This window comes from Lampris incognitus, chromosome 16 (assembly GCF_029633865.1).
Source record: "Lampris incognitus isolate fLamInc1 chromosome 16, fLamInc1.hap2, whole genome shotgun sequence".
In the NCBI taxonomy this organism is placed as follows: Eukaryota; Metazoa; Chordata; class Actinopteri; order Lampriformes; family Lampridae; genus Lampris; species Lampris incognitus.
In genome coordinates, this window is record NC_079226.1 from 12520574 (window position 1) to 12581521 (window position 60948).

At 45.0% G+C, this 60948-nt stretch overlaps 1 protein-coding gene across 2 annotated transcripts; it reads right to left on the reverse strand.

Annotated features, from left to right (window-relative positions):
• Positions 1–30468: 30468 nt before the first annotated feature.
• wdr43 (WD repeat domain 43) lies at positions 30469–59939 on the reverse strand. Of its 2 annotated transcripts, none has more exons than XM_056295621.1 (18): positions 59733–59939; positions 55086–55223; positions 53897–54018; positions 48133–48253; positions 47849–47967; positions 47300–47402; positions 47109–47173; positions 46832–46991; positions 44976–45062; positions 44674–44799; positions 44303–44452; positions 44084–44170; positions 43785–43816; positions 42635–42698; positions 41206–41319; positions 40212–40281; positions 31787–31845; positions 30469–31453 (listed from the first exon to the last, which is right to left on the reverse strand). In XM_056295621.1, exons 1-18 carry the CDS (start codon positions 59937–59939, stop codon positions 31301–31303), a joined length of 1977 nt encoding a protein of 658 aa, XP_056151596.1. In that variant the 3' UTR covers positions 30469–31300. The 2 variants fall into 2 exon arrangements, 1 of the variants encoding a protein (XP_056151596.1); XR_008811713.1 differs by having other exon boundaries at positions 31377–31453; positions 40212–40264; positions 41235–41319.
• Between the last annotated feature and the right edge of the window lie 1009 nt (positions 59940–60948).

Sequence of the window (60948 nt, forward strand, 5' to 3'; positions counted from 1 at the left end):
CAGTCTTTGTGCGCCGTGCACAAAACAGATGCTGCCAACATCTCACCGAGCACGCTTTGAGAACAGGTCAACATCTCCACCACGCCTTAGTTCTCTACACGGAAGCTCACGCGCTAGCGCCAAATGTATAATAATGAGTACAAATGCAACACGCCTTTGGAAGAAAAAAAAAAAAGAGGTAAAAAACAACTAGCGATGAAGTCATCTTTACGGAGTGACAAGAAAAGCCTGTATGCCCTACAGTCATCAGATCTTTGCTGTACTGCTCTACATACTGGAATCATTCTGGCAGAGTGAAGAACGCTGCCGATACGATGAGACATGGAAGAGCTTGCACACCTTCTGACCTCACGGCCCAGAAGTTACCTTTGGGATTTTTTTGAAATCCATTTGAATCATCGCATTGCAAATAAAACATCAGCCATTCCTTAAAAACAAAAGAAGTCACACCTGTTTTGAAATTGTATTTGACACAAAAAGTACTGCTTTACCAATTCTTGTTGAGATTATTTAGCGTGCATCAAGACGCTCTCCATCATCTCTAGACCTGCACAGCAGGCTGTATGTAGGCTGTGGTGCACTTATAAAAACATGGCTGAGAAATGAGTTTCTTAAGAGATGTGTGTGGCATTGACCCTCATGATATACTTTATTTTACTTTACCGTCCATGCAGTGTCTTTGTCCACGTCTGCGTCCAGTGTTGTAGTACTCGAGTCCAGGACTCGGACTCGAGTCCTGATTTTCAGGACTCGTGACTCAACTTGGACTTGAGCACTGATGACTCAGACTTGGACTCGGACTCAGGTAACGGAGACTTGACTCGGACTCTTCTTTGGGGACTCGGACTCGAAAACTGGGGGACTCGAGACTCGACCTCGAGGTTTAGTGACTCGACTACAACACTGCCTGTGCCTAAGGTCGTGTCTTCGTGTGATGGCTGGGAGAGCTGACGTTGGGTCGACTGGGAGAGCTTGGTCTGCTGCGTCCTGTGGGCCCAGGGACCACGTCCCTGCCCAGAGCTGCGCCCGAAGAGGTAACACCGAGGGTGGTCTGACAGGACGCAGAAGCGCGGCAGGCTAAGCTAACTGCTAGCCCATGCAGACCGGCAGTTCCGATAACACCGAGGGCGGTTTGGCGGCGGCCTCGGTTGGCGTTGGCTGTTTTTAGTGTCGTCGTGTGGAGTGCGAGGAGGTGTGTCGAGGCTGTCTGGCTGGGGGAGCTGGAGTTGGATCGGCTGAGGGAGCCTGGTCTGCTGCATCCGGTGGGCCCAAGGACTTGCGTACATGAAACGAAATGACAAAGTGTTCCTGATTCCTGATTGGCGCGTCACATTTCCGTGTATGGAGCAGACGGTATCAGTCCTCTAAATGGTTTACGGAGGAAGAGAACTAACACCCAAAGTTTCATATTTTTTGATTGTTTTGACTAATTGCCATGCGGTCCCAGTAGCCATTGAGTTTTAAATAATTGCTTTATGACTGGCATGTGTAAGAGGGCTGTACTGGCCATTTGAAAACGTGGTCGTAGATCATTAGTTAACTTTGGTCATTACAAGTTGCATTTTCATTCTAAAGTCTCATTGTGGTTTTCAATTAGATAAAGTTTGACACTTCGGCAGTATGATCTTCATAAAGCATAAAGTTATTGCCCCACGGTCCGGCCAGCGCCATTCATCTTAGTACAAAGTTAGAATCGCTGACATTTACCACACATAACAAATTTCACTGCAGTGGTGAGCAAGTAAATGTGTTTGTTCCTGAAAACAGCTGTACTGTTGCTATTACCTTACCGGCCATGTCTCAATGTCCTCAGCTGGAACGATGCAAGATACAAACGAGCCTCCTGGCGCTCAGGGGTCATGATTTCTACACAGAGGAAACAAATTGCTATAAATCACTGATCCCAAGATGTTTCCCCCCTTGTTGAAAATATTGTTGGTGCCCAACAGTTGAGAACTGCGTCTTAAAAGAAGCCGAGTCTCCAGCTCCCCCATGTCTTTAGTGCCGGCTGAGCCGACATCCCAGGAGACTGCCGACTTCTGAAAAAATGCAAATCTGAAATTATGTAGGTTCATGGTTCATAGCGATCCACGTTTAAAGCCAGAGAGCATATCGGGTTAGTTGTAGTCTGAGTAAAATTACATTCGACATCAATTAAATTTCTGTTGCAATCTGTATTAAACTATAGGAACATTTTTCAAACAACTTTGAAGTGAAATTTGAAACTTGGGCAACACAATGGCTGAAGATGGACGTCCATGCGATGCATACGACAGTCGACGACAGTAACACGATGAGCCTTACACACCGCGAGACCCAAAGCCAAAGATTTTAGTCTTTGCACGTCAGTTTGAGAGAGCAGAACCAATTAATTCTGCTCTTACTACACTACTCCCTGTACTGTCTATGGCAGGCCCCTTTGATCAACACTATGAAAGTACTACTAATGTCCCAGTCCCGGTCTGTTAAAACTTTTATCAGCATCAGCGGATTTAGCCAAAATGCAAATTATAACCACTTTGGAAAGCATACTGCATTCATGAAGAGGAAGTTAAATCCAGATCAGGCTTGGCTATTAACAACAGGTGCAGTAGTAAAATGTGATCAAAATGTGGGCTGGAAAAACATAAAAAAGACGACCAACCTTTCTTTTCTTTTTGGTAGATTTTTCCCCCCTTTTTTCCTCCCCAATTATATGCGGCCAATTACCCCACTCTTCCAAGCTGTCCCGGTCACTGCTCCACCCCCTCTGCCGGTCCGGGGAGGGCTGCAGACTACCACATGCCTCTTCCGATACATGTGGAGTCGCCAGCTGCTTCTTTTCACCTGACGGTGACAGGTTTTGCCAGGGGGATGTAGCGCGTGGGAGGATCCCCCCCACGCTATTCTGACCGACCGACGAGAGGAGGCGCTAGTGCAGCAACCAGGACACATACCCACATCCGGCTCCCCACCCGCAGACACGGCCAATTGTGTCTGTAGGGATGCCCGACCAATCCGGAGGTAACACGGGGATTCGATCCGGAGATCCCCTGCGCTACCCAGATGCCCACCGAGCATCTTTATATTCTGGTAAATTGGTAGACATCTCTTTCTCTAAATCAGCAAGGCTTATAAAATGACAAAGGGATTTTTTTTTTCAGACATGGTGAAATAGTCTTGTAGAACCATGAGGCTGTGATAATCGATTTAAGTTTGCCCCGTCGACGGAGACTAGAGGCAACAGGCATGGGTCACAGCCCTACGGAAAAAACCCATTTGTAGATAGAAACACTAGTGCCTTGAAGGGATGCACTTGATTAGCAATAACATTTTTATTTTTACATCTTGTGCCATTGACATTTCTCAAATTTCATCTAGGGACCAGTTGTTTGCCATGGCAACACATGCTGATGGGTTCATTTTTTTCCCCTCCGGTCCCCAGTGGTCAATGTTTTTGTTCCTTAGCCCACTGCAGACCATCTTATTTTTTGCTGAGGGGAGTAGAATCCTGGAAAGTTGTCGGCTACCAAACTCCATTAATGTCAAAAGGCAGTGAGTTGTGCATTGTTGTAAGAGTCCTTTCTTATCAGTGCAGCGCTGGACTGTCAGTAGACTAATTACAGCAGTAACAGTCTGTCGCTCTGCACAATTCCTGTCAGCTTCCTTTGACCACTATCATGTCATTGGATGGAAATCATTTGCAAGGAGCAGAATCCCAAATACCCATGGTACACTGTCAAGCCTCAAAACACAGCAGCAGTGCAGCTCTGGACCGTCAAGCAGCACAGCTATTACCTACCGTCACCGGTTCAAAGGTCCATCTTGAACCATTTGACATTCTGTCATATAAATTCCCTGTGTGTGCCGGGGAGGCGAGGAAAAATCTTTTAACTTGTGCTCATCACTAACACCTCAACTGAACTTTGGCGACAATCAGCAAAAATGAGGCCTGCAGACACCTCGGACGACAATAAGCTCTGTACTGCAAATGTGGAAACAGGCACATCGAATGTGTGAAACTCTCAGCAAGTGTGTTAAGATTCATAGCAGCCATTACATTTTGAACACGTTTCTTGCCAGCTGTTATTGGATACTGCTCTACTACTGACAGACAGGATCTGCAGAAAACAATTCTGAAGCGAAGACATTTGGGGGGAAAAAACATTTTTATAGCATACAGCTTAAAGGTGTGAGGTGTCAGACACATGGCTGATCTGACATGACCTCTTCATAAAGTGCTGTCGTCAAGACACGAGGGGGAAAAGATAGTCCAAGCTGACACTTCCTTTTTCCAAAGCATTGGTGGTTTATTGGAAGGCATATAATGTAGAGGAAGAAAACAGGTGGCGAGCTTGGCGAGATTGCAAGCCAGCTTCAAACCATAATATATTGAAGGTTGCTGATCCATGAGGATTCAAATTGTGGTAGATGAGCTAGAGGTTGCATGGAAAGAGAAGTGAAAAAAATTCTAATGGAGACCAATGGCTACCTCTCTAAACGAGGTGTGAGGCTGCAGCAGAAAACCAAGACACCAAGTTTCAGAGACGCTCTTGGCTTGTCCCCCTTTTCATCCCAATTGTACCTGTCCAATTACCCCAGTCTTCCGAGTCGTCCCGGTCGCTGCTCCACCCCCTCTGCCTATCCGGGGAGGGCTGCAGACTACCACATGCCTCCTCCCATACATGTGGAGTCGCCAGCAGCTTCTTTTCACCTGACAGTGAGGAGTTTCACCGGGGATCGTTGCGAATGGGAGGATCACGCTATTCTCCCCAGTCCTCCCCCCCCCCCGACCAACCAGAGGAGGCGCTAGTGCAGCGACCGGGACAGATACCCACATCCGGCTTCCTACCCGCAGACACGGCCAATTGTGTCTGTGGGCACGCCCAACCAAGCTGGAGGTAACACGGGGATCTGAACTGGCGATCCCGCTGTTAAATTTCAGAGACTTTCTGATTAGGAGGTAGATAGGAAACATCCGGTGTCTGACTCCATGTTATCCTCCGAGATATCACAAAATGGTTGAATGTTCAAGTCTCGACCCCTCCCAAATTACTACTGTAGTCCTGTAGTTGCATACAGTTCTTTTGTTTTGACTCGATACCCTTTCTCCGTTCCTAGAAGAGGGCCGGGACACAGGCCTGCCTCTGGAGGATAGAATGGATAGAATAGAGGGCTGAGTTTGAGCACCTCCCCCCCGTATTGTGTCTAATGGTCCCTATCTCCCAGCAAATAATTATACAGCCTCCCTTGAGCCTGAGGCTGCACACGACAGTAAAGACCAAGCAGATGATTTATGAAATAATTTAGCCCGCATGTGACGACTCTGGTAGTGCTCACATGAACCTTTAAGTGTAGCTAAGCTGCATTTGCTCTTTGCCCCTTACAGGCATCCATTCACACGCTCTCGCTCTCATTCTCTCCATGTCTGCTTCGGCTTTTTATGAACGTTATCTTGTTGTTGTCTAAAGCTCTTTTCTGCCCCGTAAATCAATTGCTTCTGCGTGGGACTAATAAAGTTGAACTGAATGGGATCAAACGCGTGCTGAAGAAGATATGGAGACATGAATTCAGTGTGGCATCTCTTTTTCTCATATTGAAATGAAAAGTAATGTGCTTATCCTGAATGCTTCTGACAGGATTAACCACCAGGATTTAAGGCTCTCCCCGAGGAGTTCGGCGTGAACCCCTACGCCCTGCGACGGTGCCATAATTGCCTCAGTTGACAAATAAAAAATCCAGTGAACTCGCCGCGGTAATTCCCCGGTTCAGACCCTAAGCAAGGACACAATAACACTCCTCGGTACCGTTGTTGTTTTTGCAGAGAGCTAACACTATCTGAGCCTAGGACAGATATTTCCCGGGGCCCTGCACACACTAGTCATGGTACATGCAGAGTCCACTCCAGGCCACACAGCTCACGGGGCTCATGTCAGGGACCGCAGAGAGAGAGAAACAAGCTAAAAGTAATATCATTAAAAGTAAATAATGGTTTTATAGATGTCTTTATATAATAAAAGTGACTGTAGATGAATATTTGTGTCCATATGCAAATCCCTTTATTATTAGTAGGCCCATTCACACCAACATTAGCATAGAGAAATCACAGAAAGCTGGCGGACAGCATTAGCATAATCGCACAGATAGCATGCCACGACAATAACTGTTTATCACAACGCTTGTGACCGTCAGCTTTCTTCCACAGGGGTTTTGCTGAGTGTGCACCCCTACAACAACCCCCCCCCCAACTCAAACATCACATCTGACAAATCTGCATCCTTTTAAGTTCTCCAAGAGACACCCCCTTTTTTTTAAAATAATTATTGGTCATGGCAGAACCTCGCCAGCGAGGAACGCAGAAAACAAGAGCACGGGACAATAATGCTGTTTTCATCAGAAATCTTGGTTCACGGCCAAAACTAGCCCATCATACAGTAATATTCCCCCCCATCCCCTTTCTGGCCCTCGTCTTCACTCCAGCCACATCAGCCAAAGCCACGTCTTTATTAGAGAGATCTGGGATTCACTTTGATACCGCAAAACCACTGACACAAGGCTCTCCGGCAGATGGCCCATCTTGATTTGGGGCCAAGCCTTTTATCTCTTGGCAAAGGCAAATGGTTTTGTTGTTATTCATGAAAAAGGTTGGACAGCATCTCCAGCACTGAGAGTGGTATGGAGCGGAGCAGTTAGTTGCCGTATCAATAAAAACATGACTGCCATCTGCACTGCACAGCAGCTCCGGGAGCCGTCTCCAGTACTCAGGCTCATCTTAGATCAGCCCCTGACAGCACCTCCACCTTACCACCGATCCAAATTACATTGCATGACGAATCGTAATGCTGACCACTAACTGTGTAGATATCAGGAATTCCTCTCGCCACTTTTCCCCCTTTCTCTCCCCAATTGTATCCAGTCAATTACCCCACTCTTCCGAGCCGTCCCAGATGCTGCTCCACCCCCTCTGCCGATCCGGGGAGGGCTGCAGACTACCACATGCCTCCTCCGATACATGTGGAGTCACCAGCCGCATCTTTTCACCTGACAAGAATTTCGCCAGGGGGACATTATAGTGCGTGGGAGGATCAGTTCCCCCTCCCCCCCCGGAACAGGCGCCCTGACCGACCAGAGGAGGCGCTAGTGCAGCAACCAGGACACACACCCACATCCGGCTTCCCACCCGCAGACACGGCCAGTTGCGCCTGCAGGGACGCCTGACCAAGCCGGAGGTAACACGGGGATTCGAACCGCCGATCCCCATGTTGGTATAAACCGCCACGCCACCCGGACGCCCATATATACAGCTGAAGTGTGGGCTCTGTTTAAAAGAACATGGCATCGTCTCAGTACAGAGTGTTGACGTATGATTTCACATCAGCTGTGTGCCGAATGTCCACATCCTTATATTAATGACAGACAAAAAGACAGCCTTTTGACCCACAAGAGAACTGTAAAAGGAAACACTTTCTTACAAAAAAAAACCCACTGCTGCATGATTTTAAAGCAAAATGTGTAGCTTTTTAAAAGAGGACATTAGCTAACGGAAGTCCAGTTCAGTTCAACCACCTGTCCTTTAGACTGGCCTTAGCGTGACCTTAGAGTCATGAGTTTATCAGAAAATAAATACCTATTGAAAATGACTGCTGATGGTATCCCAGGCAGTTTTATTCATTTATAAACCACTGGAAAAGAATCACAGGGAAGAACCGTTCAATTCAAAACCAGAATAATGTTGACATCTAGTGGACGACCAAACCTAGAGGACCAAACGGTGCTTCTCAGACACGTTGGGAGCAGAGGCCGTTGTTTACACAAGAGGCTGTAGGACCACAATACCTGAGAGAATCTGCCATTCAAATTAAAGCACAACGCTTTCATTTAATTCAAATTAGTCTCCATAAATTGGTAAATGCTGTGTGTAGTCCCCAACACACCAGCGCATGAACTAGTCTCCCGAGGGATATGAGAGTATGGTAATGAGTAAACCCATTCAGTCCTATTGGACTTGTGCATTTCTGTGCTCAAGTACCAACCAAACGACTGGGGGACATTTTGAGAGGCTGTGACAGCATTTTCTGGGCAAATAGATGGATTATGGGTAAAAAAAATAATAATTTAAAGGCATCACATGAGAGGAAGCCATTGTGAGAAGGTGTTTGTTTCATTGCCACCAATGGATTACACCTCATCTGTCAGATTATCACTGACCGGGGGGTGTCCGGATGGCATGGCGGTCTATTCCGGTGCCTACCAACACGGGGCTCGCTGGTTCAAATCCCTGTGTTACCTCCGGCTTGGTCGGGCGTCCCTACGGACATAACTGGCCGTGTCTGCGGGTGGGAGGTCGGACTACCCCCGTCCTTCGGGAAACACCAGTTCCCTCACGCCTCTGGGAGCAATGCACTTCTGATGGCCTCAGGGTCTCACCATCACACTTCTGACACCAATCTAGCGAATTCGGGGGACAGCCGGGAATCCACCGCAGCCAGGACGTGAACCCGGGTCTCCCGCACCACAGACAATAACCAGCCAACTAAAGGGTCTGACCTGTTAGCCAAGGGCTAGCGAGTCAACTTACTACATAAATTATCCAAAAAAAAAAAAAAAAAAAGGAAGGCTATGGATATGTGGCTCACCCCCACGACCACATCTAACCACTACAAATGAATTTCAGGACCTATATTTGGCATGGCATCAAAAACTCACTCCATGGAGACATTGCAGTGTATTGAATATGGCTGTCAATGAGATGACTGCCTTGTTGGGCCTGTCACTATTTGCCTCTAGTGGCTGTTTTCATTTTGGTACTTCAGCGCTCTGTGATATTGATCTCCTGCTGTACACACAGTGCTTATCTAGATTGTTGGTGCTATCAGCACAAACAATCAGTAGGCATCTCCATTGTAATTCAACAGTCTGCCTTTAAACAAAAGCCATCTCTAAACCCAGCATGTGCCACGGCTGGATTTTACAGAGACCCACATTTGTCCCTGCCCTCAGCCATAGCATCCATTATGTGTGCTGGTGGACAGGAGGCAGAGTGTTATGCTCTAGGCTTCGCCCGCTGGGATCTTTATATTTACTACACCATCATGTTCAGCTGTCAATGGCATTATCTACCATGTACCCTGACTGTAATCCAGAGAGAGAGACTGCTCCATCGCATGGAGGAATGACATCGTCTGACACACGAGGCCATCATGAACACAGACTGATGGCTCAAATACCATATTCAAGGCTCAGCGTTTTTGGTTTTTCAAATGATTTTCACCCGGATTTTATGTTTCCACGGATCCAAAAGTTGTTCCTGTTCGTGTGAGGTTATGCAACGGTTTCCTCTTGTGGTGAAATTCAGCATGCTGGATGGCTTTGAAAAATAAAAACCGACAACGCTGAGCCTTGACCATATTACATGGTCAACAGACATCATCCCGGCATGTCCAAACACATGGCAACATACTCCAGGTTAATTACAGGCTATAGAGGACCATGAGAGGCCTGAGTGAGATTGACATAACCAAATATCACAACACTTTTGACTGAATACGCTGATAATCGATTACGTGGCAATATTTCGGGGATGAATATTTGTACTTTATAACATATGTAAGCAAGAAAATGTAGAGAAATTAAAGCAGGTATCGATCAATCAATCAAAAATGACTTTATTCAGACACAAACGTAGGTCCATATCAAAGGCAACAACAAAGAAATACAACACATGACAAGAACACAAAAATATAGCTAAAAACAGCAGTTCACAAGTCCACAATGATTAAAAGCTATACAGACATTTGTTCCAATGTTTCCACAAACGAGAGCAGCACTTTGTGTCACTTTGTGTAGGCTCAGTTAAGAGCACTATAATTACATTCGACACAAACTTGTACATAAAATTCCTCAACACAGCATGAAAAGTGGGAACATTACCAGTCGCAAACACATGACTTGCACTTGTCCATCTTGGAAGCTCGAGCAAGATTCTGAATGCATCATTATATGCTACCTGCAGCTTTTTCACTTTTGCTTGGCTATAATTGCACCACAAGTGGGCTGTATGGAGTGGAGTACAGCAGGCCCTAAAAAGAGCAGTTTTAACATCATCTGTACACATGACATTTGCACGTCAGCATATTGGCTTGTGCGTGCAGTCTGCAACACTGGCGCTGCACATCATCGTCATCACATAGAGCATTCCTGATGATGTGACCCAGATATTTTACTTTGTTCACCACATTTAGTGCTTGGTCTGCCAAGAAGAATGAGGGAAAATTCTGCTTCTGATCCTCCTTGGTTTCAGCAATCACGACAACACTCTTTTTAGAGTTAAATGTAATGTCATGCTGCACACCACACCTTGAGCAGACTCTGAGCAGTTGCTGTAAGCCAGCACTATAAGGGGACAGTATGACTAAGTCATCAGCGTACATCAGATGGTTAATAAGACTATCCCCCACCATACAGCCAGTCTTATACTCTTTTAACTTTTTGGAAAGATCATCCATATACACACTGAAGAGAACAGGTGACAGTATTCCACCTTGTCAGACCCCACTGGTTACTGGGAAGGGTGCAGATATACTCTTACCCCGCCTAACTTGCATGGTTTGATATGAATACCAAAAATGCAAGATCCTTATCAAATAAGAGGGGACCCCCGGGGACACCCCCCCCCCCAGGTAGATGCATTAGTTGTTCATTTCACTAAAACAGTCGAATAAGTTCAGAAAACCACCTGACTTTGCTGTAATGCAGCCTTTAAGACCAAGGAATGAGAACATTTAAATTATATTACCATATTACCAGACCCACAACACAGCTAGTCTCATATCACAACATGAATAACTATCCATTTATTGGCCAAATCTACTCCGACCAGAACTGTACAGCGTATGAGTGGCATGTACAGCCAATAAGCTGAAATATAATTCTTATACATTGAAATATAAAATGTAAGGTCCATCTACACATTTGAAACTGAGACGTTTCACGAGCAGGTTTTTCGCCTCTCCGCGGCTGCAGGGCTCCTCAGCCAGTGAGAGCAGTGGCCCATGAATAAAAAATAAAATGAAAGACTCAACCCAGAACAACTTGTTAATCAGAAGTACTAAAAATTGTGCAGCAGTTTTTAATTGAAAATACTTGAATTTTTTTTTCCATGTGAAAGAAAAGCTTAACATACATGTTCAGCACACTCTCAGGATTTCTGCACAGTTGCCTGAAATGGTAAATTAATGAGCTCTTTCAGACAAGCACGACTTCCTCACCGTTGCATACTTGAAATTTGGTGCACACATGCATTTCCCCCATCTGACATTTTTACCTCTTGGGGCATTTAAGCTTCGCCCACTTACATATTCTACGAATTTACACAATTTTTTTTTTTTTGCACATTGCACTGCCATTATCTCAACATACATTAGGTGAAAGTTGACGCAATATGGTCCAACGTGGTGACCCTTCACTTTACACGAGAGAAAGAGAAACTGAACCGCAGCATTACGTCACGGTCCGCCGCACTGGACATCAAAATGAAACGTCGTGTAATTGCTCTCACATTGGAACATGCATCAACTCCACCTCCGCTACACCTACACACATGCCAAGTCTCCCGAAACGTGATCTGTGCACGGTATCTTCAAGCCGAACAATTTTGTGCCCCGCGGTTGAAAACTGTAGAATTGCGTCGTCTTAATCTCGTCTCTCGCCGAGACTGAAATACATTTCACAGACTGTCAACGGGGGAAAAAAGGAATTGTTTACAGATGTTTCCTCCTTTCCCTGTCTACCTCATAGGCAGAAGTTTCTGCTCATTTCAACTGACCCTAATCCTCTAGGATCCCTGACTAAACCTAGTTAGTTTGAGAAAAAAGGAAATCTCGGTACGACCTAGATTTAATATTTCCCTCAGATGTCTGGTTTCCTCTCCTAACAACCTGCCAGCGAGCTGCTACAACGCTCAGGCCCACCAACGCAGGTACGAATAAACGAGAGGAAGGTGGAAGTGGTGATGACAAGGTGCTTTCGGGCTGAGAGACACGCTGAGCCAGCATTAGGTAAACCAACTCTTGTAGTAAATGTGGAATGAAAGAAGGGCTCTTGTTTCATGAAAAAAGAAGTGAAAAAACAAGAGAGTCGTGATGCTATACAACAGGCAGTCCAGGGGGAGGGAGTTAAGATGGTTTGCTTTCTATTTAGGTGATTTTATGCTACGAGAGCTCGCTGCTGTAGTCCAAGGTGCTGGGGGAGTCCCCTGCATCTCTCACACTATTATTCACCGTCGGCTGCACTCAACCGGGGCAACTCTCTTTCCCCAAACAAAAAAGACACGGAGAAGTCCGGGGTTCACGCTGCCTAATAGTCTTGTGGTTCACGTTGCCCAATTCCCCGGGGGGAACGGGGGGAATAGAGTGACCCTCCCACGCGCTACGTCCCCCTGGCGAAACTCCTCACTGTGGGGTGAAAAGAAGCGGCTGGTGACTCCACATGTATCAGAGGAGGCAGTGGTAGTCTGCAGCTCCCCGCCCGAATCGGCAGAGGAGGTGGAGCAGCAGCGACCGGGACGGCTCGGAAGAGTGGGGTAAATGGCCAAGTACAATTAGGGAGGAAAAAAAGGGGGGGGGGTTCCCGAAAAATAGCAACCATCGACTATCGCAGCACCATTCTACAATAATGTTAATTGGTCGGCCACATGGAAGTTACATGTCAGTCTTGAGGGAGTTGTCAGAGACAGTCCACTGACTCCACTAAGATGTCCGTCCAGAAACCCGACCCAAACACCACGGAGAACGCCCTTGGACTTATTAAACACTATCAAAAAGGCCTTTTTTATGTAAAATGGCTATAAATTTACCAATACAACGGAGATGAAATATTATTGGAGCTGGCTTTACTTATTTAGTTCAAAGGTCAAGTACTCAGGTCCATAATTCCACAGTCTAAATCAGTCCAACAGAGGGTGGTGATTGATGCTGATGAGCGGTTTATAGTGATAACCCTGTTATCTTGGTTCTGACATGCATCTGAGGTTGAATAGCCACGTTAATGCAACTGACAATTTTACTTTATACTAGTTTATTAATCCCCGTGGGGAAGTTCTTCCTCTGCATTTAACCCACCCTAGCTGTGTAGCTAGGAGCAGTGGGCGGCCGCCGTGCTGCACCCGGGGATCAACTCCAGTTCGTCTCGCCACGCCTCGGTCAGGGGCACAGACAGGAGTATTAACCCTAACATGCCTGTCTTTTGATGGTGGGGGGAACCGGAGCAACCGGAGGAAACCCGCCACAGACACGGGGAGAACATGCAAACTCCACACAGAAAGGACCTGGGATGACCCCAAGGTTGGACAACCCCGGGGTTCGAACCCAGGACCTTCTTGCTGTGAGGCGACAAGCACTAACCACTGCGCCACCGTACCGCCCAATATTGGTGCCAGTAATAGGTAGAGGTGATTAGAGCAACACTATTTTACATAAGCCGTCACTGGTTAAACGTACTGATATTCTGCTCTGCCACTCCGTCTGACGAGCAGGCTTGACAACAACTGCCACGGTTTGCAATCGAACTTGTCACAAACAAATTGTTTTGAAAGGTCAGTGGACTAACCTGGGCCAGATCCATCTTACCTAGACACGGCTGTTTGCCAGGCTATTTCAGCGTAATATAGAAATCTCCTAAATGAAGAGTTCCAGTTTGAACTGAGATATTGGTATTGTCGGCGATATTACATCTTCTTTTATTCAAACTTTTTAGATATTGTTGATTTAAAAATGTACAACAACATAATTTCGTTCCAAAGTTAGATAACAGTTTCAAGGTATCAAAATAAAAACAAAATATCTGGTGGTTTCATAATGGATTACATTTATATAGCGCTTTTCTAGACACCCAAAGTGCTTCACAGTGAAGGGGGTAACTCACCTCAACCACCACCAATGTGCAGCAACCACCTGGGTGATGCACGGCAGCCATTTTGCACCAGAACGCTCACCACACATCAGCTTGAGGTGGAGAGGGAGGAATCATTGAGCCAGTTACATTGGGGGGGGGGGGGGGGGTTAGGTGGCCAGATGGAGAGAGCCAGGTTGGGACACCGAGGAACCCCGAAAGGGAAGACTGCCCTATTGGCCCACCAACACCACGTACAGCAGAAAATCCGTTTTCCCGGGAGGTCTTTTATCCAAGTACTAGCCAAGCCCACACCTGCTTAGCTTCTGTCATTCGGCAGAACCAGGGTACATGTTGGTATGGCTGCTGGTTTTAGTAAAGCTCAGCTCATAACCTGGTTAATCTGAGCCGTTCGCCACCCGGTCTCATGACTATATAGAGATAAAATCAAGTTCGTCTTTGAGCTAAGGTGCAATTATCAACTCGCAGTCCTGTTCCCTGCCAAAATGAACACTGTTTTGCTATGAAACCTTTCTTATCTCCTCACCACCCGATGGCAAATGTGAACAGTGACAGAGGAAAGGTGAGAAGCCGTGAGAAAAAGTGTGTGTTTAGGGTGAAAGTGGGTGGATGTGTGCGATTATGGGGGAATCAATAGCATGTTGGTGTCACCCAGATGCTCTATTTTACCAAGTCAAATGCCAATATTGGACATCCCTCGTCAACATAGACAGTCATGTGGCATGTGGATAAGCCGTCCAAAAGCTTCCATCCATCCGTCCATCCATTATCCCAACCGCTTATCCTGCTCTCAGGGTGGCGGGAATGCTGGAGCCTATCCCAGCTGTCATTGGGCGGCAGGCGGGGAGACACCCTGGACAGGCTGCCAGGCCATCACACAGGGCCAACATACACACACACACACACACACACACACACACCTAGGGACAATTTAGTACGGCCAATTCACCTGACCTACATGTCTTTGGACTGTGGGAGGAAACTGGAGCCCCCGGAGGAAACCCACACAGACACGGGGAGAACATGCAAACACCACACAGAAGACGACCCAGGACGACCCCCAAGGCTGGACTACCCCGGGGCTTGAACCCAGGACCTTCTTGCTGTGAGGCGACAGCACGTACCACTGTACCACCGTGCTGCCCCAACAGCTTCCATAAAGGCAAATTACTTTTGGCAACATGTTTTGGTGTCCATGGACAAAACCATTGGGTTAGCGGTCCCCAGGAGCTCCGAGGGACTGCAGCCAGAGCTGAGGTGAAACGCATTCGATTAATGCACGACTGACCTTGTCCAAATATAAAGAGGCAATTCCCTGCTTTTGGCCAAGCTATGTGTGAGGCTTACATACATTTTGAAGCTGCAAAATGATTTCCTAATTAAAATATGATCGACTGAAAAAGGTTGCAATGGAGAAAAAAAAAGGCTAAGTAGCACTCTTAAGGAATTTATGCATTGACACCCTTGTGTAATGTGTTCACGCAACTCTTTTACTGGGAGTTGAGGCTTAAATGGTAAAACCGTTATGGAGAAAATGAATAAATAAAAAGCTGGGCACTGATCAGCAGTTGATTTTCAGGTTCCTGGGTGAATAGCCGTTTCCCGTTTTCGATTCGTGCTTTTACTTCCGTCAGCACTGCTTTATGCATTTCACAACATATGCAAGATACCGTTGTCTGACCTCTGGCTTCAAGGTGCTGTTTACAGTAACAGATGAGCTAAATTTCACAGGAGCAGCGAGCCGTCTCTTCTATCACATCAAACATAATTCTCTGTGGGAACTGTAAAGTATATTTGCTGCAGCGAACATTGCTTGTCGAGACATTTGAGGGGCTATTTGTTATTCCTAGTCTGTGAGAAGGACTGACATTTCCCATTGGCAGTAGAAGCGCATTCGTGTTGCCCTCTGCCCTCCGCGTCTCCTGTGGTTTGCTCAGCCGAATTGGGACAATGCTCAGGAGGGCTTATCGAAATTCACTGCGATAGTCCGACACAGCCACATCCAAGGGTTCTTCTGACAGACGAGCTATGGCCTTGTGGGACCAGGATCCCCTCTGGAGACTGGTGGATCACCTTGTTACATACATTTGCAGAGGAAATTTGAGGCATGGAGATGATAATTCTTACACCCAGCGGGCGAATTAAAGCTTTTCCATGCTCCCATTCCATGCACTTAGCAGACGCCGAAGCAAAACGGGTCCAGCCGCCACAGTTATGTGGTTTTACAAGACTTTGCCTCTTAACAGCCACTGTGTTTTTGCATGAAAAGAAATATGTACAGTACAGACTTGGTTCGCTAATTCAGATTCTTTCAGCTTTTTACCTGAAATATATTTGAATGCAAAGCAAACCTCTTTTCTTCATTGTTCCATCGAGGATCCAACGTAAAAAAAAATATCCTTATTTGAATAGTTTTATCATTTTTTAAATTGCACTGACAAATTTCAGAATTGGTTTTCCATACCAGTTTGACTACATAATAATAATAATAATGATATGATGATGAAAATAAAATATTATTGTTATTATTAGAGGACGAGAGAGAGAGAGAGAGAGAGAGAGAGAGAGAGAGAGAGAGAGAGAGAGAGAGAGAGAGAGAGAGAGAGAGCGGGAGAGAGACATTGTCTTACAGCTACACACCAGAACACATGCATGCAGGGAGTGGTGGCTGAAGAAATGTTCCTTCTGCATTTTTCCCCATTCTGGTGTCCTTCATCCAGAAGCAGTGGGCAGCCCTTTCCTTCAGCACCGGGGGACCAATTCCAGGTGGACATCCATGCCGTGGTCAGGACAGGAGAGCATTTTGCATGTTTCTATTGGGAATCTTTGTGATGTTGGAGGAAACCCATGTGAGCATGGGGAGAACATGCAAACGCCACACAGAAAGGCCCCTAGTCTAGAGATAAGCCACATGAGCACAGGGAGAACATGCAGAGTACACAGAGACAGCCACTGCACCTTGACAGGAAACCCTCCCAGTGCCAACCCCACCCCAGGTGGGAATCAAACTTGTGTGAGGCAGTAGTGCAAGCACTGCACCACTGAGCCACATACTCTTATTGTTATTATTGTTATACTATAAAGATACTGTTCATTCATTAATTACCCAAACCACTTATCCTTACACAGGGTCGCAGGGATGCTGGAGCCTATCCCAGCAGTCATTGGGTGGCAGGCAGGGAGACACTCTGGACAAGCCGCCAGTCCATCACAGGGCCAACAGGCATTCACATCTAGGGACAATTTAGGGATTCACCTGACCTACATGTCTTTGGACTGTGAGAGGAAACCAGAGCACCCGAAGGAAACCCACGCAGACACGGGGAGAACGTACAAACTCCACACAGAGGACGACCCGTGACGACCCCCAAGGTTGGGCTACCCCAAGGCTCGAACCCAGGACCCTCTTGCTGTGAGGCGACCGTGCTGCTAATGATACTGTTGTTATTTTTATTATTATTATGATTATTAGTATAGTATTGTATTGTGACAATAATAATACAAAAGTGTATAAAACACTTTAAAAATATATCTAAACTGCAAATGTACTATGATTTCGGATATGCGGATTGACAAGACTATACCGGATCGATCGAGGCTCCATACTGGGTCGGTCAAGGCCCATGTTAACAACAGCCGCCAATGGTGCTGTGCCCTCACATGGTACCGATGGAAACTGTAAAATCCACTGTGGCGACCCCTGAGAAACAGGGAACAAGCCGAAAGAAGATGAAGAAATGTACTATACTAATTTGTGTGTCTGACATTCTTGTGTGAGAAGTGGGGTTGTCATGAAGCGTCTAGTGTGTTGGTGTAGTGTTCTGCACCTGTCACGTCTCACTCTCAACCTTCACCGCTGGCTAGCAGAAATGCGAACAGGAGAACCGAGCACATAAGTCTCTCCCTGCCAGTACATAGCCTCTCCAACAGCAAGCCCTATGTAGTGCCTCCTCGTGGCAACACACGGCAACTGGGTACACCTTGGACCCTGGCTGAACTACAAGGGACTCGGAGGAGGTTTGGCCCCTAGACGTGCGGTACGCAGGCCCACCGGTGTGTGGGTATTCCTTGATGCCCACGAACCAGCCCCCAGCTATGGGTTAAATAGTGCCACTGCCTAGTCGCAGGGGTGGGCAATCTTATCCAGAAAGGGCCCGTGTGGGTGCAGGTTTTTGTTCCAACCAAGCAGTTACACACCTGATCCCACTAATAAACCAGTGGAGTCTTTGCTGAGGAATTTGATTAGGAGACACAGGTGTGTAATTGCTTGGTTGGAACAAAAAACCTGCACCCACACTGGCCCTTTCTGGATAAGATTGCCTACCCCTGGCTAGTGGATACCTCAGGAGGACTAGGCAACGGGAGTAAACCCCTACAGAAAATCAACATCTACAGTGTTTTTTTGTTTGTTTTTCTTGCCCTTTTCTATCTGCTTAAGTGGGAGAGTACTGCTGGCATCATGTGTGGCTGCCGCTTCTCCCTCTCGTAGCCCCCCTTCCCATCCACTCCTGTATGTCTGTGTTATGTTTATCTGTTGTCTTGTTTCACCGCCGTTTATTGTAAAGCAACTTTGAGTCTTAGAAAAGCATTATACAAGTTTGATTTGGTATTATTAATATCATGATTTCAATCGGTCTAACACTTCGGAGAATCTTTTTCTTTTTGATCTTGCTCTCTAAAATGTAAACCAGTGGAGGGAGTTAACTAACTGCAGAGTGTCACCGGTTGCTAAGCGGCTGCCACACTTGATAAGGGATATAAACACACAGGGTGTATACCACAGCCATGTAGGGGCTACTTTCCAGATTATTTCACCCTTTGATTGCTCAGATGTCCAGCATAACATGAGCATCATGTCAGAGTTTGTCGACTTCAGGCAAGCTCACATTGTCATACTAAAAGCTTTTTTTTGTTGCGCTACAGGAGTTGTTGTCAGCACACGCTGCTCTTTTCACTTTGCCCTAGAAAGATACCTACAAATAAATTTCTGAGGGGAAAAAAAAAAGAAGGCTGTATGAAACAGAAATTCTGGACCATCAAGAGTTTGATGCACTGTTAACTAAACATTAAATTATGCACATATAAATGCATTATTCAGCATTCCAACCTCTTGTGTTCATTCACACAATTATCATTAAAGCAGAACATTGACATATTATGTAATAGCTCATGAATGCCTAACTACCAACTGCAGTGCATCCTGGGGGCCACGGGCATCACAATCGCCAGGAAAGACATGTTTTTCTCTTCTCCATGCTAAGATTAATTAAGCACAAGATAAGCTTTGTTCTAAGGTGTACAGCTCTTCTGTCTTTGTTTGGCTCTAGCAGGGAGAAGGGATGTGATTGAAGAGAAGGGCCCATTTCTCCCCCCCCCCCCAAAAAAAAGCTACTAAGATTTCATACATGTATATATATGTGTGTTGTCTCATTTTGCCCTTTGCTGCCTGCAGATTCTGCCTAGCTACTGCCCAAGCTGACTGCAGTCTATCTTTAAATGTGGCTACATACTGCAGTGTGTCATTCTGAGGAGTTGACTGGAGCAACCTCTCCTTCATCATCTAGAGTGGTCCTCGGACCTCATGTCCGTAGACTAACTCAAATGGACTGAAACCTGTAGACTCATTAGTGGCATCCCTAATGGCGAATAACAGAAAAGGCAAAGCCATATCCCAGTCCTCAGGGTCTTGAGTGTCTGTTGGCACCGCTCTATTGCACCCTGGGACTATGGGTGATAGGCAGACGACATCACCTGTTTAATCCCTAACTGGTAGACAACTTCCTGAAACAGATGTGAAACTGGTGCCTCGATCATGCTGAATTTCCTTCGGCAGCCCTACCCGAGAGAAAAACTGTAACAGGGCTTCTACTACAGGTCTGGTTCTGATGCTGCGTAATGGCACTGCTTGAACTTCAGTATAAGCCTCAGACAGCTAGTGGGATCAAGGGGCTTTCTGGGACCTGCCACAAAGCAGGGTCCTGAGACAGCACTTTGTCTATAGTGCCAGGCGGGCTTGCTCAGTCTTTTGCTCCTTCTCTTTTAATTTAATCCGGAGCTTCTCTCTTTCTAGCACAGTTCTCTCCATTTCCACCTTCCTGTTCTCCTTTTCCCGCTTGAGCCTGGCTGGCTGCCTCTTCCTTCTCCGGCTCAGGTAGGTTCGGGCGATCCCCAATAAGCTGCAGAGTCTCACTCACTTTTGTTCTAGATCCCGTGACTATGTCATAACATTGGGCTACAGCTCCCAACTGTGCCTTCTTCAACCTGGAGAGCTCACCGCGGCTAGTGAGCCTACTGCAACATTCTTCCACATCAAAGGTGTCCATTTTGCAGAGCGTTTGAAATACACAAATGAGACCAACACATACACAGATTAGCTATATAGAAAATACTGCCAATTAACAACAGTGCCACAATGATTAATTGAAATACACTAGGCAAATATGGCGACCCTCTCTTTGAGGAATCACTCACAACATTGTCCACCACAGCACAGCGCAACAAACAGCTCCGGGCTCGGATGCTATTCCACGTGTCTACAGATTAACACCAAACAGTATACAGCTTATCTGGTGACACAATGTGTAGCTAGCTGCTAACAACAAGCCAAAAAGATAATGCCGTCTGTTGCAAACAACACCAACGCAACACAACAAGAGACGGAGCAAATTACACCGTATACTATAACGGTGCGAACCAGCCTCCACTAGGCGCGGTCACCCAAGCACGAGCCTGTGCCGAACCGCACCCCGAAAGCTAATTACACCACTCACTACTAAAATGTAAACGCCACACCAATTTCTCCACGTTAATACAGCCCCTCGTAGATCCGAGTGTTAGATCGAGTTATCGTCGCAGGTGGAAACCAGTTTCCTACTGCCAGGCCCACATAGGGTCAACCCCACCTGAACCCCGACGGCGCTTCTGCGCACGAGTAGCTAATTAACTGGTCGGCTAATAAGGCATGCTAATCACCTTAGCTTCCTTAGAGCCTGACAGCGGCTGTACCATAACGTGAAACGAATAGAGAGGATCCGAGCGCAGAGCGGATATGAAAACAGAGGCGGGTAAACTGGCAGCTATGCTTACCGTCACTGCAGCCGTGAACCGGTTCGGGACCCCCCCGCGAGGAGACGTCTCCTCGCGGGGGGGTCCGAAGAATGCAACCCCAGCTCCCGTGAGCGGCCAGTCCTGTTTCTTGTAGGTGGTTTTTTAGTGAAGAGAGAGGTGCGTAGAAAAACGCTGTTCCTTCCGCTGAGTGTGTGCCATACAGGTCCCTAACTTCGCCTGCCCGCCGGCGGTGACCAATTGTCAATCAGCCATTCCCGCCAAACGAATGACAATGACGTGACGTCACACTCAGGAAACTTGCTGCACTGGGATTTGTAGTTTTCCCCCCTTTTTTTAACTCTCCCAGGCGTCACACAGCATACAGCACATAATAATAAGCATAGCTATGGCATCTCATGTTTACAATCAGCTCTGCGCAAAAATAGAACGGAAGGGGAAAGAAAGACCCCAAAACATATCCGTGACATGACCACGAACTCGTTTTAAATCGCCTGGAAAACTATGTTGGCATTAAGGATACTGCTCTTGCCTCGTTCCAATCCTACCTATCTGACAGATCTTTCTGTTGTAATGGGAGAATTCTCCTCATCCCCTACCGCCCTCGCATGTGGTGTCCCCCAGGGGTCAATTCTTGGTCCATTATTATTTTCCATTTACATGCCTGGGTCAGATCATCCGTCATCACAATATTAATTTTCACTGTTATGCAGACGACACCCAGCTTTATGTCCTGCTTACTGGTGATGACACACACGATCTTTCTCGTGTTATGGCTTGTCTCTCCCATATTAAGTGCTTGATGTCACAAAACTTCCTCCGGTTCTACTACTACCACTTTTGGCTGCTCCCGCTACGGGTCGCCACAGCGGGTCATCCGTTTCCATTTCTTCCTGTCCTCTGCATCTTCCGCTGTCACCATAGCATGTCCTCTTTCACCACATCCATAAACCTCCTCTTTGGCCTTCCTCTTTTCCTCTTCCCTGGCAGCTCCATATTCAGCATCCTTCTCCCAATATACCCAGCCTCTCTCCTCCACACATGTCCAAACCATCTCAATCTTGCTTCTCTTGCGTTGTCTCCTAACCATCCAACCTGAGCTGTCCCTCTAATATACTCGTTCCTAATTCTGTCCTCCTCCGTCACTCCCAATGAAAATCTTAGCATCTTCAACTCTGCCACCTCCAGCTCCACCTCCTGTCTTTTCATCAGTGCCACTGTCTCCAAACCATATAACATAGCTGGTCTCACAACCATCTTGTAAACCTTCCCTTTAACTCTTGCTGGTACCCTTCTGTCGCAAATCACTCCTGACACTCTTCTCCACCCACTCCATCCTGCCTATGTTACCGGCTCCAGACCTAGGGGATATCCGGAGCGGCAGCAAATGATACACAGGCTAAATAGCACTGTGGATCTGTGAATCAAAAAGAGAGGCACGATGAAAATACGTTGTCACTCAAGTTCGCGCCAGTTTATTTCCGGTCTCAACAGTTAAATAAATTCTCCACATTGTACCATATTCATCAAAAGTAAAATAAATACAAAATAAAAAGTGTAACAATTTGTAAAATCAATTTGGTTTTTCTCATCACTCAAACATCAACATAGGCTACTGTCAAAATAGCAATTTCACAACAACAGAAATAATCAGCCTATTACCGCATCTGAATCATTTATCTAGTATGTCCACCTGCACAACTCTTTTATCCCATACACAAGCTTCAATACACTATGTGGGGTCTCACGCATGCGCACACTTCCTAAGACGCAGTACCAGCAACAGGCATGAAATGGCGACAACTGAACAATTATCTGAACAAGTTACCACAGAGTAGCTCCTCGTAAAATAGTAACATTAACACTTTTCTTACAACATAAACCCACATCTCCATGTATCACCAAAACATTACTATGAGATGTTTACAATCTACTATGACAGGATACCACTTTATTGAGCTAGCCTAGACTACTAGCTAGCAAGGCGTCTGTTACCCTCAGCAAGTCGAGACAAGTATCAACCCAAAACATAACATTCTTATCACATTTGCACTAAAACACTACGGAATACTGTCTTGACTATATCGTTTGTCTAAGACTAAATTGGGGAGTTTATAATATCTTTTTGCAGTACCTGTGAATCAAAAGGAGAGGCACGATGAAAATACGTTGTCGCTCAAGTTCGCGCCAGTTTATTTCCGGTCTGGCTTAAGGAAGTTTTGCTCTTTCGTACTGATCCCCAGAAGTGCTGCAGCGCCACCTACTGACTTGGTGGTGTGAACCCACATTGTATTTAATCCAAAAAATAGGGGGGGGGGTTATTCTAAACTTTTAATGAAGGCAATTTCTCAATCCCTTACACTTGCACTCTCTTCTTCACCTCTTTTCTGCACTCATCGTTACTTTGGACAATGCTTCCTCTGGCTCAGTGAGTCCAAACCGGAGGTCCTTTTATTCAGCCCCCCTAACCTGACTGGCGACCTGGAAAAGAGTCGAAGAACCTGTCCTCCAATGTTTAGCACTCTGCCCGCAATTTGGGTGTCTTTTTGACTCCAATGTCCGTTTTGACACAGAAATCACTAAGGTAGTACAATCTATCCATCCATGCATCCATCCATCCATCCATTATCCGAACCGCTTATCCTGCTCTCAGGGTCACGAGGATGCTGGAGTCTATCCCAGCAGTCATTGCTTTCTCCAAATTAGGAACACGGCAAAAGTTAGAATTTTTCTATCTCAAACGGACCTTGAAAAGTCATCCATGCACTCATCTCATCACATCTGGATTATCGTAACTCTCTGTATTCAGGGCTCCGTCAAAAGTCCATCTCCCGCCTCCAGCTCATCCAAAACCCAGCTGCCACCTGCCAGACTGTTAATAAATTCCAAGAGACATGAACACGTCACTGGCGGCGGCGGCTGCTGCCGCTTCTTCTTTTTCTTCTTCTGCTTCTTCTTCTTCTTCTTTTTCTTCTTCTGTCTTCTTTTTCTTCTTCTGCTTTCTTTCTTCCTTTCTTCCTTCCTGCCTTCTTTCTTCTTCCTCTATCTTGTGCGGATTGTTGTTTTCAGCGGTACCCTGTGAGGGCACAGCGCCAATGGCGGCCATTGTGAACCCGGGCCTCAGCCAATCCCGTATGGAGCCTCGACTGATCCGGTGTGGTCTTGTCCATCCGTATAATGATTTGACAAAATTTTACGTCGGATGCTCTTCCTGACGCAACCACTGAGCCCATGGACGGGGGCACAGGTAAAGCGCTGGATGCCACCCCAGTATTCATGGACTTGCGCCCATGCCTGTCGAGATGCTTTTAAACTTTTACTAATTACTTTTGAAGCCCTAGATGGCCTACATATATCACTGATTTACTCACACCCCCTGGGCCTGGTCGCCGCTTGCGCTCCTCGGGCAGCTCCTCTTGAACTGCTCCCTCGACCGGCCTCGTTACTAAAGGCGTTTCCCGTAAGAGCCCCGCAGCTCTGGAACTCCCTACCTGAGCAAACTGGGCTAGCAAACTCACTGCCTTCTTTTAAATCACTTCTTAAAACTTACTTCTAACAGGAAGGCTTTTTATTTTTGTAGTAAAGCCATTGTTGCCCAATTTTTATTTATTTTTTATATTGTTTATGTCTTATGATTTTATAATTCCGTCCCTCCATTATCTGAACCGCTTATCCCAGGGGTCCCCAATAGGCGGCCCGCGGGCCACATCCGGCCCGGGACGGGTTGATTTATGGTCCGCGAGAATTTTTGGAGAAATGCCAGAAGGAAGAATTTTTTTTATTTCCCTACCAAAAAAAATAATAAAATAATTAATTTCTTAGTAAAAGTAAGACTAGTAATATATCGAAAAATAGATGAAAAATCTCTGTTTAAATTATAATACCTGCAACGTATCGACACTTAAACAAAATAACGAACAACATGCTGCTGGAGGTTGAGTGGCCCGTGGTTTTAAAAGTGGCCCTAAAAGTGGCCCGCTATGAAAAGTAATTGGGGACCCCTGGCTTATCCCGCTCTCAGGGTCGCGGGGGTGCTGGAGTGTGGCGACAGAATAGTGCCAAAAAGCGCTCGCGCGATAAACCATGCATTCGGGCGTGTTACATTATGTCACACGCGTAGATATTAACTGCGCGCGCGCGCAAATTATCTCTGTGCGCGCGCACTCCGAGGAAACTGCTGTGAAATGATACAATACGCCCGAATGCCTGGTTTATCGCTCGAGCGCTTTTTGGCACTATTCTGTCGCCATACTGGAGCCTCTCCCAGCAGTCACTGGGCCGCAGGCGGGGAGACACGCCGGACAGACCGCCAGGCCATTCTGCATTATTGTAATTGTTTTTATCATAATCCTTGTTTTATGAACGAACGAATGATGTATTTTGCACATGGACATAAGCAGGCTATACAGATAAACTATTGCCAATAATCTGAGGTGATCAACAAATCCACGCGCCACACTCAGTGAACAAATCTCCGTATACGTCAGATTACTTGTTACATGTTGGAAAGGGAGTAGGAGGAAGTGTACACTTGTTTTTTTTTCCCTACCCTTTCTCACCTACTCTTAAATTAATTCAGCTACTATACCTTTCAAACTCAGCTCCCACTGTGCTGTATTGTTCAGATTCAATGCAAGTTGTGCTGCACAATGCACAGTCACCTGCTGTGAACAGCAAGAGAAAAAATGAGAGAAAACCCACATCAAAACACGAGAGAAGGAGACGAAAAGAAACACATCCCAATGTCACGTACCAAGAATAAACAGACCTCAATGCCAATGTAACCGGTTATTTCCTTGCCCGGTGCGGGATTTGATACGAGGTGCACTGCACCACAAGGCGACATCACTAACCGCTCGGCTAAAGGGTCAGGACCCGTTAGCTAGGGGCTAACGTGTCTTATTAGTAGTTTACAGTCGTCACCCTCCCCGGAAGTGCGCCCTCGCGCTTTGTTATTCCCGCGCTCCGAAGAGACGTCTGAGGATCTGTACACTTCCGAATCCCACCGCTGCCACCAATGTAACCGGTTCTGGTCTTGCCCGGTGCGGGATTCGATACGGGGTGTACTGCACCACAAGGCGACGTCGCTAACCGCTCGGCTAAAGGGTCAGACCCGTTAGCTAGGGGCTAACGGGTCTTATTAGTAGTTTACACTATGTACAACCTAAACATCCACTCAGCCTTAGAAAGAAAAGAAAAGTAGTAAGAAAGGTTTAGCGATAAATAAAACTTAAACAGTTAACACAACTCTTCCTCGTCCCTGTATCTCTTGATAACCAGTCCTCTGTCCTTCTTCTTGAGCTGTGTAATGTTTGCACTTTATCTGCTCTTAATCGACTCCTGTATTTTCACAATGTATGTCTGGTGTGTGTCTGTGTGGGAGTCTATAAACGGCCAAACTAAAGCACCTGGGGCCTTGATTCTTTTTGGAGGTTATTGGGGACGATCAGGGGCACCTATAAACAATAGCAGAACATTAAAAATGCATAATATGCGGAATATGCATAAAATATGTGGAATATGCATAAAATATGCGGAATTAATTTGGTCATTCTAGAATGTTCTGGAGGCATAAACAATGCTTCAACAAGAAATTTCCATGTTCCTAACCCCCTTCATGGCAAATTCAGGCCCATTTAAACTACTCATATATTTTCGTAATGTGTGTGTGTGTGTGTGTGTGTATGTGTGTGTATGTGTGTGTGTGTGTGTGTGTATGTGTGTGTGTGTGTGTGTGTTAGTGTAGATAGCGGGACCGAAAACTAAAGCACTTATGATCCTAATTCTTTTTGGAGGTGGTAGGTATTGTCTCAGAGAGTAAGGGGAAATCTCAAAAAATTAAAATTATGCATAAATATGCAAAATATGCATTTTTCTAAAAATGGCTAAAAACCACTTTTCTCGGCATTTCATATGATTCTGAGCATCTTTGATTTTTTCACCTATATAAAAAAAATGTTCTGGGACTTAAAAATGTTTTGGCATTATGCAAAATATCAATTTGTGCAAAAATGCACTTATGATCCTAATTTTTTTTAGAGGTGGTAGGCATTGTTCCAGAGAGGACCAGAAAAATAGCAGAAAATTAAAATAACTAATAATTATGCATAATTACGCAAAATATGCATTTTCTAAAAATGGCTAAAAACCACTTTTCTCGGCACTTCAGATGATTCTGAGCATTTGGGGGGAGGGAGTTGGAGTGGGGGAGGGGGGTTTAGGGGCAGGGGGAAAGCGGTTAGCTGGCAGGATGAAGACGAGGGAGATTTAGACGGGTGGATAACCAAACCGCTACATTGTAGCGGGGTTTCTTCTAGTTCGCTTCATATACTTATGCTCGTGTGACTTCATCCTGACCGTGTTTTACCTTGTTCTGTGGGGCGGATCTGGCATTATGCCCTGTATTTTTACTGTATTTTGTCGTTTTATTTTGAGTATGTACGTTATAGTAACCTGTTTGTAAGGCACCTTGTAACGTTGTTCAGAAAGGTGTGATATAAATAAAGTTTATTATTATACAATGCTGTGATTGCAACCATTTCCCTATCCCCTGTGAATAGTACTCATTACCATTGTAAAACCAGTTAGTTTTCATGGTAATTTTGCATATTGTAGCTAATTAAGGGAGCATCCCGGGACCGCCACAGCCGGGACGCGAACCCGTGTCTCCCACACCGCGTGACAACGTTAACCAGTCGACTAAGGGGTCCGACTCGTTCACCAAGGGCCAACGTGTCTTCTTATCCATGCACGTTTTAATATAAAATCGATGGTTGGTTCCGATCGTTATGCCACTGTATTGTTTATAAGGGGGGGGGGACCTGCAGCCATTTGAGACTGAACAGGTCACTTAGATGAGAGATGGAACGTTTCTCTCCATAAACTCTGTGTCCGGGCGAACTGATTCGCCTTCCTGGGCTCTAGGAGGAAAGGGGTCCAGATATCCAGTTGTGTGTTTGGCTGGGTACAGACCTCCGAATCCGTCCACTCCACCGACTTGATTGAGTCTTCTGGTCTGGCATCATGACTCGCGGTTGAAAAAGCGATTATCCAATCAGCGCTGCATAGGGACGAACAATTAGCCAATCAGCGCCACAGGCTCGCCAAAACCTTGCTCCGCCCTCCAGATACGTAGTTAACGTTATGGATACGATTTGGATTGTGATATTAAAAATAAGATAACGGCATAATAAGATAACAACTCATACGTGGCAGGGTACAATGCACTGTGTTCTGACACCTGTCTATCATAGTCAGGACTTTTTCAGCAATTTGAGCTACAGCAGCACTTCTGTGGGTTGTAACGAGATGATGTTCACGTCACCTGTCAGTGCTTTCAATGTTTTGTATATCGAGAAGTCAAGAATAACATCAGAATTTCAAACAAAGTGAACATTTTGAGAAAATAATGGAAAAGTCACGTCTCCAGTGGAGCGCCAACAGCCAAACATCTTTTACGTGGCCCAGGAAGAAACAGCTAAGGAAAGCTAGAGTCACGACTCCATCAGCCTTTTCTCATTACGGAGATTTTGGACTGAATCGTCGTTCCGAGTCTTCTTCTCGGCCCGTCATGCAGGACCGGAACCTGAGAAGAGTGCGAAGCATGGCATCGTTGGTATGGTTAGCACAATGCGCATGCGTTAGACGCTTCCGGTTGCATTGTGGCTATTGAGATGAATAAATGTTAGTTAGAATTCTCACACTGAAAATGGAGTAAGATGAATATACTCACACCTGATTGTCATCCCATTGATTGAAAACACCTGACTCTAGTTTCCCCTTCAAATTAACTGCTAATCCTAGAGGTTCACATACTTTTGCCTCTCACAGATATGTAATATTGGATCATTTTCCTCAATAAGTAAATGACCAAGTATAATGTTTTTGTCTCGTTTTGTTTTAATTGGGTTGTCTTTATCTACTTTTAGGACTTGTGTGAAAATCTGATGATGTTTTAGGTCATATTTATGCAGAAATATAGAAAATTCTAAAGGGTTGACAAACTTTCAAGCACCACTGTAAACAGACTTGCTGTACCCCTGGCAGCAGCAGTGTAGTACCTGCAGCTGGTGGACGAGCCAAACCGTCTGGCCAATGGTAGCTTCAGGACAGGAGCCATGCTGGAAAGTCTAGTATCTGGTCTCCTGTACCACAGGCAGAAGGCAATGGTAAACCACTATCTATTTATTACCAAAAACCCAGAATATGCTTAACAACACGTTGTTGAGCACGTTCCCTTGGTGGCCAACATCATAGCTGAGGATGCTGAAAGAAGAAGATATATCAAATAGGGAGTGATTTTGGGCCGTGCCGGAACATAAATAAGGCCTCACCAATTCCCATTAGCCTGTTGGAGCAGTTTGGGAGTTTTGTTTGTATTAAGTCATCTTCACCTTTTTCTCCATTTGCACCTGCACTAATAATTGACAGACAGCTAAGGGTTGTATGAGAACTCACAAAAAGCACAACACATTGTCGCCTATAAAGCAAAGGCTTGACTTTGGTGAATGTTCACGTACTCAAAACTGAACCACTCTTAAAAAAAAGTTTCCTTGTGGAATAAGTGTTCACTTACATAGATTTTGTGAGTGGTAAATTTCAGTATAAAGCTTTGTTTCAACAAAAGAACGGTCCAGGATGAAATCTTAACATTTGTGTCAATAACCTTTAAGCATCTTTGTAATAAAAATGTGTATTAAACATTGCACCCCTACTGCTCTGCCATAAGAGTTAAGTCCCAAATGCCTATGCGTCCCCCGTTACGGCCACATACACGTCACATATGCAAAAAGGTATGTTACTGATCAAAGTATGATCCCCACAGTCCCCTCCCCCCCTACTCCCACTGACCCAGTTCTGAGGGCTTTCAAAAAGAGAAAATGGCAGGGCACATTGATCCTCGGCAGGAGCTTTACTCTTTCAACTGTTCACATGCACACTTCCAGTCGTTTGCTTATAAACCGGCGTTGAGCTGGGGTGTCATCTTCACAGGCACGCTGAACTGGAATGAGATGAACACCGACACCGGTCGGCCTCGGTGCAATTTTCACCACAGCCCAATTACATCCCTCAGCTACAGCCCAGCTGGCTTCAAAACCCTTCTACATTTCAACAGGTTTATATCCAAGAGCATCCAAGGACCACACACGTGATAAAATTGCCTTCTACCATTTTTTTTTTGTGTTAATCAATTAAGGTTTATCAAAAGAAATCTCATTTAAGAGCACTGGGTAATCAGCCCTTAAGGGCTGGCCACACAGCTTGATTAATTTAGCTCCAAAAAGTCGTGCTCCTCTTCACATCTCTTATATCAGACAAAGTCATTCTGAAAACCCATTTATTCTCCTATTTAAACCAAGTTCAAATTTTCAACCCAAATTACCCCTATGAGTGACTATGGGTTGACAGCACTGGAAATGAGGGCACGCCCCCCAAAAATAAATGCACAGAGAACAGCCATAAAACAGAAGGGATGGAACAAGTGCTGAGATTTAGAAAAAAAAAAATTAATACAGATTTTACAGGAGTTCTTTTAATCCCATGAATGTATGGGTTTAGCTGTAGGCTCATACAAACTGCCGTTATACATACAGTATTTCTTTGGATGAGGTCTACAGCCACATCTAGAAAGCCCATGACCTGATCCCAGCAACTTTTCTGTACAAATGAAAAAAGCAGGTGCGCTGCGTCCCAATTCTAGACCTTGATGGAAGTCGGCACATGTGCACTCCTATGAAACACCACATTTGTTTCAGGCAGCGTACATGGCAGCCGAGTTTGGATACACCAAACATTGGCATGTGCTGTAAAATCATATTAGCTGGACATACAACATACTATAATATACAGCGGGACTTTTGTTTAGTACCACTAATGTGATGAAATGATTATTGAAATTGGAAAGCAGACCGCAATCTAGGCAAACTGGAACGAGCCTTTCAAAAGTGATCACATTTTTCAGTCATTTTCATTAAAATCCACAGGAGTGCACAAGTGCAGCTCAGAGGCACAGGGTTGCAGAATTGGGATAGAGGCAAATGGAGAAACTTGGGAGAACCTACATGAATTCATGTCAAAATAGTAAGACCTCCCACTACAAACACACAGGATGCAGTGATCGCCACTTGGTTTGGAGGAATACATATGACATCCCCTGCCTAGTGGCCGAACCGTATCCTGGCATGATAGAGGCGACATCCTTCAAGTCCCAATGTCGTCTGTCCCTTGTTTGTGATTTTCGAATAACCATTCTTTGTTCCGTCAATAAAATCAAAAGCGTGAAAATAAAAGTATATATAAATCTTTTGGATCCATTTCTTTTTCCAATTTGCGTAACTGGTGTTTCCTCTCATTCCTCTTCGCTCTCATTCTCATGCTCCATGTCTTCTTCGCCATTAGCTTTGGATTCTGTTCTTTCATCTTCATCCTCTTCTTCCTCACTCACTTGCCCTTCCTGATCCTCATCCATCTTTTCCTCTGTTTCCTCTTCCTCTTCCCAATGCTGCAGAGACAGGAGGGAAAAAAATAGTCATTAGGTAATACGACAGCCCTGGTCCCGTGACAACGCAGAACCAAGAAATTCTGATAGTCCATTTGCAAAGCTCAGCGTTTTCGGCTTTTATCTTTCAAAACCATCCAGCATGCCGAATTTCGCCACAAGAGGGCACCGTTACATAACCTCACACGAACAACTTTTGGATCCGTGGAAACATAAAATCCGGGTGAAAATCGGTTGAAAAATCTGGGTGTTTTTCGGTGAAAATCAGTAAAAACCGAAAATGCTGAGCCTTGTCCATTTGTGACATGCCCGCCCGTTTGGTTTGTCAAGACTTACATCAGAGTTGTCATCGGGAAGAAGACCTTCGTCGCCTGAGGCCTCATCTTCATCAGATTCTGTTAAAGGCAAAGAGGAAAAAACAATGGTTTAGAAATGTTCCAGAGGAAAAGGGCGGGGGGGGGGGCATCCTGCAGACACTGCAGAGTGCCGTCATCTGTGTGTTTGAATTCCACAGCAAAGACACTGAGGTTTATTTGCATTTGAACACCATAGCGGGGCCATTTGGTTATGACAACACAAAACCGAGTCTGTGGTCCAGCAGAGAGAAATGTCAATGTGATTTGCTGAGGGCATTGACCCTCATAGGTCAGTGAAACAGCAACTCCTGCGGGCACGGCGTGCCTGGGGCAGTGACGCAACTGCAGGCCATCGATTGAAATATTATTCATCTATATGCCAACTGTAAACACCCTCCTACAGAAAAGGAGAATGAAGTCACAAGGAAGGTTATTACCAAAAGCATATACTGTGAATTGTAAAAAAAAAAATAATGTTTTTACATTTCTGTTTATGACTGCTTATGTTTATGACAGTGACTGCTGGGACAGGCTCCAGCATCCCCGTGACCCTGAGTAAGGATAAGCATTTTGGATGATAAATAATGAATGAATGAACGAATTTCTGTTTACTGGGTCCCCCCCCCCCCCCCCCGTGTTACCTTCGGTTTGATTTGGCATCCCGACAGACACAACTGGACGTGTCTGCGGGTGGGAAGCTGGATGTGGGTTGCTGCACTAGCACTCCTGGTCGCTGCACTAGCACCTCCTGTGGTCAGGGGGGAAGGGAACAAGAGGGAATAGCGTGATCCTCCCATGTGCTATGTCCCCCTGGGGAAACTCCTCACTGTCAGGTGAAAAGAAGCAGCTGGTGACTTCACATGTATTGGAAGTCTGCAGCCCTCCCCGGATCGGCAGAGGGGGTGGAGCAGTGACCGGGACAGCTTGGAAGAGTGGGGTAATTGGACAGGTACAATTGGGCAGAAAAGGCGGGGGGGGGGCACTACTGGGCCTCTTTTCTCCCCAGTTGTATCCGGCCAGTTACCCCACTATTCCGAGCCGTCCTGGTTGCAGCTCCACCCCCTCTGCCGATCCAGGGAGGGCTGCAGACTACCACATGCCTCCTCCAATACATGTGGAGTCGCCAGCTGCTTCTTTTCACCTGACAGTGGGGAGTTTCGCCAGAGGGACATAGTGCGTGAGAGGATCACGCTAATCCCCCCAGTTCCCCCTCTCCTCCGAACAGGTGCCTCAACTGACCAGAGGAGGCGCTAGTGCAGTGACCAGGACACATACCCACATCCAGCTTCCCACCCGCAGACACGGCCAATTGTGCCTGTAGGGATGCCCAAGCAAGCCGGAGGCAACACCGGGATTTAATCCGGCGATCCCCGTGTTGGTAGGCAACGGAATAGACCGCCACGCCACCTGGACGCATCTGTTTGCTGGGCTTTTTCCCCCAGAGAGTTACATATCTTATGTACATATATTTTGTACATTTAGTGCGAGGAAAAAAAAACGGAAGGTCACGGATATCCCTGTAGATAACACCATGTTATCAATTACCAGTCATGGATTTATCTTATTGAAACACTCTTCCAAAGGTTGCCATATCAAAGAGAACATTCACCTTTCCACATATTCAACTCACCTGACAGTGAGGAGTTTCACAAATAAAACTTTCACTGAGTGAAAGTTTTATTTTTAATAACTAGGCGTTTCATCACAGCCACAAAACACATCATATTATATTGGTCATTTGACAGCTCCATCATAACTGTTTTCACTCCAAACACCATCGGAACTGCGTCTGGTTTGAGTTGCTTCTGTAAAAAGTTGGACAGCGTGTGGAATATGCTAATTCAATAATTAACAATGCTCGAGCAATTCCAAAACGTGTGCTAATGAAGCCAGTGCTTGCCCCCATCAATCACAGGATGGATTTACTGTAGGAAACATCTCGGAGAGTCTCCGTTTTGACAGATTCAGTCAATGTAATATTTTGAACTGCGTCAATCCATGTCTGGTGCACACAGAAGAGGAACGGACATGTTTTTGGGCCTTTCTCCTCAGATCTTTTCCATGATTTCCACTCCCACGTCCTCCTGGCAGGCCTCTCTCAGATGGCTCCATGTGGCTGTACAGTATATTTGCGCCTGTGTGTCATGAATTTTAGATACAGCTCCCTTAGCTGAAGGTTTGGACATGAACACTGAATCCATTATGGAACCAGTTGGTTCGTTGGGAAAGGATGGAAATGGTCTTTTTACAAAACTAAAAACTTGCAGGTATCTGAAAAAAATCTGTGTTCGGTGTATTAAAAATTTTTTTTCTGTAACTGATGGAATGTGGGAAAAAAGCTTGCCCATGAATAAGTCTCGTATATAATGTATGCCTTTGAGGTACCGCTGATGAAATGTCGACTCAGAGGGATGGAATGAATATATGATTGTCTATCAGTGGAGTTGCCACTGAGCACTTCTGTCAGCCAGTGTCTCCATACCTGGGACCAAATTTTTATTGAATGAGAAACCCCTGGATTCTTTAATTTTAAGTTAGAAACGGGTAGAGCTGAATAAATCATCAGAGGACAGTAAAGTCGACTAGTCTGTGCAACTACTCCTCGTCGCTTATTGATTAATTTGCTACAAGAAATTATCTGCCCTTGAACATAGGCCTTTAGTGCCTCCAGTAGTGTGGCTCTCGTGACATCTGGAGTGTCATTGGCCGATGAATACAAATCTATGTGGCTTTTTAATTCTTAAGTAGTAAATTGTTATCAAATTGCCATGTCCTTGAAGTATACTTATGTCCAAGTGCCAATTGAAGGGTTAGCGGGCTATCATCAGACAATACTATTGGTTCATATTCAGTGTTATTAACGGCAAAAATTTACCATCTAAGAAAAAAAAAAATCTATCCTGGAATAAGACTGATTAACCGGTAAGAAATAAGAATACTGTCGTGTGCTTGGACACAAGGTTCTCCATGGATCTACTACTCCTATACTATACTTACTGTAGTATTAAGAAATTATGAATAATTTTCGCTGATTTGGACAAAGTCGTAGGTCTATTTGATGACCTATTAAGATCTGGATCCAGCACCAAATTAAAGTCTCCACCTATTATGAATTGTAGGAGTCCATATTAGGTAATGCAGTGAGAAAAGATGAGTGTAACTGGGTGACTGTAGGGTTCCCTGTCACTTATGACACATCTCCCATGAGGATCATTTTTTCCCCTTCCTCCTTTTTCTCCCCAATTGTATTTGGCCAATTACCCCACTCTTCTGAGCCGTCCCGGTCGCTGCTCCACCCTTCCCCCCTCTGTCAATTCGGGGAGGGCTGTAGACCACCATGTTTCCTCCGATACATGCGGAGTCGCCAGCCGCTTCCTTTCCCCTGATAGTGAGGAGTTTCGCCAGGGGGATGTAGCACATGGGAGGATCACGCTATTCCCCCCCCCCCCAGTTCTCCCTCCTTCCTGAACAGGCGCCCTGACCGACCAGAGGAGGCGCTAGTGCAGCGACCAGGACACATACCCACATCCGGCTTCCCACCCGCAGACACGGCCAATTCTGTCTATAGGGACGCCTGACTAAGCCGGAGGTAACGCGGGGATTCGAACCAGCGATCCCCGTGTTGGTAGGCAATGGAATAGACCGCTACAGCACCTGGACGCCCCTCTCCCATGAGGATCTGACAACTATTAATCAATAGTTCTTTGCTTCTACTTTTAAGGTTAAATGTAGAATGAAACATGTCCTATCCATTTGCAACGTTATCTGTTATAATCTTGGTTTTTCAAATGCGTGCCTGTTGCCAGCCTTTTGAGATGAGCCAAAACCCTGCCTTGCTTCACCACTCCGTTTGGTCCTTTACAATTCCATGAGACAAACTGAACCAGATTCTGTGGCTTCGTTTTGACAGATTGGGTGTTCTCACTAGCCATTATTACATGACATGGTAATCAAATCCAGAATGCAGCATGCCTCAAATGAAATCCATCCATACAAAAAACAAACCTGTACTCAAGACCGGCCCCCTTAGAGCTACACCCGAACCCCTCTGTCTCCACCCAAATTTACTTGTAGAACGAATGGAAAAAGAACTCTGCAAAAACCTTTGTCGTCCAACATTAACTTTGAGATGTAAATGGATGCTTGACTCACCACTGAGCTCCTGTGTACAGATAACTTGCTGCTTCGACTACTACTACTACTACTAACTACTACTACTAGTACTACTTTCAGCTGCTCCCGTTAGGGGTCGCCACAGCGGATCATCCGTTTCCATTTCCTCCTGTCCTCTGCATCTTACTCTGTCACAACTTGAGAAACTTGCTGCTTTTAGACCAATCTATTCTGAAATAATCAACCTGACTGTGGTCCGAGTATTTCTGTAGTGGGAAAAAAAAGCAAAAATGTTGTAATAATAAAACAAAAATAAATAAATGAAAGTTAAAAAAAGGAAAAAAAGAAAAAAGTTAATAAAGTTTAAGAAATTATTCTATCTTAAAAGTTGAAAACCTGCCATTATTAATACTTTTCCAGCATGTGTGCATGAATTACTAGAATGTGTATGAACTAAAATATTTTCAAGTACACTGAATGGCATTGAAAATACAGTTTGGTCTTTCAATTGCTTTATAAAAAAAGAAATAATAACAATAATAATGCCCAGGTGGCCCAGTGGTTAGTACTGTTGCCTCACAGCAGTGCATGCTGGATTTTATTCCAATCCAATACTACTCCAACAGATTAGGTAATTAAAACACCTTCAACCAGACATGAATTAGTGAATTTAGCTGTTGTTGTGTCTCAACAATTCTCCAGACAAGGGAGGATTGATTATTGAAATCAGCTGGTGCAGTGTTGGGTTGGAATGAAACTCGGCATACACATGGCCCTCCATGGCACATGGCTGAGTATTACTGCTGTATGTACACTAACGTTTGCTTGCGTTTCATTTTCGAAATGAAACCATTTTCATTGTTCAACAGCGGACACCTTTATCTACAACTCCACACCCTCCTGTCAAGATGAATGAAACCCTTTCCTGTCCCGCCAAATTCAAACATCTTTCCAATGTCTCCAGCTGGTATACTTGGCGGCCCAGTGGTTAGCACTGTTGCCTCACAACAAGAAAGTCCTGGGTTCAAACCCCAGGCCGTCCCAGGTCCTTTTTGTATGGAGTTTGCATGTTCTCCCCGTGTCTGTGTGGGTTTCCTCCGGGTGCTCCGGTTTCCTCCCACCCTCAAAAAGACATGCATGTTAGGGTTAATACTCCTGTCTGTGCCCCTGAGCAAGGACCAAGGCAATGGAAAGAAGAACTGGAGTTGGTCCCTGGGCGCTGCAGCTGCCCACTGCTCCTATACAATAGGATGGGTTAAACCAGCGTTTCTCAAGGTGTGCGGCGCCCCCCCCCACCCCCACCCCAGGAGGCACAAAGGCATGATGGGGGGGGGGGGGTGTAGTGCGGGACTACTGTTTTGATGTCGGAATCTTTTTCACGGCAGAACAATCAACAAAATGTGCTTTCATGAGACAGAGTCTGTAGGTTCACAGAATGGAGAGACATTTGACAGGGACAAAAAGAAAGACAGACAAGACAAAGTGCTTAGCTGACGGTAATCAACCAAAAACCAAGTTGAAAAAAATATGACGAAGCCTTTCTTGCTCTTAGGCTCACAGTGAATGTGGTGGGAGATAAGGAGAGACCAGTGTGTATTTTATGTCTGAAAACTATGGCAGCTGGTAGTATGAGACCAAACAAATTAAGAAGACACCTAGACACATTACACCCCAGTCACGTCAACAAGCCACTCGAGTTCTTTCAGAGAAAACTTGGTGCATACCGTCAGAGGGAACATTGGTTTGTAAAAGCTGCATCAGTGAACAACAAAGCACTAACGGCATCACACAAAGTCGCACACAGAGCTGCCCTGTGCAAGAAACCACACCCAATAGAGGAAGGAGCTCATACTTCCTGCGGCTTTAGATATGGTGTCAAATATGTTTGATGAGACAGGCACCCCAAAATTGAAGGCTGTCCCTCTGTCCAATGATAGTTGCAAGACGTATATGCGACATTTCAAATGACCTTCAAGAGCAACCGACTGAAAAACTGAAAGACAAACGTCTCGCCTTACAAGTGGGCGAGGCTACTGACAGCAATAAAGACTGCGTGTTTATTGCTTTTTGGAAGTACGTCCCAAGTAGAGTGACAGCTGATGAGCTCTTGAGGCTTCTTGACTATTCCCTGACAGAACATGGGCTGAAATGGGAGAACTGTGTGGGTGTTTGCACGGATGGTGCACAGACCATGGCAGGGAAAATGAAGGAATTGCAGGCACCAATCAAGAAGGTCTCGCCAAATGCGCAATGGACGCACTGTGTCATACACGGATTAGCCCGGACCAAAACGAGGTTCTGACCAATGCTGTTAGCGTGATCAACGTCATCAAAACAAGACCCCTGAGAGCACGGTTGTTCTCTGGACGTTGTGAGGAGACGGGAGCTGAACATTCAGCTGTGTTTTCTTCACAGCCAGGCTATGTGGCTCTCACGAGGTTGTCGCGAGTCTTTGAGCTCAGAGAGGAAATTCAGGTGTTTCTGGAGGAGGAACGTATGCATGAAGTTGCAAGCAAGTTTAGTGATGAACAATTTCTGATGAAACTGGCCTATCTCAGTGATATTTTTAGAAAGCTGAATGAATTAAATCTTCAGCTTCAAGGCAGAGACAAGCACCTTCCTCACCTGGTGAGGCAATTTTTATGTGAGAAAACCATGTTAAACAATATATTAAGTAGTTCGAGTAGTTTTACATTGATCCTTTTCTTTCTCCCCCCCCTTTATTTCCCCAATTGTATCCGGCCAATTATCCCACTCTTCTGAGCCGTCCCGGTCACTGCTCCACCCCCTCTGCTGATCCGGAGAGGGCTGCAGACTACCACATGCCTCCTCCAATACATGTGGAGTCAAGAGCCGCTTCTTTCCACCTGACAGTGAGGAGTTTCGCCAGGAGGATGTAGTACGTGGGAGGATCACGCTATTCCCCCCCAGTTCCTCCTCCCCCCCTTAACAGGTTCCCCAACTGATCAGAGGAGACACTAATGCAAGGACCAACCCGGCTCCCCACCCGCAAACATGGCCTATTGTCTGTAGGGACGCCCGACTATTTGATCCAGCGAGCCCCGTGTTGGGGTATTTTTAAATGTAAACTTGTCTGGAGGAATATTTAAGGTAACATTTCTGTAGTTCCCAACTATCCTCATCTCTTTCTATATCATGAATAATAGAATGAGTTTAGGCAACATCAGTTTAAAAGTGAGACAGCCAAGGAGGGCTGGAATGTACATCAAATACCAATGGAAAATAAAAAAAGGTACCACACGACTCGCTTGTTATTTGAAAGGTGGATTCTGCAGTTTCCTGTCAGCTGCCCATCTTAGGTCTCTGATGGTCCAATAGCGGGCCCAGCTTGCCGCATCCTCCGCACAAAGGACTGCCAAAAGCCCCATGACCATAAGCCTGATGACTCTCTTTTCTAAACTTTTTAAAGATCCCCACCCTGGCCCACAGGTACGAGGTATTGGAATGCGGTGTGTGGCTTCATCATTTCATGAAAGCTTGATTTCTGGCGTACTTCAAGAAAATATTTTCTACAACACAGTAATGAGAAATGAGAGCTAACAGAGCAAGGCCTTGTTGTTTCGCTCTGAGGGAAGGATCTGAATACTGCCGATCAGGTTGCCAGGCAACAGGAGTCTTGTTTGTGCGCGGTGTGTCGGCAACAGTGGTTGCACAGAATGCAGAATTGCGTTCATAAATCTTACCGTGCGCCGTTCTCCCACATTTGGGGGGGGGGGGTCACCAAGTGGTTAAATGTTCACAGGCAAAGATAATGAAAGCTGGTCAATGAAACCAGAGAACAATACTCGTGCTGACATGAGCTGGCGGGGCAGTTGGCAAACAGAATATCAAACCGACCTGTTGCGCTCCAGCTGATTCTTGGGTGCAATCCCAGTACCACCAAACATGACCATTGGTTTATAGAAAGAAAAAAAATTAGGCTTAATGGACTTATTCCTGATCTCTATCACAGAGACAGGCTTGCATCTCCTCTCACTCTGCACAGTTCAAGCCAGTTTCAACTGTTTAAATCTGGGGGTAAGGTAAATGGAAACCAAGACTTTGATATTATGCTTGAGATGCTCAAATAGCATCACTGGAACGAACCCGAAATACTGCACCGTCCCCCACATGTTGAGGCTGGCTATTCTCCACTCCAGCAAACAGGATTGTGCCGAACTGGAATAACTTGAAGTAATGGATGTGGTTCTGAAGGGCATCGGAGTAAGAAAGACGGTAACTAGGTCAGAATAATAAAAAGACCTGAGACCAAGTGAAAAACCTCCACTTACCCTCTTCATACACTAGTTTAGCTGTGTGGTCCACGTCGACGCCTGTGTTGCTGCTTTTGCTTGCCGCCATCTGGTGGTAAAAGAGGAGACGTGTGTTAAAAGTTCACAAGAGCCTTTGTGCAGATATATTTCATTTTCTTTCGTTTCAAATTCACCCTGAAAATTATCATTTTAACTGGTAAATGCACTGCATAGTTAAAAGGATTATTACACATTTTTGGCATGATCTCATTACCTTCCAACTGAACAAGTATTTGAACTTGTACATAGATAGCTTTGTTTAAATTCTAAACACACTGGCCAAATTTGGATCAACCCCAAATTTCAATGATTGACAGCGTTCAGCTTTCTTTCAATTTAATTGAAAGACAAAAATGATCCCATTTCCCCTGTAATAAAAAAAATATGTGCCATTTTGTTATTCTAAAAAAGCTTCTCGGTTCATCATTGATCGCTCCTTCAAAAGAAATTTAACACAAACTAGTGTAGACTAACTTTGTGAAAAATAATTGGTTTCCTTGGGCAGGATGCAACATAAGATAAGACAAGCTCTTGCCACACAAGACAAACAAATTTCCGTTCCTATCAGCCGTGACTTAAGTTACGACTGACACCTGGATGGATAACTGCATTTTACAACGGGCCAACAGGAATGGGTCTGAGGGTGTGCAATAAAAATTTAGTGTTCAGATGGACTTTCTTGTAGGTTTTCCAATCATATGTTGCCTTTTAGCTAGTAGTCACAACTGTGATTACATTTTGTAATGAATTCTCATGGGAGTGACATTCACTGTTGACTCAATAAAACCTTTTAAACCTGAATGGCAAAAGCCTCACACTGGAACACAAATCATTTCCTGTTTGCCCCTTCCAACACAATCCTACCCAGGATGGCCGATTCTCATTCCCATGTTTTGGTGATTTTGTTCAATTACAACCACAAGAAAGAAGGGAAAGGACACCACTATGTTGTTCTGTGCAGCGTTGGACGTACCTGTGTCGTCAGCAGGTATAGTTTTCCGTGTAGCTTCGTCAGCTTGTGGAACATCCTCACTCTGCTTTCGATCATATGATACAACACGCCCAGCTGGGTGACCAGGTCCGGCAGCTGTTGGATTTAAATGTAGACTGGGTCAGAAAAGACATTTCACAGCAGAGGATACACACTCGGGGGTTATATACACGTGTGTGTATATAATCCCCTACAAATCTTTGACACACACACACACATTTTTGTGTGTGTGTGTCACTGGCGATATGAAAGAGCTCGACAGAGCGAATGCAATACAGATATATAGAATGACTGTTCTTGAAATTAAACATTTATGTGCCTGTAGGGACAACCCTGACACATTCACTGTTCACACACCAGACAACCATCTCAAATACAACACCCTTCCCTCGCGTATCAAAATCTGTTGTTTTATATTTCACAGTGTGCCCAAATCTGTCTCTTCACCGGTGCTTGGTTACTTAACAGTGAAGCTTCACTCGTCGCGAGTCAAATTATCCGGCAGTTATTTCTGACTTGGAAAAAAAAAATTAAGTCAAATCTGAATTCTTTTGGACTCAGAAAAACTGATTACCTGTTTTTTTTTTTTTAAGAAATTTTCTCCCCACGGGAGTACGCTACAAAAACATAAAAAGGGAAAACACCAGTGTGTGTCTGTTTATGGGGATGGTTGCTGACAGTTTGAGTTGTTGAGGTATTCTGACTGTCTTTACACAGCGTAACAAAGAGCTTCTTCACAGCCACTTCACTTTCTATTCGCTTGCGGTGACTAAAGAAGAGCTCTTTATTCTAAGTAAGGACAACAACAAAAAATTTCTTCCAGACAAAACTAACTTGAGTGGGCACGTTGCAGAAATCAATGGGCAGCCATCAAAATAATGCCCAACAGAAAAAAAACCTATGAAACGAAACAACAACAAAAAAACCCCAAACAAAACAAACCTAGTCAGTGGAGCCAAAACAGGATATATTTATTAAATACACCTACATACATGTCTGCCATTGTTGTTGGTACGCTTTCGAATAATGAATTACCATGTTTACGAAATTTACATAACAGTTGCGTTTGTCAGTAAGCAAAATGTATTTGCTGCATAAACTGTCAACGCTTAATCCAGAAATCCACCCATACTCACACGTTACAGAGAAGTTTCTCTTAAGATTAGGTGCCGACTCCATTATATAGAAATCAAGCTACGGTGTATTTTGTTGTAACACTGGATGCACTTTCATCACGGGTTAACAGATAAAAACAATTGTGTGTGAACATAGTTACCATATTTACAACTAGAACCAAGATGTCGTTTCAGAACAGCTCTCCCAACAATGTGTCAAACCCATTAGTTTCCATGAACCCACTGAACCCGTGCTGTGGTACACAATGTCCGCACTAGCCAAGTTGTGGACTCACCGAGGAAAGGTAGGAGGTGTGGTGCATTAGCACTGCCTTCAGCCATCGCACCATCAGAACTGCCCTGTGGGGAGGGGGATCCGAGACATACACCTTTATCCACTTACATCATTATGCATCAGCGTCTTCTGATAACAGCGTTTTCATAATCAGCTGTGTCGGGGTACAGTCACACGTGTGCGAAATTAACATTGGTGAATATTCGCCTCCCGTACACCTCCATTCTTTGTGAGCAAAGGGGTGAATAAATTCGCTTCTGGTGGCGAAGGATATTCACATCTTTGTTTCATGTGCAGTTCAACTTTGGTGAACTCTGACTGGCGCATCTGCAGCCTAAACCAATAGCAAAGAAGTGTGTGTGGAGGGCGTCCGGGTAGCGTAGCGGTCTATTCCGTTGCCTACCAACATGAGGATCGCCAGTTCAAATCCCCATGTTACCTCCGGTTTGGTCGGGTGTCCCTACAGACACAATTGGTCGTGTCTGCGGGTGGGAAGCCGGATGTGGGTATGTGTCCTGGTTGCAGCACTAACGTCTCCTCTGGTCAGTCGGGGCGCCTGTTCGAAGGAACTGGGGGGGAATAGCGTGATCCTCCCACGTGCTACGTCCCCATGGTGAAACTCCTCACTGTCAGGTGAAAAGAAGCGGCTGGCGACTCCACATGTATCGGAGGAGGCATGTGGTAGTCTGCAGCCCTCCCCGGATCGGCACAGGGGGTGGAGCAGCAACCGGGAAGGCTCGGAAGAGTGGGGCAATTGGCCAGATACAATTGAGGAGGGAAGGGAGGAATCAAAAAAGAAGTGTGTGTGGTTGACCCCACTTGGTGTCACATCCTGCACTACCCACATTAACAGCACAAGATACGAATTTCGCCCTGGCCGGCGATGGTCATTCGCCTGCTTTCGCGCCAAGTGTAACTGTAGCCTTACACAAATAAACTATTAAAAAAAGCAATGAGAACGGAGTCGGTATTTATGTTCAGTGTAAACATAGTTTACATGCACACACACACTATATCCTACAAAGGGACAGCAAAAACACGACAGTTTCTGCATGACTGCAGTATGATATTTGTGCACAGATGCATGAGAACTCTCTTGTTGACATAAGCCCATTAAGTGCTTAAGCTTGAACTGTGAAACAGTCACTTACGTAAAAGGATGTCCTTGAAGTCTCTTGGAAATCTAGGAGGAAATAAACTACTTCAAAAACACATTCAAAAAAATCCAAGAATCTGACTTTCATTTCTAGCAGTTCAGGGAACTTCAGATGATCCATGCCCAGGTAATGTTTGGGAACATCAGACAAGTTGAATGAATGAATGATTTATTTTGGTCAGTTAGGTTGACATAATAAAATCTGGGCAAACCTTCTTAAAAATAAGTTCTCTAAGAAGTAAGAAAAGACAGGCCTTTGAAAGTTTATCAGAAGCCCTAGAAACTGGCACCCACCTCCTCTATCATCGGTAAGACAGCAGGAAGGGGTAACCTTGCAACCGTCTTCTTTATCACCCCATCCTTCCGTGTCTGGAAAACTTTCTGTAGGAAAGAATGGAAGTAATGACAAGCTGCTGAACTTTGACTCCACGTGCAAGTTGACATTTACAACAAGATCTGATCAATAATTGAATATTATATTACAGCTACTGGAGTCTCCAGAGGCATTCTTACATTGAGGATGTTGGCATCTTTGCTCTCCAAGCCTTGCACCAGCAGCACCGCAAAATTGTCTGTCTGTAAAGAGGCCATGCCCTTAAGAGCCCCGCTGTCAGCGGAGACCCTTGACAGATCAATTTCGCCAAGTCGCTCTTCTATTGACATCTAAAGTGGAAGAAGTTGCAACAGTCAAGCCTTACCAGAAACCCAAACACCATAGAGGGGCAACTGTAAATGCAGCGCAACACATGACCAGTTCATCTGAGTTGAAAAAGAGTCTGTAGGGTTTCTGAGGTTAATTGTAGTTCTGAAATTACTAGCTGCCTTGAGCTTTAGGAATCAAATTAAAATGTCAAGACCGGCATATCTCAGAAAAGATACCACACCTCTTTATTGTCCATGCCCTTTTTCCTCTTCTCTGATGCTTGTGAGGAAGGCTTAACGGGGGCCTGGTGACCAGGAAGTCCTGGGACTAACATTTTGCTCTGAGCATTGACAACTGGAGTTTTAACCTGAATGGAAAATAAGAATCCACAAATTAATTATTAATCTTCAATAACGTCCCTGGTGCACATACACTTGAGAATTGGAGATAATTTGAGTGAAACGGCATCAAGAGTTGAAGAAATTGCCAGCGTTACGCCAATCTTTGGTTCCCAAAGATGGGCTCCGAGGGCTGGTGTGCTACCTTAGAGACAGATGTTTCGACGTAGAGGGCCAGCGTCGTCTTAACATCCCGGGTCAGGCAGACATGTCTCGCCCCCATGTTGATCTCCTACACAGAGTGGAAAGACAGGTGAGACCACGACGCATACAAACTGAGGCTGAACAACATGTCGTTTATCGATATCACAATGCACACAAGTAAACAGTCACACTAAGAAGGATGCAATGCAAGACAAACTGGGACCATCTGCTACATTACAAGAAATATTTTTTACTGCTTGACAAAAAAAAAAAAAAAAAAGAAAAAAAAAGAAAGAAAATTAGCAATGTAATTTAACACTAGAACGACACAGGCCGTCATTTTGACAGTTTTGGATTTTCAAAGTTTAATAATTTTGTGGGGGGAAAAAGATACAGACCTGCCACTCCGTAAATGCTCCTAAAAATGCATATATTTATTTGTATTCAAATGAGTTTTAGATCAATTGCAAAAAAAATAAAAATAAAAATTCAGACGCACCATGACTACTACCGAGGCGTTGCAGTATTTACAGGTGGCGATTTTAAATTGTTTGAAAAATAGTATTAAAGTTGTTACAATGTTAATTTTGGTGTCAGTCGTTTCCTAACAGACATACTAACATAGGCAATGCATTAATATCTCAACTGGGCATTTATCTCGACAGAATACAGAGTTTAAAACCTGGCGGTCATTTTGACAGCCCATGGTCAGTTTTAGGTAGGAGTGAAATCCCAGTTGTTCTAGTATTAAAGGAGTTTTGTAGTTCTCTATATTTAGAAACTACTCCTAAAACTGATGTATATTTGGGGTTTCTTTTCTAATTTTGTTTATTTAAACGGAATGTGTTATTAAAGAGGTTTATATTTCTGCAATAACACGTGACATAATCCATTCTGTCAGTTTCATCCCCTTAATTGATACTGCAGCTTTAAATTTTATATTGTCATCTTCTTTTGGCAGGTTCCCTGTTTTTCCACAGCGGATTTTACTGTTTCCAACAGTACCCTGTGAGGGCACAGCACCAATGGCGGCCATTGTTAACCCAGGCCTCGACCGATCACATATGGAGCCTCGAGTGTGCCGGTATGGTCTTGTCAATCCGCATAATGATTTGGTAAAATGTTACATTGGATGCCCTTCCTGACACAACCACTAACCCTATCGATGGGGCACAGGTAAAGCACTGGATGCCATCCCAGTATTCATAGACTTGGGCCCATGCCTGTCACCAAAAAAAAACTAATATTGTAATAAATGATAAATGTAATATTCTAAGCTGGAGGACAGTGATATGAAACCTCCATCTCCTTTATCCTTTCTAGACACCACCCTTCTTTCACTCATTCACAGATGACCCCCTTTTATAAAGACTAAGCAGCGTATAGTAAGTATTGTGTTGATCACTGAGTAGCCTTGACTGATGTACAAGTGTTAGCTGAATAAAATGGTGTCATGTTGCGTCAGAGTATTGAACAACTATTTAATTTCCCCTCTAAAATCACCCTGATCATTGCTAAAAAGATAAATTCTTTCCAAATGGAGCAAATGAAGTTAAAAGCCGCATATATCTGGCGAATTTAAACAACTCCTGTTTTGTTTTAATATCGCAAAATAAGAAAAACTCAACACAATGTAGACCCCCCCTCATATCACTCAGCCCTACATCAAACCAATCAGACGTTTGCATATTTTGTAAGTAACGATTCAATGCACTTTGCACGAGAGCAGGTAAAAACTATGTATAGAATAAAATGCACAGGATATACTCAAACAATATTCGAAGTAAATGCAGAAAAAAAATACCAAAAGGGCAACCAGGGCTTGAGGTGTGTGTCCAGTGGCTCTTGGGCACTCACCACTTTCTCCATGACAGGCTGCAGGTGGTTTCCATAAGCCAGCATCACAGTTTGCTTGTCTGTTCCAAGGGCTGCTGCCAATAAGGGGATGGGCACTGGAGAATCTTCCACTCCTGACATTTGCACCGTACAGGAAGGCAACAAGGGCTTCTTACAAGCTCTGGGAACAAAGCAATGTGAAAACAGGCCGTGGGCATATCAGTAAGGGCTTTATCTGTTGTCTTTGGTCATGCGAAGTACTGGGGCAAGTTTCGTTCCATCACTTGCAGGGCCTTACCCGTTTAAAAAGTGCTCAAAGAGATGCAGCTGTCCATCCTTACACACCACTGCCAGTCTCATCGCCTTAGCAAAGGACACAATAATATTTCAACTTGAGATTGAATAGCTACATCCCATCATTGCTACAGATACACTTAAAATTTCAGAGTTGATAAACCAAGTAAGAGTAGGCCTGAAATTCTCACTAACCTCTTCCTTGCTGTTGGAAGTGAACAGGTCAATGTGTCTGGGCTCATCCGTCAGCGTGAAGGACACTACCGAGTGCTTTTCCTTTCCATCCTCCCGCACTTGCCTATGATTGGACAAAGTCAGACCAGTTCCACAAAGACTTGAATAAGATTCAAAGCCAGGCAGGCAACCAGAAAATTTGGCTATAAATTTTGTAGGCCATGTTACAACATGGTAAATAGGGTGAGATATCTTGAGAAATGACTTCGAACCCGTGTTGGTAGGCAACGGAATAGACCGCTACACTACCTGGATGCCCCGTCAATTAAAATTTTTATCACCTGCCAGGACCTGCTGACCCAGTGACTTAATTGCTGGTCACAACGTATCAACACAGCATATATGCACATGTACAAGAGATGTACAAAGATAATAGTTTTTGAAACATTTTTGTTTCTCTTTCAAAAATCATAACAATCAGAACCCTAGTGACAATCAGTTAAATCCACACAATACCTAAAACTAATGGTACACAGTTGATGTCCGTCTGCAGGTGTCTGCTGTACTCACCATACACTAAGGAACCGATCATGTGCCGCACCAGACAGGAAATAGAGACCATTGCTGTCCGGAGGTCGTGTAGTAGCAAAACACAGGGTCGTCACAGCCGTGGAATGACCTGTGAATTTCTGCAGATGGACACAAAAAAGCAACAAGTCATTAATATCTCAAATGACTTGTACTTATTCAAAAAGGGCTGTTGTTATAAACATAAGCTCTCTTCATAAGCTTTTATTTGGACAATGGAACTAAAAAAAAATTAAAAATACTGGGAAACCCACAGTGTTACTTACCCTGTACACTTCCTTGGTCTCCAAGTTCCACATCTTGATTATCTGTCCTGCTGACAGCAGCAGCTTACCATCAGGGCTCACACACAAGCTGGTCACTGATGATTGGTCTGCCTTCCACTTGCTGTGTAACCAGTAATACACACCAATTTAGCCAATATGTTCAACAGGAAATGATCAAAATGCATGTTAATCAATTTCAAGAAGCACTATATTAGTAATGGGAATAGACTCATATTTAACCATCAACCATGTGATTCTACTAGCCTCGTGATATACGTTTTTAGTCCCTGTGCCTGTAGTTGTGCAACAGCATTCATTGTCTTTCCTTTCTTTTTTTTTTGGATTTTTTTCCCCACACTTCTCTCCCGAATTGTACCTGGCCAATCACCCCGCTATCCGAGCCATCCCAGCCACTGCTCCACCCCCTCTGCCGATCCAGGGAGGGCTGCAGAAAACACATGCTTCATCCAATACATGTGGAATTGCCAGATGCTTCTTCTCACCTGACAGTGAGGATTTTCGCCAGGGGGACATAGCGTATAGGAGGATCACGCTATTCCCCCCAGTTTTCCCCTCCCCCCCAAACAGGCGCCCCGACCGACCAGAGGAGGTGTGAGTGCAGCAACCAGGACTAATGCCCACATTCGACTTCCCACCCACAGACTCGGCCAATTGTGTCTGTAGGGATGCCCAACCAAGCCGGAGGTAACACAGGGATTTGAACCGGCGATCCCCATGTTGGTTGGCAAAGGAACAGACCGCTATGCTACCCGGACGCCCACTTCAATTGCCTTTCCAAACTTCAACCCCACATTGTGCCAATAGGGGTCACCAATACATGTAGCTTCACAATCCACCCCGAGTCCAGCAGAATTTCCAGGAGGCCTTCTCTGTATGCAAAGCTGAGATTTGCTATCCCACAACTTGACCTCAGTACAAGTCAAGTGGGGATTCATGACATTCACCTTTCAGTTTTAAATTTAATTTTGAGTATGGCAGGGACAGTGTAAGAAATGTATTAAGTTGCTAGAGGACAATCCAGCTAATATAATTAAATACTATTATGCTCAAAGATCATGGCCGACCCATCCCACCAGGGCCGGTCCTATGCTATTCTGGGCCGGGGAGCAACCATCGCTCACTGCGCCCCCTCAAAAAAAAAAAAAAAAAAAACCACAGACATGCACGACCGTGACAACCACCAACACCCATAAAGCCTAGGCCTACGCACGCACGCATACACCACACAGCTGTGTGTGGGGTGAGCACAGGCTACCAGAAGAAACAACCAATTCAAAATAATACAATTACAAGGAACCATGCCACAGCGGGCTATTGTAAAGTCCTCCTCATTATCTTACCTTAAAACTTTACGCGTCGTGTCTTGACCGCTGCAAATGTTGCAATTGTGTCATTGTAATCCACCTGTCTTGCCACACGGTTCTCAATGGACAACACAGCCAACGCAGACAGTCTTTCTTGGGACATCGTTGATCTCAAATATATCTTGATCAATTTCAATTAGCTGAAAGAGCGCTCTGCACTTGCGACTGAGAATGGAATCGTAAGAAACACCTGGCAAGCGGCAGTAGTGTTCGGAAATGCCGTTTTCATGTCTCTCTCAACTAAAAAATCCAGCACTTCAGAGGTTTTTTTTACATCATCTGGGAGCAGATGTGACAAAAATCCAAATTCACTGTCCAGTTCTCCACCATCAACCGCCCCCCCCCACAAACTCCAAAACGTGGAAAAGACGATTGCACGGACTCAAATATGAAAAACGCTCTTCTGTCTCAGTTATCACTGTGTCGATCAAGCGGTTGAAAAAGCTCACTCTAAACTTTTCCTCCCCTGTCAAAGGCTCATCGACTGTCATTCCACCGGGAAGTCGTTTTCGGCGTCGCGTACGATGTTCAGGGAAAGCCGGTGGAACGTCAATATTTTCTGCAAGTTCTTTTGCTTTTTCAACAGCATCTTGGAAACCGTTCAGTCGACATTGTTCGAACTCTTCTTTTACAGCTGTGACGACTCTTACTGCATCACCGATGCTCAAATGTCGTGACTGCAGGACGACACTGGCCTGATTGACTGTGTTCAGCAACTAAGCTGACCAAAAAGTCAAACGTTTCAATTGCCTGTACAGGACTTGTGACTTCAGAGGTGGTCTCAGAATCACAGGTGCTATCTTCACTGACGGCTATGAGTGCATCTATGACCTGGGGTAGCTGCTCAATTACCGTTCTTGTCGCGTCAGCGCGAGCACTCCATCTGGTCTCTGAGCGAGGTTTCAGTGTGATGCGTACATGTTTTTCAAGAATCCCCCAACATTTCGTTGATTTTCCGAATAATTTGTACAGCCGATTTAGCACTCCAAAAAAAAATTCTTGGCCTCGTTCGAGGACTCGGCTGCATGTTCAATGGCCAGATTCAAGTTGTGAGGGCAACAGGGCACAAAGAAAGCCCGCTTGTTAACCTGCTTCACCCTTGCTTGTACTCTCCTGTGCATACCCCTCATGTTGGCCCCGTTATCGAAACATTGTCCCCTGCAATCATCAATGTTAATGCCATATTTAGCCAGCCTTTCCAGCAGTGTATCTGCAAGTGCTTCGCCCGTTGTGCTTTCATACACCTCTACCTTCTGGTCTGTTGTAACATATCCCAAAACGAGAGAGCTGTTCTTTGTGCGACACATCTGGTGTGCAGTCCATCATGATGCTGTAATATCCAGCTGTTTTGACCTTCTGCACGGTTTTTTCCAACACTGCCTCAGCTAGGAGTCCAATGAACTCATTTTGAATGTTTTTGCTGAGGTAGTGGGTAGTCTTGGAATGATTGAGATGTCGTGCTAATGGCGCATCATATTTGGCCAAAAATTCCACAAGCTTAAGAAAATTGCCGTTGTTTTCTTGGTAAAGGCGATCGACACTTCCTCTAAATGCAAGGTTTTGTAATGGAAGAAACATGATGCAATCCAGAATTCTGCTAAGCACTTCATGCCACCGTTGTCTCTCACTGAGAAGCTCTGCTTGCTGGTGGCTGTCAATCGTTGTACCAGTAGCCAAAGCGAATTCAAGAGTTTTCCACTTTGAAAAATTCTCAAGATGAGAACGATAATTCTCGTGTTCAGTCAGTCTCGTTGATAACTTGACCCAGTTTGAAAAACCAGTAGTGAAGATCCCTTTGTCAGTTCCAAACAACTTACAACAGAAAGAGAAGACGGCATTGGTTGTCTTTGAGTAGACTAACCATGGCCGAGGTACTTTTAGGGCACCGACTGTCCTGGTGTAATTAGCTGGTGTGAAACGATGGCCATCCGTTTTAGGGAAATCAAAATCAGTCACCTGCAGTGGTTTATTTCTGACTATGTCCATTCTGATGTCATCATCATGCATTCTGTCTGGCCACTGCGCAGGATCAAATAAGTCAAACTCACGGTCCCCATCACTTTCGTGACTTCCCTCTTCCTTGACAGATTCTCAGTGGTCGTTTGCATTCTCGATAGCGGTGGAGGTGCTAGCACAAGCGCCACGGTCGCTGTCCGCTCCGGTATCCTCTGCTGCTGAGTTGGCACATGTGGTGGATGCGCTAGCTTCATTGCTATCCACAGTATCCTCCAAGTGTTCTGCTGCCCGAACGTTAAGCCAAGCACCGTATACCTTCTTTGTGTTTTCTGCCTCTTTTTTTGTATTTTCTACCTTACGTTTCTGTAATTGTCTTTTTTTACAACCAGATTTGTTTCCAGACATTTTTTTGGTTAGTAGAACGGAATTTCACGTCTTCACCATAGGCTATACTAACTCATGGGGGAGGGGGATAACGACACAACTTTTGATACATTTTTGAAAATAAATCGTTATCAGCCAATAGGGAAACTGCCAGGAGGAGCAACATACAGGGCCTCTTTGCACTGGTGAGACACACAATTAACAATCACTGCACTTAGAGCAGAATCAGCGCAGAAAGGTTTTTTGTATTTTTTCTGGGCCCCCCTCCAGACCTGGGCCCGGTGCAGTTGCTCCAGTTGCTACCCCCGCAGAACCGGCCCTGCTTCCCACCCAGGCCATGTCTCTTCAAAACTCTCCCCTCTGGCCAGAGACTAAGGTCCATAAAAACTAGAACCTCACCCCACAAAAACTCCTTCTTCACTAAAGCAACAGGCCTTTTTAACGAGCATCCAGACACCCAAAGATACTGACACTGCCACCCTCCCATCTTCCCTACTGTGCTCTCTGTATATGGACACACTGCATAAAACCTGCACTACCCAGTAAATAACTTATTCAGTAAGTAACTTCCTAAAATTCTCACTTAACTTTTTCTAAATACAGCTCCTGCCACCCTGTGCTGGGCATCAGGGGCTGCCACGTAGTCTTCTCATGTTTCAACTCTGGACTGGTGGTGATTGCACCTTTTTATTTTATTTTGTGTACATATATTTATTCCTGTGTCTGCGGTGGGTTTTCTCCGGGTGCTCCGGTTTCCTAACCCTAACCCACCATCAAAAAGACATGCATGTTAGGGTTAATACTCCTTCCTGTCTGTGCCCCTGACTGAGGCATGACAAGAACTAGAGTTGGTCCCCGGGTGCTGCACGGCGGCTGCCCACCGCTAGCTACTAGCTACACAGCTAGGATGGGTTAAATGCAGAGCGTAATTTCCCTACAGGGATCATTAAAATATATTAAAATCAAAAAAAATATTCTTTTTAACTTTTCTCTTTAATGTTAATAATTCCCTCTTGCACCAACATACCAAGACCAGTTCCTTGTGTGTTCTTGTACTTGGCAATAAATATGATTCTGAAAGTATACCCTGTCAAAATGTCCAAGAGGGATGGTTCTTAAAATCTGCTATGTTCTAGTTTTCATCAGAAGTTTTATTTTGGCTGTTGTGTCATGTCTGACTGGGGTTTGGTAGAGAGGGCATCAGAACGATTTCTGTACACAATGAAGCCAAAGGGTTGAAACTATTGATTTTTGGGGGGATTTCCCTTCCTTTTTCTCCCCAATTGTATCTGGCCAGTTGCCCTACTCTTCCGAGCTGTCCCGGTCGCTGCTCCACCCCCTCTGCCGATCCGGGGAGGGCTGCAGACTACAACATGCCTCCTCCAATACATGTGGAGTCGCCAGCAGCTTCTTTTCACCTGAGAGTGAGCGGTTTCGCCAGGGGCACGTAGCGCGTGGCAGGATCACACTATTCCCCCCAGTTCCCCCTCCCCCCTGAACAGACACCCCGACCGACCAGAGGAGGCGCTAGTGCAGCGACCAGGACACATACGCTTCCAGGACAAATACCCACACCCGGCTTCCCACCTGCAGAGGAACACCCGACCAAGCTGGAGGTAACAAGGGGATTCGAAGCGACGATCCCCGTGTTGGTAGGCAATGGAATAGACTGCCACGCCACCCGGACGCCCCTAGTAGTAGGCTATTCTTATACGGTGTAATAAACTGAAACTATATTAGCTAGCGAACTTAGCTTAGCTCATATCCGTTTTCCAGCCACCATTATCAAACCCCCCGTTGTTCCTGCTCTTTCCTTTTTTTAATTAATTTGAGGCATTTGAATAACTCAAGGAATCATATCCTACCTACTGGCCACTCAAGAGCTTAGCTGCAAGATAGCCATGTTATAAAAACATATTCTTAGAAAATACAAGCACAACACTTTTTTGGAACAGGACAAAAGGAATCAGGTACCTTTTTCTGCTTCAAACATCAGTTTTGTTTCTCACAAAATCGAAAGAAGGTAAATCTGTACTGACCGGCGTGTCTTTCCTGTCTGCAGGTCCCACTCTATGATGTACGTGTCTTCAGATCCACTGTATAACAGACTGTCCTCTGGGTGCCACTGGACACAGTTCACCCCTCCACTATGACCTCCATCCTGGCACAGACAGAACATGACAAAGTGTTAAAAACAAATTGTTCAAATATTGAATTTAATACCAAAGACCAGATAAGTCCATTTTAATAAGAATAAGAATCAGGTTTATTGGCAATGTAGGTTTGCAAAAACATGGAATTTGACTCTGGTTTCATGGCTCTCAGTGTACTTAACATAGAACAACATAGAATTTCTTTGTAAGACACTTTGTAACATTGTTTTAGAAAAGTGCTATATAAATAAAATTATCATCATTATTAGTAACGACACTACAACACAACAATATTCAGATATAAACACAAGGGTTGATTTATACAGGTGAAATAAGAGGTGATGAAGTGCAACGGGGCAGAGAATATATCAGAGATGCTGAAATAGATGTTAGCAGGTTACTTACATACATGCCTGAGGTAGATGGACATGACGGAGTGTACCAGTATATGTACAATGTGCCGTACAGTAGAAACAAAATGGTTGGATTTACTGACAGTGTTAAGCGTTCATTTGAATGACAGCCCATCGAGGGTCTTCTTACTGCACTAGAGTACATGACAGCCCACCAAGGGTCCTCTTACTGCACTAGAGTACATGACAGCCCATCAAGGGTCCTCTTACTGCACTAGAGTACTTGGGATAAAGTTAGAGCAGGACAATTAATACAATAGAGGGTTTAATGTAGTTAAAAAAAACTGCCCAATAGAAATGAACACTGGTGAATCAACTTTTTTTCAAAATTTAAAACAATGCAAGGAGGACAAAATGCCAACACACTGATTTTTCTCACACTGAAGTGATATGTCTTTAGCATCCATGTGGCTGAGCCAAAGAATTTATTATTTAAGAAGCTGTCTGAAACATGTCCTTCTGACCCTTGGGACTTGAAAATAGCAGTAGGTGGGATTCTGATTGTCACTTGAGATTCTCACAAGTTCAGTTAAATTTTATTTTTTTCAAGTTTAAAAATGTTGTTTATGTGGAAAATTATGCAATCAAGTTTTATTCCTTTAACCTGGGTTAGAAGCATATAAAGCAAGCATGGTAGAGGGTAAATCAAGGTTAAAACTCACCAGGGTACAATGCAGTGCTCCCTTTGCTGTGCTATAGATGAGTATACTGCCTGCTGCTGTGCCCATTGCCAATAGGTCTGCCTTCTGCTCCACCTGCCCCGTCGCCTCCGATTTCCTCTTCTTCCTCTGAGGCCCCTCCTGAAACATAGAACAACAACACTGTTATTTTGATATATATATGAAACATCCATCCATTATCCAAACCGCTTATCCTCCTCTCAGGGTCGTGGGGATGCTGGAGCCTATCCCAGCAGTCATTGGGCGGCAGGCAGGGAGACACCCTGGACAGGCTGCCAGACCATCACAGTACAAATTATATCATCCACTGAACGTAGAAAAGTGTGTGGCAGTGACATGTGAGAATTCAATGCCAACGCTTATTTACCTCTGAAAAAACTATTTATCTTTTGACAAACAAATGTGTTTTCAAAAATTGGGAGTCCACCGCTTTGAACTTTAGTGTTAGAGCATCACCGCAAAATAAAAACAACATTCCTCTCAACTGACCAAAAGGCAGTCCTTGCAGCCATCTATTCAAGAAAAGAATACTGAATAGAGAACATTTGTAAAGGGGTGTGTGGTACTTCTGTCAACAAAATCAAAGGCGCAATTGAGAAAAACAACCTTATCCCATGGGGAAATTGAGGGTCACCTGGTTAGTAGAGAAAATAACTGTAGGATGACATGTTAAGAATGAGATTATTGATGCTATAGTAAGCGATTACTCCCGTTCCATTTGATGTCATTGGGTGTTATCCATCGGTCAACGGCGTTTCCACCACCAATCTTATCTTAACCCTTCTGTTGTGTTCGTTTCATGTTAATTTGTGTTCCCGGTCCAAAATGACTGCCCCATTAAAGCCGATTTTAAATCCATAATACATATATTATCACCTAATGTTGTTTTAGATCTTTTTATCAACCAAGTTCTTGTGAACATTACAAGTTTTGAACTTCTATTTGCTATTTATGGCCTGTAGGCCTCATTGATCTGACCTAATACAACTCCTTTTTGAGTAAAAATGCATAATGTATGGATTATTATGACTATGAAACATTGTGCTATTCATCACAGACTACTTTGTCGTCAGAGTGTAACAAGGACATTTGATTTGAAACCATTTGAATTTTTAAATAGTGACACGAAATAACTTCTGATGTGATCCCGGTCAAAACTGACCAGCATAGGGGGTGTCCAGGTAGCGTAGTGGTCTATTCCATTGCCTACCAACACGGGGATCGCCGGTTCGAATCCCTGTGTTACCTCCGGCTTGCTCGGTCATCCATACAGACACAATTGTCCGTGTCCGCGGGTGGGAAGCGCGGATGTGGGTATGTGTCCTGGTCACTGCACTAGCGTCTCCTCTGGTTGGTCAGGGCGCCTGTTCAGGGGGGGAGGGGGAACTGGAGGAAATAGCGTGATCCTCCCATGCACTACGTACCCCTGGAGAAACCGCTCACTCTCAGGTGAAAAGAAGCTGCTGGCGACTCCACATGTATTGGAGGAGGCATGTTTTAGTCTGCAGCCCTCCCCGGATCGGCAGAGGGGGTGGAGCAGAGATCAGGACGGTTCGGAAGTGTGGGATAATTGGCCCAGTACAATTGGGGAGAAAAAGCAGGGGGGGGGGCCTGACCGGCATGATTTTATTAATCAAGAATGGACAAATGGATATAGGCCCAAAACAACACAAACAATTTACCATATTAGTCTAAACACATTAAAGAACAACAGTAATAACAATAACAGCATTACTAACAATAACAAAAACATTAAGATGTTCACAATCTTTCAATCAATGATGGTTACATTTTGTGTTCTCATGCACATGTTGGACAATATGTGGTGGTTGCTGCATGTGCCTTGCAAATATATGCACTCCATTTATGGCACATAATGCTCGTTTTGACATCTCTTGGTGCACACAGAGTGCACCTCTTCCTTTTGTCTCTTCTCTCTGGCATTTGCAGCTCTTGCCCTTGTATTTCTCACCAATCCCGCAGAGGATGGTGTTTGAGGAAGGTGTTGGCACCTTTGAATGAGGGGTGCCACCATGGCTTTCACCAACGCTTCTAGAAATAGTCTCCTCTTGAAGAATTTTCCTTGCTTCCAGCCTGGATTTACCTCCATCCACACCACAAACTCATTGTAGGCCGGCACATCTAAGATGTTGAAGAACACCACCATGGGCCAACGTGTCAACATCCTCTTACAAGAGTATGTGCCAGCAACCTGCACAAGTGTAACAATCCGTAAATAAAATAATGAGTATAAACAAGTGATACTTCATAGTAATGTGAAAAATTGCATCAAAGCATTGTTTTAATTTATCACATCTAAAACATATTTACATATTCAAATTAATCAAATTGACTCCATATTGTTCACAAATTCAGTGAGCACTTCACCAAACAACATGTCTTATTTTTATGGTGCAGATAAAACATGAGACTTGAAAGATAAAAAGTAACATACCTTATCAAGATTGCCAACTCCTTCTTTGTTCCTGTTGCAATCCAGAACAGCACTGGGCTTCTTGTCCTCCCTGGTACTCACAATGGCATCCCTGTGTCATCAGGAGCACATTCTTCTTTTTCTCCGGGCAGTAGGACACAAGAGTGTGTGTATGGGTGAAGGCAAATTTAGAGGAAAAACAACCTCTGTCCTTGGTAGTAAGGCAGGAGGATACTCAGACTTGTTCTTTCTGACAGTCCCCACCATGGTCTTTTTTTTTTTTTGAGCAGCTCCTCACCAAGAGCATATGAGGTGAAGAAACCGTCAGATGTTATTTAGTGCCCCTGGAAACCTGCAGTCATTTCCATGACCACCCGCTTCCCCTGGTTCCTTTGGGGAACACTGTCAGCAGGTTTCCCGGTGTAAACCTGCATATTCCAGGTATAATTTGTCCTGGTATCACATGCTGCCCATATCTTTATTCCATACCTAGATGGTTTGCTTGGCATGTACTGAATGGGCAGCGTCCCCTAAAAGCGACCAGATGCTCATCCACTGTGACGTCTGGACTTGGGTTATAGATGAGTGGCAGGCGCTCCACCCACTTGTGCCAAACCTCTGATTGCTGCCAGCTTGTCTTGTTGATGGCAGCCTGGTCTTGTATCATGGTTGTTGAAGCGAATCACCCGTGACAACACAAGAAATGTCTGGAGTGACACAGTGGCACAAAAAATTGCCTGACCACACTCTGCATCCCATAAACTAGTGGCAGATTCATTTCTGGATCTGTACACACAGTTGTGTTTGTAAACGTGTCTCCCCTCCCAAGTTGGTCATGTTTAGCACTATAGTTTCGACTGACTGTCAGGAACAGTTCGAAGCAGGATTTTATGTCATCAATCCGGGATACGGCGTATCTCGTTGGACCTGGAGTCATCCTGATAACATTTTCAGCGGACAGCCGACCTCTACTCTCAGGTGGGGATGAAGACCAGGACAAATTCCCACTCTTTGACCGGAATGTAACAACAACATCAGCAGAGCCCTCTTCCTCATCACTGGATTGTTCCACATAGGTTGTCTCTTGGTCTGGATCATAGTCTGTGTTGTCTTCCAACTCCTGACACTTCCTCCTCTAATGCATCTTCACTTTCAGTTTCCTGGCCTCTCTTCTCTCACCAGTGTTGTGGTGAAAAGATAAGATCAAGTCGCACACGCAGTATATCGTTTGTCACTGCGCTGCCACAGAATGACTTGTGAGCAAAGCCTCAAAAAAAACTTTACACCAGAGTTGCGAGAAAAGTTCCTATATATTATCGAAACAATATTGAAGTTGTGAGAACGCCAACAGGTGTGGTTCCCATGGGGGTTGCCACAGAAGACAAGAGGAACGGGCACGTGCCTGAGCTGAGTTTTATACATCAGCTGTCGTCTCACCCCTTCATTTCCAACGACCGGTCATCTTTGTCCGGGGAAGTTAAATGAAAAAAAAAAACCCAAAATGTAATGAAAATCATCTAAATTTATTCCGTGTGTTCAGACGCCCTGTGTGGACAAAGTCGCGGAACCTTATGACAACCAGATTAAATGAACTGCATTTTTTTTCCCAGACAGAAAACTTACAAATCGGTCCAACTGGACCGGGACACAAGTGGGGGGCCAAAACAAAACTGGAGGAAAACTCGCCTGTGCCGAGCGTCATGGTGGCGCTGTTAATGCTGAAGTGCTGCTGAGCTGACATATACCCTACTCTGCGTGGGTCCAGAACCCTCATGTAAGTAAAATAAGACTCGAGTAACGGTCACGGCGCTTCGGCGGTCTTTACACTGCCCAGTTCAACCCGACAAAAGCCGCCGATAAGCACCAAGTTTAGCTCGTCGATTACTCGAAACACTGCCATGTGCCACCAACATGTGCGTCCCGCACGCACAACCGCCGCAAGCTAACCAAGCTAACACGTTAGCTGCTAACGTGGCTAGTTAGCGAATCAGCGAAACTCGCGTCTACCAGACTCGTCGATAACGCACCTACACGGAAACATCGTGTGAACGGCACACTGGAAAGTTTTGTCTGTCATACGGTAACACTGACATCTTTACTGAATGTACCAAGACATGAAATAACGCCATTTTCTTACTATTGCCAGGCCTAGGAGCAGTTCTAGGGCTCCCCCCCCCACCACCACCACCACATACCTTGACTGTCCGGCATGGTCCCCAAGCTATGCAGGTACAAGTGGCACTCAAATGGGCAGTAGGCACATATTCTTGGTGAAGCGTTTTGCTATCGGTGTTCCAGATGCGAAGTCTTCCATCCTGAGCACACAAAGCCAAGTACTGTCTCGATTTTGGTGAAAAAACGCACGGTAGCCCCACCGAAGAGCTGCCACCACCAGCCGCCATTTCTGCAGCGCAGCACGCGACTGCGTGTTTCGGCTCCGTTTCTCTTCTTCGTGGGTTTTACTGGCGGACTGCAAATCGACGTGGAATGTGCATGCCGCGCCCTACTGTACTGGAGGGTGTAACGCCACGACTTTTTAAACCTGTTTACATAAAGCCCTTTGCGCCTGTAATTGTTTGTCCATTTTTTTCTAAAAGACCTTTAACGTCCCACTCCCTGGCCATATCTGCCAACCTGCCTTTCAGTCTTTCCTTTTCTACACCGAACTTCCTACAAGCTATCAGCACATGTTCAACATGTTACAAGTCGTAACATTTATTCGACACGGTCTTTTTCATTATGAATAAAGTAGCATTAAGTTCACGGCTGGATTAACCCACTGGGGGGCCCCGGGGCACACACACACCCCCGCCCCGTCAGATAGGCTACGCAAACAATACTAAACATTGTAAAACTAATGCAAATGCCCAACATGGTAGTCGATGCTATGCCAATCTGCATGGGACTCGGATGGCGACTACAAAGTACGACACGATTTTGAATCATGTAGCTTGGGGCCCTGCATCAGTCGAGACTGTAGCTTGGGGCCCCCGCAACAATAGAGACTTTATAGCTTGGACCCCGCATCAATAGAAACTGTAGCTTGGGAGCCTCGCATCAAGAGAAACTTTGTAGCTTGGGGCCCTGCATCAGTAGAGACTGTAGCTTGGGCCCCCCGCAACAATAGAGACTTTATAGCTTGGGGCCCTGCATCAGTAGAGATTGTAGCTTGGGGCCTCGCATCAATAAAGACTTTGTAGCTTGGGGCCCTGCATCAGTAGAGACTGTAGATTGGGGCCCCGCATCAATAAAGACTATGTAGCTTGGGGCCCTGCATCAGTAGAGACTGTAGCTTGGGGCCTCGCATCAATAAAGACTTTGTAGCTTGGGGCCCTGCATCAGTAGAGACTGTAGATTGGGGCCCCGCATCAATAAAGACTATGTAGCTTGGGGCCCTGCATCAGTAGAGAC

Bases quoted from the DNA above. Each gene is read 5' to 3' on its own strand.
- wdr43 (XM_056295621.1), bottom strand. From the start codon at position 59,939: ATGGCGGCTGGTGGTGGCAGCTCTTCGGTGGGGCTACCGTGCGTTTTT. The intron at 55,224-59,732 runs GTATGTGGTGGT...TCTATGTTTCAG, and splicing joins GACCATGCCGGACAGTCAAG to GAGGGGCCTCAGAGGAAGAA. The intron at 54,019-55,085 runs GTGAGTTTTAAC...TGTCTGTGCCAG, and splicing joins GAGCACTGCATTGTACCCTG to GATGGAGGTCATAGTGGAGG.